The sequence below is a fragment of the Trachemys scripta genome, chromosome 3 (assembly GCF_013100865.1).
Source record: "Trachemys scripta elegans isolate TJP31775 chromosome 3, CAS_Tse_1.0, whole genome shotgun sequence".
Lineage (NCBI taxonomy): Eukaryota > Metazoa > Chordata > Testudines > Emydidae > Trachemys > Trachemys scripta.
In genome coordinates, this window is record NC_048300.1 from 30,467,809 (window position 1) to 30,539,897 (window position 72,089).

Sequence of the window (72,089 nt, forward strand, 5' to 3'; positions counted from 1 at the left end):
GAAAACTATCTTTGAGCTACAGCTAAAAATACTTGGTTGACCTTCCAGTATGAGATTGCCTCCCCTTATTACTAACAATGGCCTTACACACAAACTCATTCAAACACAGATCAAAACAATGTAGCCCCTGACAGTTGAAACAGTGCTGAAATATGTGCCAGCAAAATTGAAACATATACCCCCACTCCCCATCACCACCACAAAGATGCAGTCAGATTCAGCTTGGACTACAGCTGGGCTAATTCAAAAATGTTCAGGTTTGATTTCAAGTTCAAAGTAAGATCCAAGTGTTTTAAAAAGATTTCAGAACCCTCCAATCTTCTGCTAGGAAAAAAAAAAACCATTTCAGATAGGATAACACTTTTAATACAGTAGCATGATTTGACTCAAGCTCAAAGTCTGCATTTACTTCCTTCTAAAACAAAATTGCCTAGCTGGTTCAGAAAAAATAAAAAGTTACTGAAAAGATGTATTTTAAGGAGCACACAATTTATTTCCTGTTGTGCTATACACTGTATGCCATGCTCAAACATTTCCTGAAGTGAAAACCAAGGCTACTTAGGAAGTTCTCTTGTAAATCATCTGAACTTAAATAAAGTTTGTGTCCATCTTGGGGTGAAAACCAATCTGAGATCCTAGCGCAATAAAAAGGCCATAAATATGAAATATCATATGGTGTTAAATATGAAAATGAAAAAAAATGAGTTATACATGTTCTCAGAGTTGGTGTCACTATTGAAGTCTATTATTTATTAGCTCATTATATGCATGCTTTGGTTTCAAACAATAAGTCTAATTTCATATTCAGCCTTATGAGGACATCCAGAAAATGTAGCACATTTTCTGTTCTCAGAGCAGCCTCTCAGGAACCCTTAATGGCAATGTCTGTGTAGTCTCTGGCACAGATTGCATCTGAGAAACTTTAATGACACAGAATCACTGTTTTGCTTGCTGGTGGTGTTGCTGTAAATGAGAAAAACAAATTTAATAGGATTAAATCACATAAATTAGGTCCAAAAGTTTGGGGGCTATTTGCTCCAAACTCTATTTTCTGACAAAATAATGTTGCAAAATGTCCTAGTTACAATAACTTGCAGTCCAGAGTTCCCACAAAATAATAATTGAAGTCTGCAGTATAGGTTTTGACTGTGGATCATAGTCCTACAAAATATTTCTGCTTTCTCAATGGAGATTTTTTGAGACAGAGAATTCTCATTGCTCTAAGTGAGAGCAGCTGAGTGCTAAACATTTTAGGTGCCTCAATGAGAGTTGTGGGTACTAAGATCCTTTGAAAAATCTGGCCCTTTAGATACTTTACCTAAGGAAAAAGTCACTCGTTATGTAAGTGAATAATAGTACTCTTTCCCCTTCATTCGTAGAATCATAAAAAATTAGAGATGGAAAAGATAGTTTGGAATTAGAGATGGGTCTGAACCAGACTTCAACTCTACCTTTCCCAGGTGTTAGTTTTTTCATGGATGGAGTCAAATTCCATTTGCTGGATGTAAACCAGCACCCTGCAAAAATTAGGTCCTTGTTTAGATGCCAAACAGGAAAGCCTTTGTGTTTTGACCTGGATTTGGATGAGACCCAAAATGATGGCAATCTCCAGAGACCATGATTTGGGAACAAATTCTCCTGAGAAAAGCTTCTGGGAGATCTTAGCACGCTAGACTGAGTTTCTCCTCAAAGCTAAACCCAAACCTAAACCTAATTCACATTCAGATCTAAACAGCACTGTCCTAGCACATCTGTAATTGCAATGCATTGTGCAGGACTTTTCAACTAATTTATCCAGTATCATTTTAAGTGACTAATGAAGGGTTTCCACCACTTCTCCTAGAAGACTATTCCAAGGTTGAAGGGCTTGCCTTCAGTGGGAAATGACATTGTGTTCACCCACACATTAAACCCAACAGACTTCCTCTACAGCATGCTCACATTGATAGAATACATCTAAACTACATATGTTAATCTCCCATCATATATATACCATCATTCTTGCTAATTTTCCAGTGAGACACACTACATACTTTGTTTCCCTCTATGTAGTTTACAGCATTCAAATACATCTAGATAGCTGTATCCCTTCCAACCATCATTTATTCTTCTTTGAATTCTCTTCAATTGTTAATACTGAGGTGCCAAAACTATCCATAGGAGTGCTACCACATCTGGAATGCTATGTCTCCCCGATATAAGGTTCATGGCCCGGATATCACAACATCTTTTTGAGCTCCTCCTGCTGAAATGACATCTGGAGGCCATAGATTAAGGTTTAAGATTGCTCTAAATTAGAGCAAAGACCATAGGCACACAAAGGTGTATTAAAGCCACCTCTGTCCTCCATTGGTCATGCACCAACGGCGGGTAGGCCAAAGGAATGATTACACTTTTCCCCACTTGTATTTAGCATGCCCTTTATTGACAGTAGATGAGGAATCAAAGTCCCTTGTCAATAGGGCTCACCTTCTCCCATTCATTGATTTTTGAACCACTACTACAAATGACTGCTACAACATTAACATCTATCAGAACAGATGTCAGCTGCTCTTCTTCATGTTCCAGGACTTTCACAGTCAATCCCCAGACTGTTCACCTTTCATTCATTCACTATTGAGATGTCAACTCCCACTTCTATTTAGCCCATTATGCCAGCTTCCATTGCCCACATGTTAAATTTTCAAACAAGCATCTTTGTACTGTCTCCAGGATGCCCCTCTTTCTTGAGAGGAGCTCCCCATAAACATTAGCAAAGCTACCTTATTATCCATCTTCCAATCCCTTCTTAAAACCCTCCTTGGCTGTGATGATTATACAAAACGTAACTGTTAGGCCACTGAAGTGCTGAGACCCTCAGTAATAAAAATCATATTAATGGAATTGTTATTTTATTGAATACATATATATGATTATGTATTTATATATTATATAGGAAATAAAGTCCTATTAATTGGGGTTTAGAGAGCGTGGCCCCTTTAAATCTTTGTCCTGAGGTTGGAAGTGCTGTTTATGCCAGGAAGGGAAGTGCTGTTAGGGGGGAGGGGAGTTGAGAGAGAGTGAGAGGGAGGGTGTGTGTCTGGAGCTCCAGACAGAAGGGCTGCAGCAAGCAGACTCTCACATAGTGAAGCAGCTGAGAACCTGCCCAAAGCCTGGGTGGGACAGTGGTTTGGGGGGAGGGATAGCTCAATGATTTGAGCATTGGCCTGCTAAACCCAGGGTTTTGAGTTCAATCCTTGAGTGGGCCATTTAGAGATTTGGGGATTTAGCTGTGGATTGGTCCTGCTTTGAACAGGGGGTTGGACTAGATGACCTCCTGAGGTCCCTTCCAACCCTGATATTCTATGACAGAACATGCCATCGGCGACATCCCAGGACAGGAGCCAGGAGGAGCACTGTGCCAGGGAGGAATCGCCGGGGAAAGACAAACCAAAGCTGGGCCCAATATCACTGCTGCCCAAAGCTGCATGGGGCTGTGAGTACTGGGCCTTGTGACTTTGCATTAGAAATAAGGAGGGAGGCTGTTAACTACTTAAATGGGGAGGTGGTTGGTCTGGGTGGCTTTGCAGAGAGGCAGAAGAAGATGCCGGAGGGGTTTGTTGGGGAAAGTTTACTGGTGCCAAAGATGACCAGGAGCACCCACGATTCACCACTTTGCCCAGGACTCCTGAAGTCTGTGTGCAGACACATTGCTTGGTGTCTGCCCTTTCAGACTGTGTTACCATTGGGCCTGTGGGGCCTTGTGTTGAATGCAACCCTGTTGTACCATGCTCCCTATCTTTTTCCCTGTTGTCTTTCTCCTTTCATCCCTCTGTACATAAATATTTCCCTTTCCTATATTCATTGTACAATTCCAGTGTGTCTGTTCACTCAGGCGGTGGCGGCTTTGGAAAGAACTTTCCCTAGGGTGGAAATGACTTTCCCTGCTGTGTCCTGCTCACACCTTTTCTTGGCCAGAGCTGCCTGCATTTTGGCCATGAGGATGCTAAAGTTACACTTGATGGACTGTACAGGGAATTGCAGTGCACACACTTATATCACATACCCTATAGCAAAGAGACTCCTGATAATTTTCTTCTCAACCAAAAAAAGAAAATGGAATGGGAATTACTAGAAGACCTATGCTGAAGGGCATGAATCACTGTAACCAAGACTGTGCTGGTGGTGGGGTTCCTGGGAGAAATGGAACCAAATGAAATTGAGGAGAGCCTAGATGCAGTGGGAATACTGGAGAGAGTGAAGGGCCACACCCATATTTACAGCCGCGAAATGGCACAGTGGCACTATGTACTCACTCCAAGGAAGCAGATCTTGATATGGTGCTCAAAGATGTGCAAGTGGGAGGTTTCCCCTGGACAATTCTGGGGCCAGAGTAGTCCTCTACTAGTGTGCCTCTGTTACTTGAGGTGGCTTCATTTATGCAGAAATTGCAAGTTCTGAGGGTGGATGGGAAGTGGACATGAGAGGGAATAATTTTGGCATTAGGAAGGGCTCCGCCACCTGCAGCACCCAGCTTGGTGGGCCAAAGAGCTGGGGAATGCCCTCAAAGATGCATTGAAGCCAGTGTATGAAAGTGCACCATACAAGCAGTTACGTTCTCTCTGGGGGTGTCACCCGTAACCTCAGGGGAGGATGATTATGAGATTTGGAGGGATTTCACTGTGCGCTTTGTCCAAGAGTGGGAATGCTCTGATGCTGAGTATCAGAAATATGTGCTCCAGAGTCTGAGAGGACCTGCCGTGTGAATTGTCTGATCCCTGAAAGAATACCCACCCAGCTGCAATGGTGGAAGATTATTTAGACACTCTCAAGAGTGTCTACAGCACTATTGATAGCGCTGAAGATCTGTATTATTGTTTCCACCATATCTATCAGGAGCCCCATGAACTGTGGTCAGATTTCATCAGGAGACTAGAGAATTTACTGCAGCAGATAGTGAGGAAGGAAGAAAGGAAGGAAGAAATCTCCACCAAGCACATTGATTCTGCTAGGCTGCATCAAATTCTCCAAGGCACCCAACAAGATGGGTTGATGATGTGGCAACTGCAGCTGAAGGAGCGGGCCCAAACCCCACTCCCATTCCATGATCTCACTTAAGAAATACATGAAGAGGAGGAGCAATTGTTACAGTGACGCTGCTGAAGAAGGCCAGGAGTTACACCAGCACAGTGTTCAGAGAGAGGGAAGAGGCCCCATCGGTGGCAGTGGTGCTGAGAGATTTGACCCAAGAAATGGCCATGATGAAGGCTCAGGAACATACAGTGCCATCCACAAGAGGGAAGAGTAGTAGAATAGCTTGTGAGAAGGTTTCTGTTACAACTGTGGGAGAGATGGGCACTATTGCCTTTGATTGCCAAAACAAGACAGACCATGCAAAGGTATCTCAGAGATTGCAGCAAGCCATTAGGGAGTTTCAGGGAACAAACTAAGACCCTGAAACTTCAAGGCTCCCAGCAAAAACCACAGACGGAGATTACCCAGATGGGCTTGTAGGACCCCAGGCTGTAGTATCTGTTCGTATAAGACAATTGCATGCGGCGTTCCTGGAAGTGGGTCACAGGTCACCATACTTTATGAATCTTACTACTGAGAACACCTGCAGCATTTACCCTTGCATCCCCTGTCTGGTCTGACAATCTGGGGAATTGGTTGTGACTCCTGCCCTTATCAGGGATATAATCTGTTGAAGTTCCAGTTTCCAAAGGACATTACAGGGGTAACTCAGGACACAGAAACATTGGCGCTGGTATGCCCAGATCCAGGAGGGAAGAGAACAGCGAACCGCGGCCACTGGGAGCTGCGGAGGGCCATGCCTGTGGACGGTCAATGTCAGCAAAATGTCTTGCGGCCCGCAGTCAGATTACCCTGATGCGCCACATACGGCCCACAGGTTGCCCACCACTGGTCTAGATAATACTTAGTCCTTCTATGAGTGCCTCTCAAGGTCCCTTCCAGTCCTATGAAATACCCCTGAGCACACACTTACATTCTTGTATATATAGGTATAAGCTTCAAAACAGGTGGGGGAAATGTCTGTCACTCAAGCAGAATGGCCTCTTCTCAGAAATCAAAGCCCTTTACAGTCAATCCCCAGTGGCCACCTTCAGCAATCCCTACTCATGATAGAAATTTATACTACTATATCTGTTTTAGGGTTTCTGCACTGCCCATTTCTGCAGTAGGTAAGATAAAGAGATCCAAATGTTCTAGGAGTTCTAGGAGGCACAATGGTTGAGGAGCGCACAATGCAGCTTGGAGGAGGGGAGTACAGAGGCAACTTTAAGCCACCTGAGCGCTCCTCCACTCTTAAGCTGGATGTGCATCAGATCAGTCCTCCAATCTAATTTAGAGCAACCTGGGTATTGCAGCCTATTCATCACTGCAGTGAATCCCCCTCTTTATCACAGCTACCCCAACCCAAGCATAGTATGAACCCACCCATTCCCACATCTGGTTGTGGTGAATCTGGGCCACCTTATTGTTGCCTTGCTCCAGGCATAGCTTTCTCTTGTAGAAAAAATACTTACTTGGAAGAAAAAGCTAAAAATTTAGGGGTCAATGACTACTGTCTCCCTAAGAATGTATAACATGATAAAACATTTGGTTCCCATTGTCAGGGGGGAAAAAAAGAAAAAAGAATGCCAGATGTTATTTTCCAAAATATAAGCAACTGTAGATTTTCCAGACTGTCACCAGAGGATTTTTTAAACAGCTGCTATATTCATCACAAATGTTGGCCTATCCTGTCATTACCACTGGAGATGACAATTACGAGCTAACTAAATGAGGATGCATCCAGCTCCTTTTCCGATGCATAATTTAAAACATTAGAATTATTATCATTATCCAATTTTTAAACAAGAAGGCTTGCTCAAGCTGACTGTTTTTGGTCAATAAGTTAGCTTGAGGTTTATCTTCATCACCCCAGCCTTCATAAAATAGATACAGAATGTTCTGCCTGCCAATTCATATCATTATACTATGGCATGGGACAGTGATTTTGTGAGCAGATGTTTCTGCTTTCAAAATTATGAGTAGAAATCTACCCTCTGCTTACCAGCAGAGCCCCTCTGGAGATGGAAGAAATGGAAGAAATATGATTCAGTTAGGATATATTCCCCTTAACTTCAAAGTTTGGCATGCTTACTCAAATTTTTGATTTTCAAAGTATTTTAAACCAGATGGAGGGAAAAACCAGAATACTCATGTTTGGCATTCTGAAACCATCAGCCTGGGGTAGAAACAGATTTTAAATTATTTAATCTTCCATTTCCAAAGAGCTGACATCCTGACAATTAAAAATCAAGTTAACCATAAGAAAAGTGATTCCCCCCCCCCCAATTTGAAACTTCACCCTTAGTTTTGTCGTGATCGTTCATCTCTTGCAAAACTAAAACCCTTGAAGAACAGACCACAAAGGGTAAGTAGACGTTTAGGCCTCAAATCCTGAAAACACTTGTAAATCTTTAAAGTTATGTAAGTGTACATTTACATGTGCATAAAACATTCACAGGCTCAGGGCCACAGTCCATGACCATGAGCCAGGTTTATTCCTGTACTGGGACAAGGGCCAGTGTAGGGGAAAATGGGAAGTGATTTATACCACCTCTGGCTTCTGGGCCAGATCATGACAAATTTAAGGGCTCCCTAACTTGTGCCCCATTCTGCAATGGCCATTATAGATCACAGCTGTGGTGCAGAATCAGTGAGTATGCAGGTCACCCAACATTTCCTCCCGTCTCTACGTCTCCCCAGGCCACAATACTCCTTTCATCCCTGTCCGGCCTCCAAGTGCCCTCTCCATGGCAGCCTCCATGTCTGAATTCCCTACGTATCAAGCATCAGCTAGATGTTTTTGTTTGCATGCCTGTATGTAAGGGTTTCCTTTTATGCCAGGTTTTCATTTTTTGCAGGAAATTGTCCACCATGGCACATGACGAGCAGTTATTCACATTTGCTGTTTTTAATATTTTAGTCACTATGACATTTTATCTGCAAGGTCTGCAGGGCCTACTCACAGAGCTGCAGGAAGCATGATATTGAATTACTTCCATAAAGCAAGTTCCTCAATATATTGACAGTTATCTTAAATATTGGTCACAAAGAATTGATTGATTCATGGATTGGTTTGTCTGTATTGTAAAGTTAAAAAGAAAATAATCAGTTAATGCAAAATAAGTGTTATAGCTCATTTTTTTCCCACACAATAACTGAGGGAGTGTGAGTCTAACTACCCCTGTTGTACTTAGGCCTTTCTAGAATTCCTCTAGACACCTTAAGAGATTCCCCACTGGCACATTATTCACCAATAAGAAACTAGGAAGTACACAGACACCATCACATAGAAAAACCAATCAGGGGTGCTTGTTTTTACAGTTTCTCTTATTTGTATAGGAAACTAGCTGACCAAGCTAACAGAGCCAAATTCTCATTTTCCTGTGCAAAGCACAAGTGAAAAGGTTTTGTGTAGGGGAACTACATGAGGACTGAGGGATTTGAATTCTTCCCCTACAATCTGGAAGCAACTCTGACTATTACTGCGGCCATTGACCTGGGGATTTTTACCAGTGGGTTTATTTAGTTTATATACTCACTGGCAACTCTCTGCTTCCAAACCCAAGTTTGGAGATCCACAATACAGTGACGGTTTACGGCTCCCAGAAGACAAAAAGTCCTCCTGTGTCACCTCTACATCTTTGCCCCCTTGTAAGTGTTCTGCTATTTGGGAGCCTAACATGCCTATCCAATCTAGTAGGATTTGCCCCCCTGCCATAGGGAAGCTGCAATGGAAATTTGAATGCCACTCACCAAGTATGACAAGACTTAGTTTAATGAAGCTGGTTTTTAACATTCAGATATTTTCTGCACTCTGTGGGGATGAATCTATTCAGTTTTGGAGCTTAGGTAAACCTTAGTTTGGAGAAGCTTCAAATATCTGAAAAATTTCTGTCTTCCAGCCCAAGCTTGCAATCTCAAAAGCATGAGCTTTCTTGAGAGATCGGCAGCAACTGTACTGGTGAAATTAAGAACCTATCCAAATATACAGGGAATTCATCAGGATTGTTGTTGGGTGGGGTTTTTCTGTGCTTCTATTAATTCTAACCAGCTCACAGAACTCTGCTTTGTAGAGTAGACTGCCTTTGGGCCTGAATTTGCAGCCTTTGCTCACATATTAGTTACAAGTGCTCACAGAATCAGGGCCTTAGCTGCTTTAGTTGGAGAGGTGAACACAGTGCTAGTCTACACCCCACTAAAGCCATGTCTACACTAGCGAGCTTAGTGGCACTGCTGTACCTGATGCAGCTGCACTGCTCTAAGATTGCTTATATAGCTGCTTTATGCTGATGGGAGAGAGCTCTCCACAAGAAGCGGTAGCTTCTCCTGCTGACATAGCACTGTGCACATTATCACTTATGCTGGTGAAATTTATGTCACTCAGGGTTTTGTCCCCCCGTGCCCCAAGCAACGTAAGTTTTGCTGACATGAGTGGTAGTATAAGATATGGCCTTACTCCCACACAAGACAGTGGTGTCTGACAGGGTGTAACTCAGCATGGAACTGAAAAAGTTTGCAAAAAATTAAGTCTAGATTTTATTTTGTGTTGTACCGTTGTCCATTGTGGAGTCTAGCACCTGTACCGGCACTCCTCATTAAATGAAGCAGCTCTGCTGAAGTGAATGGAATTACTTACACAAATGAGGCTTGCTCATATCATTGTAAGTTGAAAAACTGGACTCTTAGTTTCCAAATAAGTATGCATCAACAATGATTTACTCCATACAGTTGACTTATTTCAGGTTGCATTACTGACCAAAAAACCTTTCAATCAATCAATAAGCATCATAGCAAGGGCAAACCCGGTGTGCATCACGGTAACTTCAATGTTAGCAAAGTCATTCTAATACCTCTCAAATTCCGTTTTGACATTTAAGAAGATACATTAATGTGAATCAATGTGTTCATGAAGCACATTCCAGTGGAAATCAGTTTTCTAGCTAGAATTTTTCAAAACAAATTAGGGCCTGCAGGGATTCCAACCTCTCCCCTCCTCCCTGTCCCCCCCGCCGGGTCCGCTTCTGTAAAGTTCTACTTTTAATTCAGTACTTTGTTCAACTAGTTTGAGGTTCTTACAACTTTTGCAGAAAAAAGTGAATTTTAATTATACACAATAGATTATTTTTCTTAGAAACAGAGATTAGAAATTATTCTTATAATAAAAATAGCATTCAGACATTTGAAAAGCTCTGCAGAGAGTAGCTACAGCATACATTAAACTTTCACAACTGCAAACAATTTAGATCACTTTAAGAAAGATTTTTTTTATTTTATAGTTACCCTCAAAAACAATTGATGATGTCTGTAAAAACTTGCCCATAATGGAAATTAGTAGTGGTTCCTGGAATGCTTTGATCTTACAATACACACTACTGGACTGTGATATCTGAGCTCAGATTATATTAAATTGCTAGTATATTTCCAGATGGCCTCTGAAGGCATTTGCTTGAATGTTCCTTCTCAGAGTCAAGTATCCTTCCTAACAGGAAACTACGTTCGGCTTTCTTTCTTAAATTGAAAAGGGAAAACATCTTTTCCTGTGACTTTATTATACTTCTACACATAACACATGTGGGATGGAATGCATGTGCTGTAGTTTGATGAAAACATTAATACTTTTCTAATTCATGTTTTGGTGACAAAAGATAGGGCCTGATTATGACCTGCTGCATGTGTCCACACAAGGAATAAAAAGGTGAAAGGACTCCTCCTATTCCCCTGTGAAGCCAGCATGAGGGTAGCCTCCACTGGGCTGCTACTTCCCCTCCTACATAGATGGAGTATTGCAACAAATATTTTCCCAATAGGAGACATAATAATTTGATTATAGGATCTTGGAGAACTCTACTTTCAGGAAGTGCTTGGTGAGACAGAACAATATATGTGGAGGGAGCAATGATAAAGCCTGAATGTTGCTCAGTCTTGGCTATCTGTTTATGGTCAGACACAGAGGAAAGGCAGGGACAGTGAGGGCTTGTCTTCACTACTCACCTGGATCGGCGGGTAGAAATGGCTCTCTCGGGGATCGAATTATCGCGTCTCATCGGGACGCGATAATCGATCCCCGAATCGACGTGCGTACTCCACCAACCCAGGTAGGAGTAAGCGCCGTCGACGGGGGAACCACGGCGGTCGATTTGCCACCGTCCTCACTGCGGGGTAAGTCGGATCGGATACGTCGAATTCAGCTACGCTATTCACGTAGCTAAATTTGCGTATCTTAAATCGATCCTCCCCCCCCGAGTGTAGACCTAGCCTGAGTGAGCCAAGCCTTCACTGCCCCTTCCCTCCCAATGTGCCAGCCAGTGCAGCAGGAAGTACAGTGTGCTAGGCACAAGGTTAGCAAAGATTACTGCCCTCTGGAGCAGGCAAGGGCATACCCAGGCACCAGACTTCCAAGCTCTGATCTGGTCCATATCTATGCACTGTCCCTTTCTCAGGCCATGTGGCATAGCAACAATCTATCCCTGCATTGACAGAATCAATTATCTTGTTTTTTCTTCCTTCCATAGGAGAAAATGCCACAAAGAGTATCCAGCATTCTGCTACTGTTAAACCAAATCCTGAGAGGAGCTGACTGGAATTCCCATTGCAGTGAGATGCTCAGCACTCCTTAGGATGTGGCACAAAGGCAGCTTAGAGTTAGACCAAGGGGAGTTCTAGAAATAGCAGCAGGGTAGCTAAAGGCTGAAGAAATGGCTACTACCTAGTCCTACAGTATCCCTTTCTACTACCACAGGTACTACAGGCCTGGTCCTGCCCTGAGTGCAGATAGTATAAGGTAAAAGATGATGAACAGGGCAGGGAGACTTTGGGAACCTGATCTTGCACTAGGTACCCTAGCAGCAGGAATAAGATCAAATATGGGAACAAGTAGCTAAGAACATCATTACAGGAGGATGATCACACATAAGGATATCACTCCTCAGTCAGCCACTCCTTTCCTGCTGAGGTGATGAAGTTCTGCACTATACCAAATAGGAGGCTGTCCCTGTAAGGCACAATTCCAACCAAAAAATATCATTAGCGGCCTCACTTTCAGAACCGTCTCAAAAGATTCATCATTACACATTGAAAATCACAGCTTTCTTATGTAAATTCTCCTTTTTTTAAAACAAAGGATATTATTTCCTCCTTTTTGTTTTGGGACAAACAATGGTGAAGAGCTATGATTCTGATTCAACTTCAGTTGAAGCTTCCAAACTTGAGTGCCTAATCTTAGATGGCTGAATCAATCTATCTGCCCATACCAAAAAAAAAAGAAAGAAAGACAGACTGCAGTGAGTAAACTATGCCTCACCGAATTTAAATCAGCTACAGAAAAGGACAAATCTGACAGCAGTTGTCTGGTCCTCTCAAAGGAATTTGAAAGTAGGAAGGAATGACTGAGGGGGGAAGTAATGAGGGCATGAAACAAACTTAGAAAATAAGATCCCTCCAAAGTACAAACAATCCAGTCTTGTCTCTAGTCACTGGAATTGTGCTAGCATTAATACCCTTCTGCTAAGGTTTGAGACCTATGCAATCCTCTACTGTTTGTAGAGCCTGTCCCATATGGTGGAATGAAACATTCAGCTGAAAGCTTGTTGCTCTCATTGTAAACAAAGCATCAGAAGAGGTCAAAGGAAATCTCAATGGGAAGCAAATGTTCTGATGATGAGACATTTCCCACATGATTATATTTTGCAGCCAGTGACATTGAGAATGGAGGTAACTCTCAAACAAGTCAAAGCAGGAAGAATTCAATTTGCTACTAACAAATGAATTTGTTCTGAGAAGTAAGCTTAACTACATCAAACGGCACATTAGGAAAGCAGTCCTCATCTGCCATGATTTAGAAAGATGGGAGATTGAAGTGTCCTGTTGTGTTTTGAAAGCAATGTAGCGGAATTTCCTTGCTTTGCATGAAAGCAACCAACTCAACCAGGTTCCAGGTTACTTATTTATATATACACACACACCTATAGGGTATAATTCATAATGCCTATATACACTGGGTCCTTGGCTGTTATAGTTTGAAGCCCTACGCCAATGGAGCAAAAACAGCTTATAGCAGCTGAAAATAGGGTCCAAAAATTTGTGCCAAATTTCCAGTCAGGCTTTGACTTTGCATCCATTTGTATGTGCATGCAATCATATAGCTACATTTGTGTGCCCACATTTGCAAGTATTAATGCTTGTCTGTACACACACAAGTACTAGAATACTTTAAGGGTATATGCAAGTCACAGGGACATGAGTACAATCATGGAGGTTGAGGACTGATCATTCGCCCCTTCATATTCATCCAAAATCCTTACAATCTTTCAGTTTGTCCTGCCTTACCCTTTCAAAGTGTGCTCAATAAAAAAACTACCATTAATCATTTCAATCAAGCTACCTGAGGTTTAAATTTAACTGATGCACCCAGCACTCACTCTAGGCCAGATTTCTGGCATTCTTACCAATACCTAGTGTGCAAGTTATCCCATTTAAATCAGTGAGGCTACTTGCAGAGTGAGGGCATCAGAATTCAGGATGCATATGCTGTTTCAAGTGAGTGCAAGCAATCTCTATGGACTATTTAATTGAATGTCCCACTCACTTTTTTGGTATACGATAGGTCAAAGGTAGCGGTGCTATCCATGCAACAAAAAAAGCAAGAAAAAGAAAAATATTGAATAAGACAAAAAAGCGATTACTTGTGTATTCTTGCAGAGGAGCAGAGAAGATCAAAACTGCAGGGAGCATGTAAACAGCAGAAATGGTGGCAACAACTTTTTCCAAGTCATTCATAGTGCTCACAAAAGGCAAAAATGTGGGTCCTTCCATATGTACACCTCTACCCCCATATAACGTGACCCAATATAACATGAATTTGGATATAACGCGGTAAAGCAGTGCTCCGGGGGGGCAGGGCTGCGCACTCCGGTGGATCAAAGCAAGTTCAATATAATGCAGTTTCACCTATAACGCGGTAAGATTTTTTGGCTCCCGAGGACAGCGTTATATCGAGGTAGAGGTGTAGGTCTATATTAAATAGTAATCACCTGGGTGTTGAGATGTGCTAAGTCATCTACTTGGGCTCCACAACATTACTTTCTCTCCTATTTGTGGTAATTTCTTGACTATTGATTCTAGCTTTAAAAAGCTTTTACATATCTTGATCCCGTATGCACCTACTGCCAGACCTTGGCCAAAACTTTTAAAGGTTTAAAATCAGTTTGGGGTGCCCAAACTGAGATGCCTCAAAGGGGCTGGATTTTTTTAGAAAAAAAAAAGAGCTGAGAGCCTTCATTTTGAAAGTCAAGTTCTTATAAGTTATGAAACTAGGCACCCAAAAATTGAGGCACCCTGAATCACTCAAAAGTGATTGGTATCTTGGCTGTAGTGCATACTATTGTGATTAGTTCCACTGAGTTCACATTTGCAAGACTGGGCCATTCATATACTAAGCACACTGGCTACAACCTCTTCTGGTAGCATATGTTTTTTTCTTATTGAGCTACAAGTTGTTTGAGTTGTCCTCCTCAAATCTCATTTCCAACCCAAATAGCATGATTTTGGTAAAGTTAATATGAGTATGTAATACCCAACAGCAGCTTTTAAACTCAATATCCTGATAAACTGCAAGCACAGCTGTGCTGTCAGATTGGAGGGATGTTTTCCACAGTCTTCACTGAAATGTCTGCTGGTTTCTCTTTTCCAGCATATTGCTGAGAAGTTTTGACTTCAGCTGAAGAGACATAAAAATTAATATTCATTAGTAACCTTTTTGATTGATTAGTCCTTGCATATGTTGATCTACCCATCACTTCACATCTGCTATATACAGATATTCTCATTTTGATTAGCTAGATATTAATGAACCCAAAATTGACATGTGACTTCATATATCCACTTGATAATCACACATATTGAAAATAATGACAAAACAGCATAACAGGTAAATTATTGGGCTTCAATTTAAGGTTCCTAGAATTCATGAGATGAGGCCTGCTTAATTTTCATTAAACAGTTTTGAAAGAAGAAACTATTGATATGAAACATAATTGAAAACCAAGAGAAGGGGAAATTAAATGAATGGAAAGAAGCACAAATGAAAGTCAATTAAATCTATGGCAGTCTGAAAGAAAGAAATTCCAGCGTTAATGTTGAAAGACCATAGCCTATTACAAAGAACATGGCGGTGACAAATCTTTGCTTTTCGACAAGGCCATGTAACAGTTATTGGGGTTTTTTGTGCTAGTAATTAAATACAATACACTTCGAGCAATATTTATATTGATATCTGACAATAATTGTTTTAATAAGTGAGAAATTAAATTAGGAAAACCAGAGTCACGGGGATCATACACTTCCTCAATTACTACTTTTAATGACAAATATCAGTAATCCTTGAGATGAAATATGAGGCATGGAAAATAGTGGCTCTAGTTTTCTGGGAAACTTACATCCATTGCTTTCTTCAAGTTAAATCCTGCACACCTAGACATGTTGGGTAGGGAGAATGGAGGAAGCCTGATATAGTGCACAAAATGTTTGCAGGCAGCTATGCCTCTGCCACATTGGCACATGCATCATGTTAATGTAACAATTTTGTTAGGGGTTTCTTTTGGGTGGGGCAGAAAGGGGATTGTTTAGAGAGACGAAGAAGGGGACAGGGAACGGTACAATGGGGGTGTTATCAGAAAGAAAGAGGAGGAAGAGAGAAAAAGAACATGGAAGATAGGTGGAGTTGGAACAAACAGCAAATCAACAAAGGGAAGAGCATATCCAGGGAAAAAAACTATAGAAAGCAGTCAAGTATGGATGATTTCACCAGCAACTGAAAGTCTCTGCTGCAGCTACTCGTTTATGGTCTTACTAGTTTGGGTTTCCAGCTGACACTTCCCAGGCATTTCTTCCCACTCCAAGATCACATGGTTGCATGACACCTGATGTTTCCAGAGTGGGTGGGTAGGCAGAGGCCTCCCTGCACAGGTCTGGGTTTATTACAGATTTTATATACATGAGTGATGTGTTATAAATGGCTATAACACATCAGTGGAAAGAGTCAGATTGTTTTAAGCAGCCTATTGATTTGTTGGTTCTATCCCTAACAACTGATTAACCATCTATTCATCATGAACCCTTTATCAACTATTTAGAAACAATAGAATGTGTGACCAAATAAATACTTTGCACATGTATAGCTACAGATTGGCTGTCTGGGGCCAAGCCTCCTCCTTTCCTTGTATAGTTATGATTCTTCCTGGTCTCCATACCAGCCATAAGAGCCAGCCCTGTGGGGAGAGAACGCCATAGTGCGTTGTTATGTTGTCGTTCTGCAGGTGTATTTGGCCTGATTTTCAGTGGTTATGAGAATCCACTGTTTCAGTTTTGATGGTGTTTAAAAAAAACAAAACACACACCACAAACAAACCGCACACACCTATCAATTGAAGAAAATGCAGTGAATAAGATGTAAATAAAAACCTCTGCCTGCTTCTCACATCAGCAAGGTAAAACACACTTTTTTTTTTTTAATACCTATGATGAAAGCCTATGAAATCACTTTATTTGTATATAGGCACATTTGGCTGATTTTTCATATTGACTTGGACTGTGAACTATATAGCAAATTTTAGTCTCTCTTGGAACATTTGTTATATGACTACATGTATATTAGGTAAGGATGGCCTTTGTCGTTATTACTCTGTTTATCTGGTATTATTTACTGTCTTCTATATTGCTCTACAATGGCTTTCATATTTGTTCACTTAATATGTTCATTTCTGGTTTTCCAAATTTAGTCATGGCTAGCTGTAAGTTTCTGTACCTGATTATTTCCTCTAGTGCAACTTTTTAATAGAAATATATGTGGATATCATTGAAAAAAGTGTTTTCTAAATTTGTATACATTCAAATATATCCAGAGTAACTTGCTAGAAGGAAACAGAGCAATTCAATAAAAGTCTTTTGATTAACACTACAACAATTGCTAATTTAGCAAAAACAGTCAGAAATGTAATACATTTGTGCTCATAGGTCCCTCCTACAGAACATTTAATTAGAGTTGCATTTGTAGATTGCACCCATAAGTGCTAGTTTTACAGGCATAACAGCATATTTTGAGATTAGATATTTGAAACCATATATGGATTTCCACTGACCCCAACTCATCACCTCCTCCACTTCCATAGAGACAACATTTTGCCTTTTATCCTTTCACATGCAATCCTTAAAAAACATTGCATTATACCACCATACCATGGTGTGCAACAGAACCCGACCTGCTTCTTCCACCTATTTTAATCCATACTGATTGGAACACCCTAGGTCAATGGGCCTACAAGTGGAGGATACAAAGATCTAGTAGAATGGGCTCATAGAAAGCAGAAGACAAATGTGCTGCCTCAATAGGCACCATTTCCTCCTTCTCTATTCCTCATAAATCCACTCTAGAAATATTCCATTATAGGGCTGAAGGAATGTATGGACACTGCTTCATTTCCCACCAAACCTATGGGACTTTTCTGATAAACCAAATCTAACTCTAAGCCTTAACTTGCCTGAGTTCTCTCACTGCAGGATGGAACACTGCCTGGGTGGAGCAATTGTATTGACAAAGACAGATATAATATGTAGACATCTTAGACTAAGCTTTTCAGTGCTGGGCCATATCTTCTCCAGTGTTTGGAAAACTCCTAGAATTTAGTAGGTGCCAACCTAAATCCAAAAATTCTTGTTCTTTGGAAAGAGTTCCCCATGCCTTAGAATAATATAGGGTTAGAAGATTTGCAACCCCCCCCCCAAAAAAAAAAATCCTTTTATTATTTCAGTTCATATATAGGAAAGTGTATGGGTTTATATATACATACAGATTTTTCAGCCTTGACACATTTACTTGGATTATGAGATACTAATCAAAGTCTTTAAATATAGGCATGTGCTGTTGATAATTCAGCCATGGATAAGGTGTTTATATTCTAATTGTTTTGTTAGATCTGATAGATATTTTTCTCTAGTATTTCAGGCTAATTATTGCAGTAGTTTCTTAGGTCCAGCCCTGCATACCCTGCACATCCAAAATTCCACTAAAATTAGGGTGACCAGATGTTCCGATTTTATAGGGACAGTCCCGATATTTGGGACATTGTTTTATATAGGCGCCTATTACCCCCCACCCTGTGTCCCGATTTTTCACACTTGTTGTCTGGTCACCCTAACTAAAATCAACTACAAAACCAGTACAACCAACCATGCTAAATTTATGAATCAGAACACAGAAAAGTAAATTCAGGACCAGATCATGTATTCTTGGTGCACCCAGAAGTCCACTGAAGTCAATAAAACTACTCACATGGATAAGAAAAAAAAACTTGGCCCTTGATTTCTAGGAAGCAAGGAACAAAGCATTACAGAATACTTTTCTATCATTCATAATTTAATTTAAAACATAACTAGCTAGTGTAGCATTTAGGAGCACAATTTATGCCCTTGAGTATACAAAATGGAGCTGTGGGCCAGATCCTCCACAGATGTAAATTGTTTGCTTCACAATAATTTATTTTCACTTCTGTTTGACGCCAATGGAGCTAGGCCAATTTACACCAGCTCAGGAATCTGACTACTCGATGTTTGAATAGATGATTACATGCCCAAGGCTGCCCATTAATTTTTGTTCTTATTTAGGCCTGCTGAAGAACCATCTTTTCAGTTGTTCAGGGGGAAATCCCATACTCTACATCAAGTCCAAGCAGATAGGCTTGGTAGACTGGTTCTGATTCAGTGGGGAGATCAGAATCTTGCCCCATGCCTTGCAGCACCAGTGCCCCTACTTCTCAGGGCTAACACAATCTCAGGACTGAAGTTATATCCACAGTACTCTGCATACCGCTCCATGAATGCAATGGCTGCTAATTATCATAGCTGTGGATTCACCAGCCCTTCCCACCCACACCTTGCCTTCTCTGCTGTCCCATTCCTCTTCTTGCGTGAGGACTGGACAGTGACAACTCATGAAGCTCTTGTTCCTGATGGACAAGTGGCTCCCAAACTTTCTGTAGTTCTGAAGTCCCCTTTGTACAACACAACTGCATCAGTTTCATAAGAGATGAGACCTGCCACCCCTGTGGAAGGCGGGACAAGGCAAATCCACCCAATTTGTTCCCATGGACAAGTTCAGCTGTATGCCCAGTTGTACATTTAATTCATGCACATATATCTGGATTGTATCTTTTAGATCACAGCTAGATTGCACACCTTATTTTATTGCACTGCTTAGGTGAGTAAGTTCTAGGAAGTGCTTTTTGGCACTATAATAGTCCTTAAAAACTTTTTTGTAAAGCCATTACATTCTTTTATTAGGATACTTTAACAGATTTCAGCAGACTTTTCTTTAGTGAGATTTTTGGGTGAACAGTCATTTCCCAGATTTAATATAAGTTCTACATTTGTAGTATATTAACTAAGTTGAATTGCTACTGGGAAATTAAACATTGCAGAAAATGCATTGCAGAGTGAAACAGCAGTAAAAAGAAGCTATTCTGTTGAGACAATTCATTTTATTTCATAGTCAGAAACATATTAAAGTATGTAGAGCATATATAAGTAAAATGTTTAGATTTCATCTAGGATGGCTTCAATTTGAGATAAAAGATCCCTATTTCTGAGCTCTCTTCTCAGAACAGAAAATACATATCAGTGTAAAAGAAACAAACTTTTTCCTAGAACAATCTGAAAGGCACCTATATCTTGTTCCTCTGAGCTACCACAGTCATCAAGATGTGTTTCTAGAAGGCTCTCTGCTGAAATCTAGGACCAGATACTCAGCTAGTGTAAATAGGTGAAGTCAGGTAGTTACACTTATACTAATTAAGGATCTGACCCATAGTTTTCTAAGAATGACCTCATATCCACAGTGCCATTACAGGCTAAATAACTTAAACATGGTGTTCATTTACTATTCCATTCATTTGCCAGATATCCTATCATTAGGAGCAACGGACCTGTCACCTTCAGTGGCAAGATGCATGGAGGAGGAAGACACTCTTGGTCATTGATCTCAGAACTTCTTCCACAAGAGATTAGTGTGACTGTAAAACTTACCAGCTATGAAATGAAATGCAAGATCCAACTTTCTTCTATAGTTTTCCAATAATATACATCATTTAAAAATACATGCTACTAGTCTGGGCAAAGGAGAGACCTAAATCAAAGTTGAAATTTGTATTACTGTAAGATGCTCATATATCAGAGTGGGTGGCTACCTAACATAAGGCATTTCACATTAGTGTCTGCTCTTGTGCCTATTGAAGTCTGTGGGAATTTTGATGCCAATTTCAATAGGAGAAGAATTAGGCACATTCATGTAACAAGGAGAAACTCTGGGGAGGTAATGTACCAATTCACAAATTACCATCTGTGGGTAGGTGCAGTTCCCACTCTGCTCTAAACAGAGAGTCCATTCCCCCAGTCTTAAGATGGGCTTTATATGTAACTCAAATACAATTAAAGTGTAAACCTCAGCCTATGCTTGGATGTTTGTATGATTTCTCTTCAAAGATTCCACCTCTGATACAACCAGGGTGGAGTTATTGAGCCATACCTGCCAAAATAAGTCAAAAGGAATCTCAGTTTCCTGCAGAGTTCCAGACCCTGCTGACTAGGGTTGCCAGGTGTCTGGTTTTCAACCTGAAAAGGGACCATAGCAGCTTTGGTCAGCACTGTTGACTGGGCCATTAAAAGTCTGGTCAGCAGCACAGCAGGGCTAAGGCAGGCTCCCTGCCTGCCCTGACTCTGTGTGGTTCCCGGAAGCTGCTGGCATGTCCCCCTAGGCACAGGGGCAGCCAGGGGGGCTCTGTGCACTGTCCTGTCCTGAACTGTGTGGCTGATATCTGCAGGTGAGGGCAGCATGCAGAGCTTCCCTGGCCACCCCTGCGCCTAGGGGCCAGAGGACATGTCATTGTTTCCAGGAGCCTCATGTGAAGCATCCTGAAGCCCCTTCCCTGAACCCCCTTGGCCCCATCCCAAAGCCCCCTCCCATCCCAAACCCTCAGCCCCAGCCACCACCACAGGCCACAGCCACAGCTAGAGTTCTCACCCCCTGCCTCACCCCAGTAAAAATGAGCAAGTGAACGAGGGTGGGGCAAGGGTATTTGTTTTCTGCAATCAAAAAGTGGGCAACCCTACTGACCAGGCAAACCAAAACAGGCGTTGTCACTTTGTTACACCAAGCTTATAACAAGGAGTATTTATCACTATTTTCCAAAACAGCTTTTCATACTTTAACTTAGAACTACTAAATGGGCTTCTTTGTACTTCAATAACAGATTTATATTTGTCTATATAAATTTAAATGCACAATTTATAGCAATTAGTTCCAACACCACTGGGCCAAAAGAAATCTGATGAGGTTCAACGAGGACAAGTGCAGGACTCTGCACTTAGGAAGGAAGAATCCCATGCACCGCTACAGGCTGGCTAAGCAGAAGTTCTGCAGAAAAGGACAGGGGGATTACAGTGGACAAGAAGCTGGATATGAGTCAGCAGTGTGTCCTTGTTGCCAAGAAGGCCAACAGCATATTGAGCTGTATTAGTTGGAGCATTGCCAGCAGATCAAGGGGAATGATTATTACCCTCTATTTGGCATTGGTGAGGCCACACCTGGAGTACTGTGTCCAGTTTTGGTCCCCCCACTACAGAAGGGATGTGGACAAATTGGAGAGAGTCCAGCGGAGGGCAACAAAAATGATTAGGGGGCTAGGACACATGATTTATGAGGAGAGGCTGAGGGAACTGGGCTTGTTTAGTCTGCAGAAGAGAAGAGTGAGGGGGGATTTGATAGCAGCCTTCAACTACCTGAAGGGGTGTTCCAAAGAGGATGGAGCTAGGCTGCTCTCAGTGGTGGTAGATGACGGAACAAGAAGCAATGGTCTCAAGTTGCAATGTGGGAGGTCTAGGTTGTATATTAGGAAACACTATTTCACTAGGAGGGTGGTGAAGTACTGGAATGGGTTACTTAGAGACGTGGTGGAATCTCGATCCTTATTGGTTTTTAAGGTCTGGCTTGACAAAGCCCTGGCTGGAATGATTTAGTTGGTGTTGGTCCTGCTTTGAGCAGGGGATTCGACTAGATGACCTCCTGAGGTCTCTTCCAACCCTAATATTTTATGATAATAGTCACATATAGATTCTACTCCTAAATTCACTCTTCTTGCAATAGCATTTGGTAGCTATCTCATCTTGTCTTCTGTCAGTCAGGGCATGTCTATACTTACAGCTAAATCTGCACTGTTGTGATCAATGCAGCGGTGTCGATTTCGTGGGTCTGGTAAAGACCTGCTAAGTCGATGGGAGCGTGCTCTCCGGTTGACTTCTGCACATCCCTGTTGCCGCTGAAGGGGGGATGGGCAGGGGGCTCCGTGTGCTGTCCCTGCCTGCAGGCACTGCCCCCGCAACTCCCATTGGCTGCAGTTCCCAATAAATGCCATATTTGACTTCTACGTACATGATTGGTAAGGGACCTACTAACTAAAGTTGGAGAGACCTATTATATTAACAACTATCAAATTAAAAGCGGGGCCTCTGAGTTCAGTTTTATTGTATGGAGATTTTCTATATCAGACAGTTGCAAAGCTGAAAGAAAAAACTAACTAGAAATCCTAATTAGACATGGGTGTCCAACGTATCTTACAGTAGAACCTCAGAGTTACGAATACTTCGGGAATGGAGGTTGTTTGTAACTCTGAAATATTTGTAACTCTGAACAACATGTTCTTTCAAAAATTTACAGCTGAAAATTGACTTTATATAGCTTTGAAACTTTACTATGCAGAAGAAAATGCTGCTTTCCCTTTATTTTTTTAGTTTATGTTTAACACAGTACTGCATTTGCTTTTTTTCCAATCTCTGCTGCTGCCTGATTGCGTACTTCTGGTTCCAAATCAGGTGTGTGGTTGACTGGTCAATTTGTATCTCTGGTGTTCATAACTCTGAGGTTCTACTGTAATTCAGAAGATTAATTAAATATAAGCTACTAGAAGTCTAGTCATAATATTAGCTTAAATGGCTCTTTTATGAACTCTGATTTATTAGAGCTAAGAGACTCAGATGTTTTTTCAGAGTTAAGATAGAGTGACTAATTACTAACTGAAAATGCACTTTAGCGCTCTCACAGTCTGGATTTTATGTCTCTTGGGTCTAGTGAAAATCTGCAGATGTGTGATAGGTTATCAGATGCCATGGTGCAGCTCCAGTGAAGAGCCCAGCATAATTAGAAATCATGTTGACTTGAAATAAGACACTGAAATACAGTCATCCTTTGATTTATGAACACTTTCAAAAGTCACTCTCCAGTCAAGTTGCTGATGTCAGTTACTGTGACACCTCAGCTTCAGGGTTAAGGTGAAACAATGGTCCGCACAAGAGTTGATTTTAGCAAAACTTTTGATACAGTCTCCCACAGTATTCTTGCCAGCAAGTTAAAGAAGTATGGGCTAGATGAATGGACTATAAGGTGGATAGAAAGCTGGCTAGATTGTCAGGCTAAATGAGTAGTGATCAATGGCTCCATGTCTAGTTGGCAACTGGTATCAAGCGGAGTGCCCCAACGGTTGGGCCTGGGGCCGGTTTTGTTCAATATCTTCATTAATGATCTGGAGGATGGCGTGGACTGCACTCTCAGCAAGTTTGCAGATGACACTAAACTGGGAGGAGTGATAGATATGCTGGAGGGTAGGGATAGGATACAGAGGGACCTAGACAAATTAGAGGATTGGGCCAAAAGAAACCAGATGAGGTTCAACAAAGACAAGTGCAGAGTCCTGCACTTAGGACGGAAGAATCCCATGCACTGCTACAGACTAGGGACAGAGTGGCTAGGCAGCAGTTCTGCAGAAAAGGACCTAGGGGTTACAGTGGGTGAGAAGCTGGATATGAGTCAACACTGTGCCCTTGTTGCCAAGAAGGCTAACAGCAGATCGAGGGACGTGATCATTCCCCCTCTATTCGGCATTGGTGAGGCCTCATCTGGAGTACTGTGCCCAGTTTTGGGCCACCCACTACAAGAAGGATGTGGAAAAATTGGAAGAGGTTTTTAAGGCCCGGCATGATTTAGTTGGTGTTGGCCCTACTTTGAACAGGGGATTGGACTAGATGACCTCCTGAGGTCTCTTCCAACCCTAATATTCTATTATAATAGTCACATATAGATTCTACTCCTAAATTCAGAGATTTCTCTTCTTGCACTAGCATTTGGAAGCTATGGACTGTTCTCATCTTGTCTTCAGTCACAGGGCATGTCTATACTTACCACTAAATCTGCACTGCTGCGATCAATGCCGCAGTGTCAATTTAGCGGGTCTGGTGAAGACCTGCTAAGTCGATGGGAAAGTGCTCTCCGGTTGACTTCTGTACTCCAGCTCCCCAAGAAGCGTAAGGTAAATCAATAGGGTTGCTAATGGTCTAATCACACAAACCCAAACACCCTTACCCTGCCCCCTGCCCCACCCCTCTCAGGCCCCACCCTGCTCACTCCATCCCCCATCCCTCAATCTCCCCCACCCTCACTCACTTTCACTCGGCTGGGGCTGAGGGGTTTGGAGTGTGGGAGGGGATTTGGGCTCCGGGGAGGGGACTCCTGAGGTCTCTTCCAACCCTAATATTCTATGATATGCCATATACAACTTCCATGTTTTGTACAATACATGTACTGCTCAGGATACTGTGGAAATTATGCTGTGAGCATTTCTTGGGAAATATATGGCATGCACTAGTGGAAGTTATCTAAGGCTTTGTATGATGGAGCTTGATTTTAATGTTGTTGGACTAGCTTTTTTCAGTCATTACTAAAAGTGTGTTGCATGTGTTATAGAGTTTATTGTACCTTCCAGATTTGCCTGTGTTGGTACTTTATACCCCGTACTCACTTTGCAGTCTCTGTTCTGAGCTCTGATTATAGCTAAATAGATGTGCACTCCTTTGGGAGATTCTTCATATCACTGTCCCTACGAAATAGAGGGAGTGGTAATCTAGTCTAAAGAGTTCAAGGGAAGTCAAAGATAGATAAAGCTGAGAAGATATCTATTTTTGTGATGCTGAAAGCCACTATATTAAACTAATTGACTCCCTCTCTTTGCTTTCCAAGTGGTTTTGTACTTTGATTCTCTGATCTGGATCCTTGTAATATCACAAGCACTGCAATCTCATCACTGAAGGATTTAGGGAAATCAGACTGATTATGAAGGAGAAACAGTATGGTAATCTGGAATGACGGGAACATACATATAGGAAATGTGTGAGGTTTTTAATGGAGCTTTTAATAGGAAAATTTAAATCCATAAATTATTCTGTGTGTAATGGTGTCTCTTGAGTTGCACTTACAGAAGATGATATTGGGTGTGGAGTAACTCATAGAATATCAGGGTTGGAATGGACCTCAGGAGGTCATCTAGCCCAACCCCCTGCTTAAAGCAGGACCGATCCCCAGCTAAATCATCCCAGCCAAGGGTTTTTCAAGCCTGACCTTAAAAACCTCTAAGGAAGGAGATTCCACCACCTCCCTAGGTAACCCATTCCAGTGTTTCACCACCATCCTAGTTTTTCTTAATATCCAACCTAAACCACCCCCACTGCAACTTGAGACCATTACTCCTTGTTCTGTCATCTGCTACCACTGAGAACAGTCTAGAGCCATCCTCTTTGGAACCTCCTTTTAGGTAGATGAAAGCATCTATCAAATTCCCCCTCATTCTTCTCTTCTGCAGACTAAACAATCTCAGTTCCCTCAGCATCTCCTCACAAGTCATGTGCTCCAGCCCCTAATCATTTTTGTTAATCTCTGCTGGACTCTCTCCTATTTGTCCATATCCCTTCTGCAGTGGGGGGGACTAAAATTAAACACAATACTCCAGGTGTGGTCTCACTAGTGCGGAATAGAGGGGAATAATCACTTCCCTTGATCTGCTGGCAATGCTCCTACTAATCAGGGCCGGCTCCAGGCACCAGCCCACCAAGCTTGTGCTTGGGGCGGCACCTGGAGGGGGGCGGCACGGCGCTCCGGCCCCTGGGGAGAGCGGGGCCACGGCCGGGCTTGCCGCCCTCCCCCTGGTGCTCTGGCTGCCCTCCCCCCCGGCCACCGGGGGAGAGAGCGGAGCTCCCGATGGGGCTCACTGCCCTCCTCCCAGGGCTCCGGCCCCCCTCCCCCTGGCCCCCAGGGGGAGAGCGGAGCCCCCGCCGGGGCTCACCACCCTCCCCCCCCCCCCCCCCCCCGGGGTGGCAAAAAAGCCAGAGCCGGCCCTGCTACTAATACAGCCTAATATGCTGTTGGCCTTCTTGGCAACAAGGGCACACTGCTGACTCATATTCAGCTTCTCATCCACTGTAATCCCCAGGTCCTTTTCTGCAGAACTGCTGCTTAGCCAGTCTGCCCCCAGCCTGTAGCTGTGCATGGGATTCTTCCTCCCTAAGTGCAGGACTCTTCACTTGTCCTTGGTGTACCTCAGATTTCTTTTGGCCAATCCTCCAATTTGTCAAGGTCACTCTGGACTCTATCCCTACCCTCCACAGTATATATATACACACATACTTAAAAAATTTAAAGTGTTTTTATGATTTTTTTTTAAAGTTTGTAATCTCTTACCTATGATAAGGATACTTAGAGCTAGTATGGACAGGGAAAGTTAAAAAAAAATCAATACTCTAAATCCCACATTGGTTTATGCATGAAAACTCCAGAATGTGAGAATCATAGATTCCTAATGACTAGACATAACATGAATTCCACAGTGCATGCAACAAATTCTATAATGGGAATATGTATGTGATCCAAATTCTATGGCTGCTGATGCACATCAGTTCAGAACATGCATCCAACAACTCAAACAAATCTGCTGACGCTGAAGGACTATTCTGGTTCTAGGTTTTCAATCCACTTCCTTTTCCTGAGTCAAACCATTAACAGCAAATTCTGCTCTATATGACAAATGTAACTGCACTCTGTAAACTGACCATCTAGCCCTTAAAATCACCCTGAGTAAAAGGCAACTGTAGCTCTGAGAGTTTCAGTGCTCTACCTCATTCCTGCTATGATGCCCAGGGAGCAATAATCAGCTACTGATCCTCTAGACCAGAAGAAGACAACATCCCCCTAAACCGGGATTACAATTTTGAGGGATGGATGTAAGCCTCCATCCATTCCTCACCCTTGCCAACCACTCCCCAGTCATCTGGGTGGGAGGTGAACATAAATGTGTCTCCTGTTAGTATTTGCATAGTGTGACAATGATACAAGTCCAAAATATAACATAAGCTAGTATAACTAGTCTACCTGTACCAGTGCAAATACTTTACTACTCACATATCTTAAAAGCATGTACACCAGTGTTGATTTTATTCAAAATCTGCACTTTTGCCCTCATATTAACATGTGCTTGTGGAGAAATCAAATTTGTTTTTACAATTTACTTTCATCCCAGTGAATTAACATGACTTCTGTAGGTTTAAAAAGCTTCATGGTAAAGTTAATTTGTAAATATTAATTTCAAAATACCACTCCTTGTAACAGGTAAGATAACATACCTACCATAAGGTATATTCAAATCTTCAAAGCGATGTACAAATATTTGCCAGTACCTCACAATGACCTTATAAGGTAGGTGAAAGTACTATTTCTATTTTAGAGGATGGAGAAATAAATATTAAGTGATTGTACCACAAAGATCACACAGCAAATTACTGGCAGAGGCTGAAGCCAACAGCTCCTAAGTAGAGCTGCGTGAATAACTGATTTTTTTGGTTCATTGGAAGATCCAACAACAACAAAAATCTATTTAGGTTGAACAGAAATTGAATGTTTTGGTAAATCCAAACAGAAAAAAATCATTTCAGGGGAAAAAGAAGGCAGTTTGTTTGACCTGAAACAAAATATTTATAAAGTTTTCTTTAAATCAAAGCAAAGAAAACGAAGGGCTAGATTCACAAAGGAGGAGGAGCAGGAGGAAGTGGTGGTTTTGTGCCCAATAGTCCAAGGATTTGATTAGGGCACTCACCTGGGATGTAGGAGACATGTTGAAATCCCCACTCTGTAGCTTTAAAACACCCTCGTACTCAGTTTTGGGAATGGCACTTAAATCCCCTTATGACGCTAGCCCCAAAAATCTAAACCTTTTATTCCGATAAGGTCAAAATTGATTTCCAAATTCTTTTTTGTTTTGATTGAAACAGTTTGTCAAAGTCAACATGAATTTTCAAAACGCTTTGGTTGACTTGAATGTTCATTTTTCCAGAGGGGATAAAAAGGCTTGGCCAACAAATTTCGCCAAGTTCTCCTCGTGATTTCTAATCTTAGTCTCAATCAGTCCATTAAAACATGCTGCTTCGATTTAAATTCTCTTACACTAATCACTCATACATATGTACATGCAGATGATTTGAACATACAGATTTTTCATTTGGGAAAAAAAATCAAGGAATCGTGCTACTGTTCTGATCAATCAAGGTCCAGTTTTAATATCAATATGTCTTATTGCATTAGAATATCTGACAAAAGGCACACACAAACATGCTGGGACGTCCTGCCTTCTGTAACACTTGTAAAAAATTTAAAAGACCCTCCTTGTAGTAGCAAATAATCAGTTTATTGTTTTTCATGTCAGTGATCTAGGGCTGATCTTGCACAACTAAAGTAAATGGGTTTTTTTCCTGTGGACTTCAGTGGGAGCAGGACCATAAATAGTAAATAAATAAGCATGCATCAGAATAGAACTCTTTATGAAATCCACCATTAGGAAGCCTCTTGTGTTAGCACTTTGAGACAACAAATTATTAAAACCATCATCTGGGAACATTGCTTTTTTGAATATCCTAAAGAAAGACAACTTCCCAAAGAGCAGACTACATACCTACAGATGATTCAGAATCCTTACATATATAAATATTAAGGACTCTGATTATGTATGTATCTTTAAAAAGATGGCCAGTGTGTTTTAATATCAATAGAACATACTTCAACTTAAAAAGCTATCTCCAAAAGACTTGCATAACATTTAACAAGAGCTCTTGACAAGTAAGTGAAGAGACAAGATCTAAAAGAGTTAAAGTACAAAAATCCCTTTCTGATTTTTTATTACAAATGCTAAAGTGGAGGAGTGCAAAACCATTCTTCATATTGATAAACGATTGTTATAAAATGCCTTTTAAGAAAAGCCTGCTTAATTTTCTACATGTAGAAATGATACTGGAATTGCAGGATATGAATCAATAGTTAGTGCCTGCAATGGATGCAGTGTGTGGTAGTGGGAGTTCAAAAACCAGCAGCTGCACAGAGAAAAAAAAACAAAAAACATACACCAGGATGGGAGCAATGCCAATACAAACCATTAGGTTACAGTCCTTCAGCAGTAAAAAGGTAAGAGAAAGGTAGCATTTTAAGTAATGTTTTTTATGGATTTATTTTCTATGTAGCAGTAAGGAATCATTGCATTTAATCTTAATCTTCTTTTAGCTTAAAGTGCTTACGTCTCTTACAGAAGAGAATTCTGTCTGCATAGTATGAGAAGAGGGGAATGAGTGACAAGAAAAGGTACAAAAAGATCTAAGCTACAACTCCATTTTTCAGGAAAGAGCTCAGACAGATATCAATGTCCATTTTCTGGCAGCTGTCCCTTACAAGACTAACTACTGTACTTTTTGCAATTGAATACAATTTGGAGAAGGCACGTAACAGCATTTACTTACATACTGCAATACATTGGGGAAAAAAACCCACAAAATTGTTGATACTCCAACTGAGAATAAAAGGTGAATGAGGGTGATGTTCTCTGTCACATGCCTTCTTTCAGAACTGTGGGAGTCGGAGTTCTAAACAAGAGAAAGAGATATGCCTGTAACAGCCTAATTACAGCAGACAGAGGAACAGATCCTCAGACAGTGTAAATTACCATGGAGCCATTTACAACAGATTCAAAGAACAAAAGACAGGGACGTTAAAATATACTGAAGCACATCCAGCACATGGTCTAGTTTATATTCTGCTGGTGTAGACCCTAGCAGAGGTCCTGGTACTGTAAAGTCAACATGGCACAAAGTGACCATAACCTCTCTTCCCAGGGGCCAGAGATAAACCAAAATTGGTCTGGTGTGGCCAGCAATGTTGTGCCCAGGGCAAATGAAGGGAAATGTGGTTCAGTATATTGCCCTGTGCTGCCTCAACCAGCATGAGAAGACCATGAGACTGTACATTACTCCAGTAAAGTTGACAAATGCATCTTTTCTGTCCCTTAAAAAAAAAAAACAAGTCAGATCCACAATTCAATATAGTTGTAACCTCTCCCCCAGTAACATTTCATATCTCATGGGATTTTCTTTCAATCAAGGTAACAATATACTTATCAACTGCATGTCTGGCAAATATATTGCTGTTACCACCAGCGAACATGCCAATATAAAAAAGGTCTGACTACATAGTTCTGATGCAGGCCAGCAGTAGGACAATATATTTTTAAGAGCAAAATATGATATTATAATATCATTAATATAAATATCATTATACGTGCTGAACAAATAGTTCAATAGACTGCACAGTTTGTTGATTTCAAATGAAACAGTCCCTTAAAAAAGGGACTGCTTTTGTCTACATATTATATGCTCTAAAGAAAATAAAACAGACTAGAAGGAAGATAAAGCATAGACATAAGAGTGAAAGGGGCTTTCCTCTTCCTTCTTTAAGGACTTGATCCAAAGCACAGTGAAGTCAATAGGAGAGTTACCAGTTTCAACGGGGTTTGCAGCATGCTTGTACATAGCTGGGAATTTGTTTTCTGTGGAAATTGTTAGCACTTGCTGTTGTGTGTTTCTGGAAGCTTACTTGGAAAATTAAATCCTAATATAAACATTGATTACTTTTTCAAAATATTAACTGTTTGTTTTGATAATACAAGGGTATAATGTATTTTGGTTATCCTAGGTGAGTTTAACACACAAAATAATATTTTCAAATATATTGAACTAAACACAGAGTGAGATTCTGTGCTGTACCACAGAGCTCACATTGTAGGGGGGCTCTGTACATTGGCCAAACCGGATAGTCTACGCAAAAGAATAAATGGACACAAATCAGACATCAAGGATTGTAACATTCAAAAACCAGTAGGAGAGTACCTCAATCTCCCTGGACACTCAGACTTAAAAATCACCATTCAACAAAAAAAAAAAATTCAAAGAAAGACTTCAACAAGAAACTGCAGAACTGGAATTAATTTGCAAACTTGATACCATCAAATTAGGCCTGACTAGAGACTGGGAGTGGCTGGGTCACTACAAAAAGTAATTTTCCCTTTGTTGATACTCACCTTCTTGTCAGCTGCTGGGAATGGGCCACATGCACCCTAATTGAATTGGCCTTATTAGCACTGACCTTCCCCCCCCCAGCACCACACACATTTGGTAAGGCAACTCCCATCTTTTCGTGTGATGTATATTTATACCTGCTTACTGTATTTTCCATTCTGTGCATCTGATGAAATGGGTTATATCCCATGAAAGCTTATGCCCACATAAATTTGTTAGCCTAAGGTGCCACAAGGACTCCTCAGTTTTTATCCTAGAGGAGGTGGCCTATGATGACTTTAAGTCACCTTAGCACCCTTCCTGTCCTGGAGGATTTCGGGGGCTAAAGAGGCCCCGCTGGCATAACAGATAACCCTGGGGCTTGTATAAGTTACATCAGACTCTTAGGCTATTGTATAAGCAACAGCACTACTTGGAATCTTCACAGTGTCTTGCGATTACTGTTCCCAACAAACCCTCTTCTGCCCCCTAGCCCAGCCCCTGGCACCTGTTTCTATACCAGGTTTTGTGAAGTGGTCCTTGGATAGGGTGACCATACATGCTGTTTGACCAGGACAGTCCATTTAAGCACTGTCCCGATTTTTTGGCAAAAATTGGCATTTGTCCCATTTGTTCTTGCCAACATGATCAGTTGGCAAAAGCAAACAGGACAAATGCCCACTTTTGTCAAAAAAGTGGGGTGCAGAGGAACATGTAGTGGGGAAGAGGGGGGTGAGTGGCGATGCCAGCCCCATGCTAGGGTGAGGCCAGACCCAGCCTTGGACAGGGGGCAGGCAGGGCTTGGGCAAGCAGCGATACCAGCCCCAGCCATGCAGGGCAGGGCTCAGGCCAGCCCAGCGTGTGTATGGGGGGGAGGGGAGGCAGGCTGAGGCTAGCCACCATGCGGTGTCCCATTTTCCCTTCTATCCACTGTCTTCTGCAATGCCTGTGCTCAGGGAATTCTCCCCAGGCCAGAATAGAGACTTTTAGAACTCCCTTTTGCTGTGCCTGTTCTTTTATTGGGTGTACAGGGGCCAGAAAGAGAGAGGATCACACCCTTATCTTCCTCCACCCCTTCTCCAATTACTGAGCACCTATATTCAGTGGCAGCCCTAGACTAGCTGCCAGCAACTGGCACCCTAGGCGAGCCATGCAATCGGTGCTCCCCACCCCCAAACCCCAAAGGCAGATCTAGGCTGAGGTTTTTGGTAAACTGGGAAACATTTTGCCTCTTTTTTCCTTTTAATATTTAAGTGGGGTTTTTTTAAACATAGGCTTAATTATTTGGTTTGTCCGTCTGTCTGTCCAACCAATGTTTCTGAGATCGGGTAAACTAGAGACACAAAATTTTCAGAATAGATTTGTACATGACAGCTAAATGATATTTCAGTCCAAATTCAAATAAAAATGCATTAAAAATGTTAATTACAATTTTTATTATTACAAATCCAAAATCATCCATTATGCTATCTGGCTTTAACTGCCATTACCACCACATCCAGTAAAGAAATAAGAAAACTCTTCAATGAACTTTAACCTGTATTTACAAAACACTCTGAATAAAAAACCTGTGCTCTTAAAACATGATTTTTCTTGCTTTAAGTTTTGAAAATTCAGCCACTAGTTTTTAGATCCAGTTTTCCAGCTATTTCATGTTCTATTGACATGTTGGACTTGCCACAGACTCTTGCACCATTGTTGAATGCAGATATGTTTTTATCAATTTTAATTTTGAGAAGCTACATTCCCCACTAGCTACGGAAACTGGCAAAGTTAAAAGAATGTGTGGAGCTAAAAGTGTTTGGAAAACTATCTGAGTTTATTTTCACAAATAAACTTCAGTACTTGTTCAGGAGTGGAATGTTTCTTAAGTCATCTTGAAAAAGCCTGAAGCTCACTACCACAAATCTGTAGCATCAATGTCTTTTGAATTTTCATGAGTCAATACCAACTCCAGTTTTATACAAAATTACCTTACCTGTTTTGCTGTTTTCTTTTGCAAGCTGTGGATATCATATAGAAAGCCAAATACTGACTCTAGCTGCTGCATCTGTTGAAATCTTTCATCAATCGAGTGAATAGCAGTATCAAGGACTGCGATGTAGAAATTCACTTTGAACCTTTGTTTTGGGTTCTGAATGGGTGTGTCTCATCCTTAAGAAAACTGCTGTTGCTTTTGCCAAATGCGAACTGGCTCTGGTTCAAATTCTGTCAGAAAGTCTATTTCTCCAGCAAACTCAAGAGAATCTACCAGTGTTCTTTCGAACCCTTCATCACTTCTGAATTCTCCAGAATATTTTAGTTTGCTGCAGTTTTTGAAAAGCAGAATGTATGTTCAAGTTCTTTTCCTGAAGCTGCTTACTAGTGAGATTAATCTTGAAAAGGACATTATACCACACAATAAATCAAGTCACAAATTTGAACTTGGAAAGGCCATTTGCAAGACTTCTGCATCTGAATGTGCCATATTGCCAGACGATCCAGTAAAGGTAGTATCATCAGAAATTTCAATTAGGGCATCATAAATGTTTCCAAGTTCATAGCGAATAGGCTTCAAAGCATCAATGCGACTCTTCCATCTTGTCTGACTTTGTGGTTTCACAGTTAGAGAATTCGCATGGCAAGTCAGAATCTCCCAATGGTGTATTGAGCCTGAGAAAAAACAAACAGGTTGCACCCGGTCAAAGAAACTGCTTGCCTCTAAACAGCATCTAGCAGCATCATTGACAACCAAATTCAGAGAATGTGCACTGCAAGGAATAAAAAGGCCCTAGGATTGACTTCCATCATTCTCCTTTGCACACCATTGTCTTTATCCTTCATATTACTCCCATTATCATCGCCTTGGCCTCGTAAGTTTTTCAACAGATAATGGCATTGTTTCAAGCTCTTGTAGAATAGTTTCAGTCATAAATGTTCCAGTCATCTCCTTCAGTGGTACAAAACTCAAAAAATGTTCCTTTATGAGCATTTCAACATTTTCATCTGCAGACTTTTCCATATCCACAAAATGAATGATCATTGTCATTTGTTCAACATGACTCACATCTGGTGTACAGTCCGGTATTATTGAAAAGTATTTTGCAGAATGGGCAGCTTCTACAATTTTCTTTTTAATGGCATTTGCTAGGATTTGAATCAGTTCATTCTGCATATTTTTTCCTAAATAATGAACCTGTGTTTCATGATCATTTAATTTACATAGATGCTCCTTCATGACTGGATCAAACAAATTTTTAAAAGTTTCCACTACCTGGAGTGTATAATTTCATTTCTACTACAGCTGCGGAATGCTAATTTTTGCCCACCGAGAACTCTCAATAAAGCAATCAGATGCTCTAATAGTTGTTGCCAATATTCTTTTTTCCTTGATCACACAAATTTTCTTCGATGTTTTTTCCTTTTTTCAATCAGAATTCAAATTCTTTCCAAGTTTGAACACATTCCAAATGTTCTGTACTTCTTTCATATGAAGGGAGAATTGAAGATATGTTTTTCGAGTCCTTCAAACCATTTTCAGTAAGTGACGTACCAATTGCTTAATTTCTAAACAACTTGCAGCAAAAGCAAAACAGAGTCCTTCGACACTGAATATTGTAACCAGTTTTGATGAATTTCTTCCCCATTAATGAGTTTCCTTTTGTAATGCTGAGCAGAGAATTTTCTTTTATTTCCATCCTTAGGGAAGGGAAATTCATGAACTTGTTCAGGTCCATGTTCCACGAGAATTTGCCGCACACTGTCATCACATCTGGGTCATGAAGCTGGGTCCCCATACTGTAACTTGTTTGTAACTTCCTCATCCTTTCTTCCTTCTACTTCATTTATTTCAATTTCTGCATGTCCCTCTGAAGGTGAATACATTTTCTCTACTTCCATTTCAGTCTGATGCTGTGAGCTGCCTTCATCTAGAAGTAAGTTTTCATCATCTTGAGTTTCCAAACTGCTTTTTGTGGATGTGAGCTATCCTCATCTTGAAGTAATATACCTTCATCTTGATGTTCCAAACTGCTTCCATGCAGATGTGAGCTAACCTCCTCTCCAAGTAAAATTCCTTCATCTGGATTCTGTGAACTGTTTCCATCTTTCTTTGGATTAAAGATGATATTTCAGGAAGGATCCCTGCTGTTTTGCTTGGTCCTTTTTCTTCTCAGCCTTTTGTTTATGATACTCAGCTCCTGAGGGTTTTCTTTTTCCTCTTTCTGCCATGGGGCATTTGAATATTGTTATGTACTAACTGTGCTCCCAACTGCAAGCATTATAGCATTGAGGGCTGACACCACATGGTTGGCGATTTAAACCACATTGTAGCCATCCCAACATGTCTTTTCACTGCTTAAAGGTTCAATTATTAGTAGCATACAGTCACTTACTTATTAAAACGGTTAGTTACAGCGTTTACATGGAAACAAAATGACCTTTTTCGACGTTATAACCCGACACCAGTTGTTTGGAAAGTAATCCCCTTCCTCACGGTTACCCGCTTGGAGTGTGACATCATCACTTTCATAGTCTATTAAGTGTTAACACTGTTACTTTTCTTTTATGGACCTTATTACATGTGAACCAGTTATAACAAAGAAAAGTTCATAATTATACAGCCTGATAATAACGTTAAGGTTTAATAACGCTTAAAGATACTCACATTTTGGATGTATAATGCTAAAAGACATTATTCTTTAGTCTTTGGCACCAAGAAACACAATTTTCCACAGTATTGGCTTGATTCTTAACCATCTACCTGTGATGTATGTTAAAATGACCGTTTAACATGTATCAACTCGCCATATCTCCGCTCTACGTGAATTTTCGGCTATGCCACCTTGATGTATATTTGAGTTAGGTGACATTAGCATTGCAGCTCTTGCAGCTGGCAGATGTGTTTCATTGTGGCTGAGTTATTGCTTATCAAATTTGCAGAGTGGGTCATCTTGACCCTAAGTTAAAAACTGAAAAAAAAAGTTGCTAAAATATTATTTATTTTTGCAGTAGATAAAAGATTTGACATATTAATAAATTCTCAGAAATGTAGAGAAATTATAATTCATATTCCCTCTGTATGCACATGGAAATTGAAATAATTACATTTTTCTCATCTTTTTCCTTTTTTTTTTAATTTGATTTTTTCCCCTCGAATTTGGTACCACATTTAATTTGGAACCCTAGGCAACCACCTAGTTTGCCTATATGGACGGGCCGCCCCTGCCTAGAATCCCCACTGGTTTTGTTGGGAGTTGCAGGTTCTCTGCATTTGTTGGTGCTTGTCTGATGCTATGTGTTTAAATGAGTGTGTACTGCATTAGGTCAGTCACATTGGTTCCTGAAATCAAGGTACTATGGTGAACCTGACACAGCATGGTCTCTTCCATAGCAAAAAAGGCTGATGGAATATTTAACAAACATGGTTATAAACAAACATTTGCTCTGCAATCAAACCACTGTACATACAGTACTTCTGACAATAAGGAGCATCCATAGACAATCCCATACTCCTAACAGCAGTAACAATGCTGTGATAGCAAGCAGTATTCAGCATACCTTCCCCAACCCATTCCCACTATACATATACAAAACACCCTTCCTATCTCCATTATTGCCAACCATAAAAGTTAAAAAAAAAAATCATGCTTTTTGAAGTTATAGTGTGTGTGTTTGGTCTGTCCTATATTTTAACCTCCCTCCCTCCAGACAGACAGAGAAAGAATTGTTGCCAATGCTTCCAAATTTCTCAAGGCAATTTTGACCCTGCAGCAGGAGCTCTCACCCCCATATCTGCCAGTCCCCCAGCCCAGCAATTAATTCTGTCCCCCATCCACTACATAAATTGTGCCTGCACGTCAGTTCTACCCCTAACCCATCCATCCTCCCCTCCACCTCTGCTCCTCAAGGGCTCTTTACCTCCCTCTTCCAGGCCTTGTAGGGGAAAGGCTGCAGCAGAGTCCCCCTCTTCTCCTTCCAGACTGGAGAGGGCAGTAGAGTTGACAATCTTTAATTAAAGATTAATTTTTAATTCCTGGAGGGTTGGCATGTGACAAAACCTCCAGGAATATGTCCAACCTAAACTGGTTATGCAAGGGAGCATTACTAGGGGTTCATCACCCCCTTCTGCCCTATCCCAGGCCTGGTGTTGCAGGGAAGGAGAGAAGCCATCCCTGTGCTCACGAGAGTGAGTAGAGCTACTGAGGTCTTTCCGCTCCACACTCCTTCCTCCATAGGACTGGAACTAGGGGTGCTGCTGCACCTCCTGCTTGAAGTGGTTTCCATTATATACAGGGTTTACACTTTGGTTCAATGGCTCTCAGCACCCTCATTATACAAATAGTTCCAGCACTGTTTTCCTCCATCCTTGAGGGGCTTGGGCAGACTGTTCTGCCTGCTTCCTGCAGCAGCTCTGACTGGCTGCTCTTTGCAACAGGTGGGGCAGCCAGTCAGAGGGGGTTTCCCCCCAGCCTAAGCTGAAATTTGCAGTGGGGCTGGAGTTTCTCACTTCATCATGAGATTGGTTCCAGGCCCAGACAAACTCATATGGACTCCTGAACAAACAACAGAGTTGGCAACACTGCATCTCACCCATCTTCTGGAAACCCTCTAGGGAGGGTTGGTCATGGGTTCACCAGTTCACCCACCCTAGGCCCCCAAAGCTTCTGGTCCTATGCTGCTTACTGAGTTCTTTCAATATCAGTTTCTATTTCATTCATTTTATTACAAGTCTGAAAAAAAACAAAAAAACACAGCTTAGTTATTGTGAAGCATATTAAACTAAACTAAGAACAATATACCATCAAATCAATATAAAATAAACAAATATACACATAAAATAAACAAACAGTCTCAATATTGCATTAGAGTTAAATCATTAAAATTAGTACCAAAGATAATCCTCAAATTCTAAAAGTGAGTCTAAAGGTTGTTGTCTACTTGGTTATAAAGCCCAGCTACAGAATTTTACTCAAATGAATCACATCTATGCTCTGAATCTGATGACGTAGTTTAACACTAAAATCAAATTATAATCTAATGTCTGAACCACAACCTCAGTCACTCAATGCTTCCTCTGTAGATTTCAATTTTTATGCGGTGGCTAACCCTTTCTTCCAAACCCCCATACCCAAAAGCAATACAACAGAACATTCTAAACTAGCAGAAGTATAAAAGCTTATGCTTACCAGAAATTACAGATGAGAATCTCAAGTCCCTCAAGACTTTAAGACCTAGTACCAACTTTATAAGTCTGTTAAACCTGCAGAACTTTTCTTTCTTGAACTTTCCATGTGTGGGCTTTATGGGTGCTCATATAATGCATGCACACAGCCACACCATCACACCTTAAAATAAATATAAAAAGGGCAAGGACATCTCCCAGATAATAATAAAAAAAAAAAAAAAAGACAAAAACCTAGGCTAGAGGTCAGACAGCTTAGGTTGTGAGATCTACATCTTGACAGAGGAAAGTTGCTTTAAAGCTCAGATAAAACATATCTGAAATCTAGAGTTCATTTATGGTTCCTGAGAACGACCAGATTCCAGTCTCCAAAGTTCAAATTGAATAACTGTCAACCAGAGTGCCTTAGCTGACCATGTGTGTCAAAGTGGTGCAAAGGAATCTCAGGCCCCAAACACAGATTTTTATCTTTAGAGCATTCTATTTCTTTATATCCAGAAGCAAATAGGAAGAATGACATGGAGAGGACACAGCTAGGTTACATTACTGGTTGAGCACAAACAGTGATCATAATGTTCCTTAGCAGAGTGTGACTGAACAGTATTATTGCTCCAGAGGATTCTGAAACCCTACAGAAACCTTAGTGTCTGCAGGTATGGACATTAGTAACAAAATAAAACAGAGTCTCCTATGGCACCTTTAAGACTAACAGATGTATTGGAGCATAAGCTTTCGTCAGTGAATGCCCACTTCGTCGGATGCATGTAATGGAAATTTCCAGGGGCAGGTATAAATATGCTGGCAAGAATCAGTCTTGAGATAACGAGGTTAGTTCAATCAGGGAGGGTGAGGTCCTCTGCTAGCCATTGAAGTGTGAACACCAAGGGAGGAGAAACCGCTTCTGTAGTTGGCTAGCCATTCACAGTCTTTGTTTAATCCTGATCTGATGGTGTCAAATTTGCAAATGAACTGAAGCTCAGCAGTTTCTCTTTGGAGTCTGGTCCTGAAGTTTTTTTGCTTTAAGATGGCTACCTTTACATCTGCTATTGTGTGGCCAGGGAGGTTGAAGTGTTCTCCTACAGGTTTTTGTATATTGCTGTTCCTGATATCTGACTTGTGTCCATTTATCCTCTTGCGTAGTGACTTCCCAGTTTGGCCAATGTACATAGCAGAGGGGCATTGCTGGCACATGATGGCATATATAACATTGGTGGACGTGCAGGTGAATGAACCGGTGATGTTGTAGCTGATCTGGTTAGGTCCTGTGATGGTGTTGGTGTAGATATGTGGTCAGAGTTGGCATCGAGGTTTGTTGCATGGATTGGTTCCTGAGTTAGCGTTGTTATGGTGTGGTATGTGGTTGCTGGTGAGAATATGCTTAAGGTTGGCAGGTTGTCTGTGGGCCAGGACTGGCCTGCCTCCCAAGGTCTGTGAAAACGAGGGATCATTGTCCAGGATGGGTTGTAGGTCACTGATGATGCGTTGGAGAGGTTTAAGCTGAGGACTGTAGGTGATGGCCAGTGGAATTCTGTTGGTTTCTTTCTTGGGCTTGTCTTGTAGCAGGAGGCTTCTGGATATACGTCTGGCTCTGTTTATTTGTTTCCTTATTTCCTTGTGTGGGTATCGTAGTTTTGAGAATGCTTGGTGAAGATCTTGTAGGTGTTGGTCTCTGTCTGAGAGGTTGGAGCAGATGTGGTTGATCTGTATTGACAGCTTGTCTTTACGACCGTGCTTCATTGGCTTCATGTAGCGCATCTGGTGAAGACATGCTATGTTGACAAGAGAGCGCTCTGTCAATGTGGTTACTCCACCTCACCTAGAGGTGGAAGCTATGTTTGTGATAGCATCTCCCACCGACATAGCACGGTCTAGACAGCACTTTAAGTCAATGTAACTTATGTCACTCAGAGGGGTGACTTTTCACATTCCTAAGTGATGTAAGTTACATTGACTTAAGTGGTAGCATAGACAAGCCCTTAGACAAAAATTCCCATTCACTTTAACATACTTCCTGACTAATTATTTAAGGATCAGGTATTTAATCCCATCCCTGGATTCAAAGACACTTTTTTAAAGAATAGGATTGGAACTTCACCACAGGATAATATTAATACTTCACATTTGAAGGTACTTTTCATCAGGCATTTTACAAATTTTTAACCAGCTTCACCATAGCCGTCCAAGTATCAAGCAGAGAAGAAGCTGGGAAATTAGGAAGAAAGCACTTATTAAATGCATTCATTTTATATTATAATTTGGGTTTCTATGGCTGGTTGAATGTAAACACCTACAGGGTGTTTAGGATCATATCTTGCCATATTATTGGAAAGAAAATTTCCCCTACTTTTCCAATAAAGTCTGATTTGGCCTCCAGAAGTCCTCAATATCATAAAATACTGATATGTCTATACTTTAAAGGACAAGAAGAAAAGTTTTATTATGCATGGATGCATCCTTGGTCTCTCATTTCAGAAAGAAAATAATCAAACACCACAAAGCAATTAAAAAAAATCTCCCTCCCCCCTAGTCCTAGTTATCCCATATAGACAAATTTGTTTCAAGGAATAACATGTGATGTAATTCAAGACCATTTTGTGCATCTACAGCAAATTAGATCCCAGAAGGTATATGCCTTGAACGTTTAACTGCCTGAGATTTCAGGTAATACACACATAAATGCACAATTCATTTGTTAGGTTTTCCAGAAATCCCAATCACATCTACAGTCTTCTAGCCAAGCTGAAATCCTCTTGCCTCTGCCCACCCACCCAGGAAAACAAAACAAACAATGCATCTTGCAGTAAAGCTCATTTGTGCAGGGGACAGAGCTTTCTCACAGACCAGTTCATGACAGTGGAATAAACTCCCACAGGAACATCAAAACCTCACAACCTTCCAGTTCATGTGCCAGGCACCTTTTTTTGACCTGCCTTCTCTGATATAAGATACAAAGCTATGTGCATTGTGACAAAGTTCCTCCTCTATCTTGGTGGGTCCTGCGCTTATTGGTGGATTTTCTTGCCGCAAAGATTCACCATGTGGGTTGGGGAACAGCCCAGAGACCTTCCCCTCTGGAAGAACCCAGAGTCCAGGTCAATTGGGAGGTTTGGGGGGAACCTGGGCCCACCCTCTACTCCGAGTTCCAGCCCAGGGCCCTGTGGACTGCAGCTGTCTATAATGCCTCCTGTAACAGCTGCATGACAGCTACAACTCCTTGGGCTACTTCCCCATGGCCTCCTCCAAACACCTTCTTTATTCTCACCACAGGACCTTCCTCCTGGTGTCTGATAACGCTTGTTCTCCTCAGTCCTCCAGCAGCACACCCTCTCACTCTCAGCTCCTTGCACCTCTTGCTCCCAGCTCCTCACACTCGCACCACAAACTGAAGTGAGCTCCTTTTTAAAACCCAGGTGTCCTAATTAGCCTGCCTGCCTTAACTGGTTCTAGCAGGTTCCTGATTACTCTAGTGCAGCCCCTGCTCTGGTCACTCAGGGAACAGAAAACTACTCATCCAGTGACCAGTATATTTGCCCTCTACCTGACTCTTGTACCCCACTGGTCTGGGTCTGTCACAGCATACATCAATCACACTGCACCCACAACTCTGCATATACAGAGAGGAGGAAAGAGAACAAAATGCACACATGTCACAGCATCTACTCACCACAAGCAGTGTCTCCTGTTAGTTATCCTGGGGATTAGCTCTGCTGGCTTTCACTCTCCTTCTGGTGTTGCCTTCTAATGTCTTCTCCTGCTCTGCTGCCTCACTCGCTCCCCAGTCTGCAGCTTCCTATCTGTGGTTTGGTGCTCCGGCCAGGTCAATGAACTCCTCCCCTTCCAGGGAATTAACAGTCTTTCCCAACCTGCTGTCTAGCAGGCACTTCCAACACCCTTCACCATGACCTAGTGGCTGGTAGTGGAACCCAGGCCCACTCTCCATGCTAGATTCCAGCTCAGGGACCCTATAAGAAGCAGCCATTGTCCCTGTACAGTCCTACCACTTGCTGCTATTTGCTTGGGCTTCTTCCTACATCAGTGGTGCCCACCCTCTCTGGATTTACCAGCCTCTAACTCACTCTACTCAGGGTATGACTGCAGCCTATTTACCTGCAGCCTTTCTCTGCAGCCAGCTACCTGGCTTTATACAGGACCCACCTGTTCCTGCATAGGTGAACCTGTTCTTCTAATTAGGGCTTTCCTCTCAGCCTTGAATCTGCTAGGTTAATTGGCTTATTTGGCCTCCATTAACCCCTTCCACTCCTGTGTGCGGTGGACACCCCAACATAACATGACTGATGTTAGTCATGTTGCTTAATGCATTACTAGAAGGTACTCAGAGCTTATGGTGATGAGGGCAGTATGAGAACCTATACAGACTGGAATAGCAGTGCCTTAAAGGTCAGATGACTCAGGAGCTGTTGAATCAGGAAGAGAAATGGAAAATTCCAGAGAAAAATCCTCTGCTGGCAATGCCCTGTCTTAAGTTTCCTACATAAAAGTTACATCTTTGTACCTTGAGCTTCCCAGCCGACCTGCACAGTTGGGTTACAACACACATAGATACTATACTCAGTTTCTTAGGTACCTAATGACAAAACCATGAAGGACTTTATTCAGCAAAAGTAACACTTTGAATTGAAAGCCAGCGCAATCTCTGAAGCACAGACATAATATATGAGTGAACTGCAGGAAAATGTATGCTGGGGAGTCAAAAAAACCACAGACATCCTGGTCCAAAGCTACATCAAACCCAAACAAGGTGAAACAGTCCCCTGAGCGTCAGAGGCTCTTACAATAAAAATGAATAGCAAATCCAGCCACAAGCCTCTGAATCTCATCTGTGAAGAATGCAGAAAACTCCTAGAAATGATTATTTGGATGAGCTAGTAACAAGGTGAACTAATTTAACTGGCTGCTTCCTTGTCATGTACAACTCATTAGCTTCTAAAATTGTGTTTATCTATTCCTATTGAACATACTTTTATTTAGACAATATCTTAAATGTTACTTTCAGGAACATAGGGAAAACCTTGGTTAAGTACATTTATTTTTCTACAATGATTGTATTTTTCCAAATTTTCTCTGGAGTGAAAATCCTCCTTTCAAGTGGTTCCACTAAAGGGTTAAGCAGAACAAAAGCAAATTAATAAATGAAGTGAAAATATGCTCCTCAGCATGGTGGGTAAATGATCAACAGTAGCTGACTAAATGTAAATTGCATTCAATGAACCTGCATAGGAGTTGGGAAGGAAAATATTTTTTTCAATATTTTACTCCTTATTTGTCTTCATTCCAATTCATTTTTGGTTGATTAAAAAAAATTGAACTGGCAGCATTTATTATTTCCAAGATCTTATTTAAATTGCTTTGTTTACTCTTATTTTTAAACCCAGCTCTAAAGGGACATATACAGAGAGAGAAAAACCCTCATTATGTGATTCTGAAATCCCCAATATGATTTTACAGTTTCTAGATTCATATTACTTGACTGAAATGAGTCCATTGTTAACAGCTGACTGGTTTTTAAAGCAGTGGATAATCGGTTGGGTAAATTACCATTTATTGTCTTTAGGACTTATGTATTCTGGGACCAAAAGCCCACCAGTGACTGGCTTCCTGCTTAACGGCTTTAACAATGAGGCTCTCTCTGGCATTGTATGGGGCAGAGCTATGGACCTTGAAGAAAGCAAATGAATATTGACTTGCCGTGATGGAGATGACATGTCTCAGGAGAATCCCTGGTGTTAGCAGAAGACAGAAGCTGAGAAGAGATGACACCAGAAGCATGCTGTGAATAAAAAGAAGCTGCAAGCTGTCATGAGAGAATAGAAATTGTTTCTAAGTGGGAGGTGCATTTATAGCACATCTGACACCAAAGAAACAAAGGAATTAGCTCCCTGTAAACTCTCTCTGACTAGGCGCTGTAACAAATGCCTGCCTATATCTTGACTTTAGGAAAGCTTTTGATACGGTCTCCCACAGTATTCTTGCCAGCAAGTTAAAGTATGGGCTGGATGAATGGACTATAAAGTGGATAAAAAGCTGGCTAGATTGTTGGGCTCAACAAGTAGTGATCAATGGCTCAATGTCTATTTGGCAGCTGATATCAAGCGGAGTGACTCAGCGATCGCTCCTGGGGCCAGTTTTGTTCAACATCTTTATTAATGATCTGGATGAACTGCACCCTCAGTAAGTTCGCAGATGACACTAAGCTCGGAGGGAGAGGTAGATATGCTGGAGGGTAGGGATAGGGTCCAGAGTGACCTAGACAAATTGGAGGATTGGGCCAAAAGAAATCTGATGAGGTTCAACATGGACAAGTGCAGAGTCCTGCACTTAAGAAAGAATTCCATGCACCGCTACAGGCTGGGGACCGACTGGCTAAGCAGCAGTTCTGCAGAAAAGGACCTGGGGATTACAGAGGATGAGAAGCTGGATATGATTCAGTGGTGTACCCTTGTTGCCAAGAAGGCCAGCAGCATATTGGGCTGTATTAGTAGGAGCATTGTCAGCAGATCGAGGGAATTGATTATTTCTATTATACTCTATTTGGCACTGATGAGGCCACACCTGGAGTATTGCATCCAGTTTTGGTCCCCTCACTACAGAAAGGATGTGGACAAATTGGAGAGAGGCCAGGGGAGGGCAACAGAAATGATTATGGGGCTGGGGCACATGATTTATGAGGAGAGGCTGAGGGAATTGGGATTATTTAATCTGCAGAAGAGAAGAGTGAGGGGGGATTTGAGAACAGCTTTCAATTATCTGAAAGGGGATGGAGCTAGGCTGTTCTCAGAGGTGGCAGATGACAGAACAAGAAGCAAGGATCTCAAGGTTGCTGTGGGGGAGGTCTAGGTTGGATATTAGGAAAAACTGTTTCACTAGGAGGGTGGTGAAGCACTGGAATGGGTTACTTAGGGATGTGGTGGAATCTCAATCCTTAGAGGTTTTTAAGGCCTGGCTTGACAAACCCCTGGCTGGGATGATTTAGTTGGGGTTGGTCCTGCTTTGAGCAGGGGATTGGACTAGATGACCTCCTGAGGTCTCTTCAAACCCTAATCTTCTATGATTCTATGATATTATAAAATTACCCACTTTTCTGAGATGTTCCTTGTCAAGGACCTTATAGGCAGCAACATAAGACCAATGAGGTATGATTCTATGTGGTATGTGAAATTGACTTCAGCGTTGCATATGAGAGATCAGTGTTTCATGAGGATTTTTTAATGTTTATTTGTATCATGCAGACATCATTGTTTTGATGGGTGAACTTCAAAGAATTCTGTGGAGCATCCGCAAGTTTAGAAGCTCAGACTGTCAACTATGCAGATCTCTTGGATCTAAGACCTTGAGCTGAGAATCTTAAAATCTCATAACATTTCCTGATTCTAGTTGGGCTGGAACTACCATGAAATACCATAGCCTCTCCTCGAGGTATTTCAGTATCTCTGCTTCTTTCCTGATTGGCAGAAGCTGATATCCATACATAATAAAACTCAACTGTTTTAAACTTCCAAACAAATAAAACAATTGGTTTACATTTGAATTATGTCAGCGTGTTCACAAACCTGGTGATGTTGAAGAGAAAGCAGGATAAGTTGGGGGGGGGAGAAGCCTCTTTTATGATACACCCATTTGCTAGCTATTTTCCCTCTCCTGCCCCACCCATGCACAAGTTACACTCATTTTGCACACCTACTTGTAACAGGTTGCAGACTCACCACCGCAGTGCCTTCTTCTGGTTGTTCCAGGAATTAGCTCTGTCTTAGCCGTGGAGTGCCCTCTGTAGGTGGTGTCCCGCCTGTTGGCTGCTCTGCTGTGCTGTCTGGGACCTGCATTGCTCCGTGGCTTGCAGCATCCTCTTCTGGACACAGCCCTCTGGCTATGCCCCACACGGTTCTCTCCCCTTCCAGGGGTATTCACAGTCCTCAGTCTACACCTGCCCTCTTGGCCAACTGCAGCCCCAAAATCTCGCCCCTTGCCTCAGGGCAAGCTACATGCTCCTCCATGGCTAGGTACAGTGTAAGGGGAACCCAGGCCCGTCCACTACTCTGGGTCCTGACCCAGTGACCCTCTGGCAGCAGCCATATCCTGCCCTCCTTCTCTCCCCTCTACTGTCATGCTTCCTGGGCCACTTCCCCTTTGGCCCTTGAACCTTCCCAGCCCTTTCTTTCAGAGGCCTCAGCCTGGCAGGTATCAGGCTGGAGCTTTCCCTCCGCTCCCCTAAGCCTACTCAGTGCTGCACTATCTAAGGTGCTATCCCTGGGAGCCAGTCCTCCTCCCTTGCTGGTCAGGGAGAGACTCCTATCTCTTCTGCTTTGCTGCCTTTATATAGGGCCCAGCCTGGCCCCGATTAGCTGCCTTTCTGCCCTTCTCTGATTGGCTGGGTTCTGCACAGCCACTCCAAGGACTGCTATTAACCCTTTCTCTGCCAAAGTGGGACAACTGCCCCACTACACTACTGAATTCAAAACTATTGCTAGATATACTACTTTGCCAATGAAATCCATCAGGCATCATTATCAGTACACTGGTGTAAATCTGGAGTAACAACAATTTACTCCAGATTTAGACTGGTGTAACAGATCAGAATCTAGCCTTCTTACACCTTCCTTTATGACCAATTTAGACTACATGTAGTCAACACCATTTTACATTACTGCTGAATTTGGCCCTGAGACTTCCATATAAAAATGATAACCACTTACTCCATGCTGCTTTAGGGACCACGGTCTGAATGCACAGAAGGAGTTAGGTGCCTAGAAAAGTCACTGTGTTCACAAAACCTAAGTTAGGTGCCTAAACTCCCATACCATGAATGTGGAGACACAGATAACTTAGACTGCGACTCACAAAAGCCGCCACACTAAGCAAGGAGCCTTCATGGCTAGCCAATGGGAGATGCCAATGAGAGAGGTGTGTACTAAGACTTGTCCGTGTCTCAAAAAAAAAAAAAAAAAAAAAAGATCTTTCAATGGCGAAAAAAGTTTCCATGATCACCCTTGAGATCCCTTCTGCAATCTCAGTATTCAGACTCACTCATTAATCATTAATCCCATCGACATGGAAGGTGTACTCTACACAAACTGTGGAAAAACACAAACATTTAAATATCTGGCAGCAGTTAAAGCAGGCCATACTTTTTATATCAGAAACCAATATGCATGAGGTCCAACCCATATTGCTAATTAAATAGGTGCTTGCATAAAAGACAGGCAACTTTACAAGAGCAGACCTTTTTTTTTTTTAAGCTTTATTATGTCAAGAGCAATTACGTGCTTCTGAGGCCTGAGCCACAATTTAGAGGAGGAGATGCTGAAAGGACAGAGAGGAATGAGAGATGCAAGGAAAATGGTTCAGACCTCTCTCTCTTTCATCCAATTGTGTTTGACAGAGCGTGAGACCAGAAATACCTTCTATTTATATCTTTTTTGTTCTTATACAGGTTGCCATCATTAAAAAGTGAGTTCCAATGGTATTAAACCTTGGATAAAGCTCAGATGTAAATAGTTCATAGTGTAAATTTATATGTCATTGTCAAATCTGGCACTATATATAAATCATCCACCAGTGTCACAGAAGAAGCAGAACTGCCATCTTTTTCAAAATCATGTTAAAAGATTTTCTGCATGTTCCCCACAAGACTGGGTGAGGAATGTGTAACTGCTACAAGGCCCGCTGCTACAATTTTTTTTTTTTTTTTTTTTTAAACCGAGAGCACTTCACAGGCAGAGCACCACCCTCATGTTAAATTTTTGACTTTATTTCATTCTGATCTTTTTAATTGTATCAAGCAGGACCATTGGCTGTTATCCCAAGCTACAAGCAATGAGAACAATACTCTGGCTCAGGGCATGATTTCTTTCAGGTTTAGTTTCCATTGTGAGCAGCATTTAGGCTGGCACTTCACAACTCCATTGTGTTATAATGAACATATGATCACAGAAAATGCACTTGCCTCTTTTAACAAAAGAGGGGAGAGAAAATAATTGGCACATCTCAGCACTCTTCTGGATTCTGTTGTTGCGAAAAACAAGCAGACAAAAAAAAAAAAAGAGAGAGAGAGAGAGCACAGATACGTTTTACTCTGAGCCTGCCAAAGCTCAAATACAACACTTAATATGTAACATAGATTTGAAATGAGGGTCACCAAAAATGATTCATTTAGGAAATGTAAAATGCTGTGGGATTAATTCCTTTAGTGTAAAAGACCTATAACCTCTGTTTCATGATACTTTATTTCTGATGTAAATAATCTTCAACAATAAAAGTGTGGAGATGCCAAATTTGTGTGAATGTGCTTGACTTTGGCATTGAAGTGAGTGATTTCCCTTGAACAGGGCCTGCTCTAGGTTTTTTGCCGCCCCAAGCAAAAAAAATTTTGGCTGCCCCCCGTCCCAGCCCTGGGCTCCTTGCCAGACCCCCTGCTGCCCCAGCCCTGGGCTCTTCCCCCCCACCCACACCCTCTCTGCACCCTCCTTCCACCGCAGCCCTGGGTCACTGGTAACTCGCTCCCACGGCAGGTCATTCAGCAGGAATTTTCGATGTGCACAGAACATAGACAGGATTGGTTCCCATATGGTTACAGAACTGCAGTAAAGTGGAACAATTTTCAGCTTGTGTGATTGGAGGATATCTGGATGCATATTATAAGACTGTCCTACATAAATGAAGAAAAGTTGAGGTGCCTTTATTATTCTTTTGTTCCACTCTTTCTTTCTATGGGGAATTTGCCAATGCAATATCACTGTCTTCCTTTTAAACAAACAAACAAACAAACAAACAAACAAACAAACAAACAAACAAAAAAGGCAATGGCTGTTGAAAATAGCAATTCCAGTCCTAATAACCACTGGGAAGCATTTCTTGCTCAATTTTATCCTACTTTTTCTACAGCAAGTTACAGTGGATCACTATATTTGATTTGGGAGAAATTAGGTAACAGCTGCCCAAACTGAGCTTGAGCACTCCTGAATTTTGAGGTGTTCAAATCTGGAAGGCAGGTGCTGGAGGGTGGGGGGAGAGGGCTGTGGCTCTGCGGGGGAGCACGGCAGCATATGTGCAGCAGTGTGTCTGGCGCTGCGTGGAGCCAGACATGCTGGTCTGAGTGGCACGGTAAGGGGGCAGGAGGGTTGGATGGGGTGGAGGTGTGGGGGGGGCAATCAGGGGCAGGGAGAAGGGGGGGTTAGATGGGTCAGGAGTTGAGGGGGGCAGTCAGGGGACAGGCAGCAGTTGGATAGGCATGGGAGTCCCGGGAGTTTGTCAGGGGATAGGTAGGGGGTGGGAGTCCTGGGGGGAAGTTGGGGCGGGGTCTCAGGAAAGGGGAAGTTGGGTACAAGGACCAGTGGGGCTTAGATAGGGGGTGGGATCCTGGGGGGCAGTTAGGGGCAGGAGTCCCAGGAGGGGGTGATCAGGGGACAGGGAGCAGGGGGGTTGGATGGGTTGGGGTTTCTGTGGGGGCAGTCGGAGGGAGTAGATGGGAGCAGGGTGGGGCTACCCTCCCTCCCCGTGGAGTGTCCTATTTTTTGAATGTTAAAATATGGTATCCCTCCACTCACAGTGCAGCTCTCCATTCACTGCAGCATGAGGTCTCAGCTACCTCACTCCCTCCCCCTCTTTCCTGTTGGTAGTGGCCAAGGGAATGCTGGGAGATGTAGTTCTTTCCCTGCTCCAGGGCTGGCTCTATAGGCAGGGAGCTAACCAAGGAACTACAGCTCCCAGGGCCCCCTGTTGGTTCTCAGCTCTCATGCTGGATCCCTGCCGCCCCTGCAAATGGGCTGCCCCAAGCACGTGCTTGCTTTGCTGGTGCCTAGAGCCGCCCCTGCCCTTGAAATGAACTATGAAATTGTGGAATGGCTTGGGTGGGTCTGTTGAGAAATGGAGTCCTGTGTTTAAACATAGGATATTGTAAATACTGCATTAAAAGTGCCTTACTAGTGATATAAAAGTAATTCAGAATATTATAATCCAATTCCTGAAATAAAAGCAGAGCAAGCTAAACAGTGTGGCATAAAAGTCATCTGGGCTGAGCAACCAAAGAGTAGAAGATTTTCTTGACGACAAGCTCAAAGAAAATCATGTTAAAAGATTTTCTGCATGTTCCCCACAAGACTGGTTGAGGAATGTGTAACTACTACAAGGCCCGCTGCTACAATTTTTTTTTTTTTAAACAGAGAGCACTCCACAGGCAGAACACCACCCTTTTCTTGGGTTAGAAGTGAATATACATCTGCTTTCACATTACATATATGGCATTTGAACCTTTCACACTGCTGATCATTTATGAACTTGATTGTATTTCTCTTGTATGGTAGCTTTAAGAATTTTGGTTGCTTTACTAAGCAATGTGAAAGGATGCAGAATCTGGAGAACAAGTTTATTAACACCATCTCTCTTAAGGAGAATTATGAATCAGCAGACTGGTATAATACTCACAATTTGGTATACCTGTGAATTTGCTACTTTGTACAATTTCTACAACAATGATCCCATTATCAATGATAAAACCACACGAATGTGGTTACCAGGTTGACAAAATATTTGTATGGTCAGGATGTGATAGTATATGCATCCCACATGCTATCTGTGGCATGGTCTGCATTAAATCCAGAGCTACAAAATGCAGTTTGTTTTTAACTGTCGCCACCAGCAGCTAAAACAGATTTTTGTTTATAGCCTAGTGAGATATAATTTGTTATGTGAATGTTTGTTTATGCTCCCCCTTTCAATTCTTGTTTTGTTAAATTGGAGAGATGTGGCATTGTGCAAATTGCAAAATAAGTTTGTGTTGACATGCTAATTTATTAGCACAGAATTATCAAAAACAATCAGAATACCTCTGCTGTGCACAAGGAAGTTTGCTACCATAATCATCTTCTCGAATAGAGAATAGGGGTAACATTTTTGTCATTTGCACTGTTCTGGCTAATAAAGTTGCATCTTTGCTTGAGAGTTGAAATAATTTGGATAGTCACCATGATATATTAAGCCACCTGTCCCCAGTAGCTACAGTTTCCAGTTCACACACTTTCACCCCAATGCAGCTTTATAGGAAACTATATACTCAATCAACCGAAAAACATGGCTGAAATCAATTAATCTCCTAAAGAACTCTATGATACACTTCAGTGAATTTCCAGATTCCATCTACATATATATATATATATTATTCAGATTCAGGATTTGAGGGAAAAGAAGCTATCAAAAACAATTGTTGTGCTAGATACAATGATATTTTATTGATATATGTATTGTTTGCTGGAGATCTTAAAAGATTTTCCTTTTGTGAAACAAAGTATATTTACTAACAATGGTATATATACTAACAAAGTATATGTACCAACAATTGTTTTTACTAGCTTCTTTTTCCCCAAATCCTGAATCTGATATATTATTCAGATTCAGGATTTGGGGAAAAAGAAGCTAGCAAAAACAATTGTTGTGCTAGAATACAATGATATTTCATTTATAAGTATCTTGTTTGCTGGAGATCTTAAAAGATTTTCCTTTTCTGAAACTAACTCATGCCCTTAACTTGTCATTCTCATAGACAATTTCTGATATTCAAGCAGGAGTGTAACGGAGGATGTAAACACTATACTACAGTTTGGTGAATAATTAATTCATAGTGAATGAATATTAAATGGATTTAACCTTTTTTCTTGTTTGCAAATTCTGTGTCAAAAATTTATGATTTTCTAGAATAGATTTGTTACTCAAAAGTATTCACCAAGTTTTTGTGATTAATTCTTGACTTGTTCATGAGAAGTTTCTTGCAATATCCAATATTTGGTTTGTTTTTATAGTACTCCATGCTCTGTTCCTTGACTGAACAAGTGTAACCCTTAGAATCACGCTTCTGGTGACAATACGCTCACTTACAAATGGAGCTGGTTGAAGTTAGAAATTTTGAAGAAAGAAGAGAAAAAAAGAGGTTTTAAACGTTCCCCCTTCCCCTCCCAACCAGCTCTATGTAAAAATATAAAATGTAGTTTCTGTGAACATACTGTAATAGTCAATTCAAATTCACTATTTCTGTGAACATTCCTGCTATTAAATTCACTCAATGGTATGTTCCTTGAAAGCAAACGCAAAGGGGGCATGAATATAGAAAAAGCTAGTTCATTTTTTATTCAGGTGAACATTCACCAAAAATGTTTGGATGCTGTTCACTCAGCTCTAGAAAATATATGCTCTTCCTTTTTGGAAGTAAGCTCAACTTCTGGCAGCTCTGAATGATGACTTAGAAGAGGAATTCCAAATGAGAAACTCTGATGTTTACAGTTGCCTTGCAGGCCATTGCTTTAGTAAAGCTTTTGAGCTCCAACTAGTACTTGAGCTCTCAGTGCTCAGGTCTTGAATAAACAGATCTTGAGAACCACAAACTATAGCTGAAATAAGATCTAGTTGCAGAAGTGTCTCATGCCCCCATTCTCCTCTATGGGCCGGGCTCCCTGGCTGGATTACATTTCCCATGTTGCACCACAGTTTCGCACCTGGTGATGCACAATCGTGCATCACAGGAATCCCATGACCACAGTGCATTGTCAAAGATATAGACAGGCTGGGGAGCCCAGCTCATGAAGGAGAATGGGGCATGAGTCATCCAAACTACAGCTCCTATGAGGCATCATGGTAGCTCAATGGGACACAGACTAATGTCAAACTGATTTGAAGCCAAGTAATTTGCTGTTTCTGAATTGAAATTTTTCTGAACTTTCTGTTCCTAATTTAGGACAAAAAAAATTAGAAAGAATGGAATTTCCCATGGGATGGAAATTCTAACTTTTGACCAGCATTATTAATAAGCCACAGATATGTTATTCTCCACCCCATCCACAAATACACAGATACTACGTCTACATTTGGTGCCAGGGGTGTGATCCCCAGCTTGTGTAGACATACTAGCATGACCTCTCATCGAGCTAGCACTCTAAAAATAGTAGTTTAGCTCTGGTAGCAGAGGAAGCAGCAAGCAGTGGCATAGGCTAACTGCCCCAAGAAGTTACCCACAGGGTCCAGATGGGTTTGAGTGGCTAGCCTGTGTTGCCATTTACCACTGCCCATGCTACTGCAGGTATACTGACACCTAGACACCCATCAGATTTTACACCCACATATTTTTAGCAGATTAGCTCACTGAGGGCTAGCATGATTATGTCTACATGACCTGGGGATGACACTCCTAACTCAACATAGACGTACCCAGGTAGAGAGAGCGAGAAAGAGAGACTGAACTGAGGACAGCCAACATATTTTAAAATGGTCTCTGAGAAACAAACTAGAGACCCATCAGATTTTACACCCACTCCCACTCTTAGGCCACTTCCGCTCTCATATACACCAGTGCAAATCCATAGGAAATCCATTACTTTATTAAGGTTTATTGGATTGACGCTGGTATATTTAAGAGGAGAATTTAGCTCTATGATTTTCTTGTAGTTATTTTCCTCTTTTACATGTATTTTACATTATTGTAACACACGTTAGAAAGGGTTGTGGTTTGGTGTTGAGCATAGGACTGCGAATTAAGACTGCTGAATTTTATTTCTGGTTTAAATTGTTATGTGGCCTTGGGCAAATTTCCATCTTTCAGTGTCTGATTCAAAATTTGTTTAAAAAGTGTATCTACTGTATCTTCCATAAGTACTGTGAGCAGAGTGCTGAAATGTAGAGGACTATGGAGACCCTTGATCAAGACGCATTATATACATTCTAGGATTAAATGTTTAATGATTTAATGATTAAATGTTTGCCCTAATTTACATATCATAAAACCCTATCATTTGGTTTGCATTAGTTGTGAGTCAGATCAGAATTATATCCAGAATATTTTTCTTTTTTAGGATATATGATAAATATGTCTGTGTGTATAAAACAAAGAATTTAAAATCTGTCTGAAAAAGAATGTGTTCAGAAACAGTCTTGGGCAGCGTTTAATAGTAATATAATGAAGCCCATTAAGGGAAAGCATAAAGATACTGGTAGAGCTCCACTACTCCAAGTGTCTCTCTGAAGTCACTACCCTAAGTGACTCCCATTCCCATTACAGTCAATTAACAAGTCCCTCTGAATTATATTTACCTTATTACAGCATTCTTGACTCCCAAGAACAGTCTTATAGAGAAGAACCAACAAACCCCAACAATACCCATCAGCTCCATTGAGATGCTGCTATGGAATCTTAGATAGCTTCGATCCATTATTCAATGGCCCTGACAGAATAGTCTCCAAGTACTACAAACATTTCAGGATAATTTGCAGTAAGTCCTCTCAAACGTCCAAGGTATGCAACTTGAGAAACCAGATGCAGGTTCAAACATTTAAATCCCATCCCTAGTGCATATGCACTACACACTTAAATGTGTTAGCTGTCACTATAAATTAGGACACACAATGACCTTCCTCCTATACTTAATTATGCCTCAAGCAGGAATATGCTTCCTGAGATAAATTAATAATTAAAGTCTTCATAAATATGTCTGGCTCAGGTGATAATGAAATGAATACTGACAGGTAGCAGTGATTAAAATGTATTTTTAGATACTATTTATTTTAGTTAAACAGCATTGTTGACAGAACAAGCTGTTTTCTACTCATTACATCCCTAGGACAAAAGCAGTTAGGATTTTTCAAAAGCACACCATTGACCTAACTTTTCTCCCACTGAAATCAGTTGTAAAATGCCGGCTTACTTCCATTGCAGCAGAGTTACGTCTGATTACAGACATCCTCAATGGGATATTCAAAAGCACTCGGCATTGGCCTGTCACCTCCAAACCATTCAGTTCCCAATTTTTTCCCACTTTGGAACAAACCAATCCCTTTCACCACTGTTAGGGCAGTAGAATTATAACTTCCTTGTCTTTGAACGAGAGCTCAGGCTATTACCTGTATCCACTGCCTCTTCTCCTAAAGTCAGAAATGTGTTTTCTTGTCTCCCAGGACACTCAAGAGTCTACAAAACTAAATACCCCTGCTAACTAAAACAAAGTTTATTTGTCATGGGGTCTAAATTAAAGAGAAAACTTAAAACAAAATGACTTAAGCAGAATATAAATTAGCTTAACAATTATTGTAAAGAACATAGCTAGCTAGGCGGCAAAAAATGTTACACAGTTACAAAGAACATTAGACAAGCTAGCTGGGCTCTTTACCATTTAGAAAGGTCTATCTCTCAAACCAGCTACCCAGCCTGACTCTCTTTTAATGTCCTAAGAAATTATGCCTCTCAAGTACCAGGAAATCTGTGTATATATATATATCCAACAGATATATTCACAACAGTCAATATCCTCATTGATTGCCTCCCTCCAGTCCTGAATGCATATCTGAAGTGGTCACCTTTTAAAAGCTTTACAATTACATTTTTAACTCATAACATTACCTCTGCCTTCCCTTGTTATTCTTTATGCTAATGTTCCCCAAAGTTTTGAAAGCTGAGACCCATTTCAGAAATATGAAATCAACCAAATGTAGTTAAAGGCCTATATATTTTAATTTATATATTTTATGTGCCCCAGCAAGTCCTTCACACCACTTCCATTTGGGTAAATGCTAGTATAGATCCTCAAAACAATATTTCCTCTCCTTTCCTATATAATTTGATGAAAAATGCAATAGTTAACAGTGTTGACAGCTAAAGTATCGTTATTGGCATCTAAGGTCTCAGCACTAGCACCTGAATTAGCACCCACTGAAATGAATGATGCAGTTAATATCTCAAAACAATTGTCCCAGGCTGTCTGCAAACTCAGACAGACATCTCTGCATGAGATATTACACGTGTTTCACATTTGAAGGTTTTCTTTCTAATAGTTAGAGACTCACTTTAAAAAAATACAAATGAAGCTGAGACTCTGGAGAACAAATTAGAATTCTGTCCAGCTCCATAAAACTAGTCCTTCTGAAAGGTATGAGAATGTATTTGCCAAATAGTCTGGATGAACAATTTTAAGGCTACGGATTTTTATATTTTAAATATTCCAGTTCAAGAAGTTACTGACCATATGATGCTGAATTCATAACAAAAATTATGAAGTATTCTGTTAAATCTGCTGCTTAGCTGATTTTATACAGAGGTACTTAATTCACAATTACACAGAGACTCCAAAGTGTATTCACATTAGAGCACCGATATGCAGTAATTACTAAATTTTGTATGAGTGGTCTTTTAACCTTTGTGACAGATTTATGTTACCAATCTGCCTGGGGCATCAGATGATCAGGCTGAGGCCGTAGGATCTTTAGGGGAGGAGATGGAGGAGCACACCAAGTGCCTAAGTTTTAAAGCTTTATTAATAAAATAATAAAATAACAGCAGAGAGTGCTGGGAGTTCCCCATGGCACTCAGAGGAAGGAAGAAAGCATTAGTGCCCCAAGCCCTAACACACTTTCATACTCACACCTGCACTACCTGAGGCTCACCAATCCTGGGTGTAACATAAGAAGAAGAGGGGGAAGGGTGGATGGGAGTTCTTGTCCTGTGCACAGGTCGTCCATGGTCCGCTGTTGATCTCCAATTTGCTTTGGCTCTCAGGAGAGTTTTTAAGTCTTGGGTTCTTTTGGGGGCATCTCATTCAGGGACTTCTGTAACTGGTGCTCTTTGTACCAGTCCAAACCGGCCTTCTGTGGCTTTCTCAGCTTTCCCAAAACACACCAGCTTCAGGGACGTGAAAACAGTTGTTTTCCCCCATGCTGGCCTTCATTGTCTCACTCGTTTTTGCAATCTCTAGAGTCCTGCTGAATTTAGTTCTCCTTTTCTCATGGCTGGCTGGGGTTCGGCAAGATAGAATCGCAGCTGCACACTGCTTGTCGAGCACCGTGACCTTGGACTGGGGCCAGCGTCTTCTCTTTGGACTGGGCTAGCTGAAGTGTCGAGTTAACCTGTTCTCTGCTCTCTTCCTCCCCTTTGGCCTCTCGCAACCTGCAAAGGAATATTCCACTCCACACTCATACCTTTAACCCTTTAACCCTTCCCAAAATGCCTTGTGATACTTGCAACAGCATTAGCAACATACAATGCTGACCTGCCTCCCCAGGGGACCCTCTGAGGGAGGGAGCCATTGGGGTGTGACACCTTCCAATACCTCAAAATGTAAATCCTTCCTATGAGTCTGACTTTGGCCACAAACTCTAATTATCTGCAGTCAGCTGAAGTAAATAGCCAGCAATGTAAATAAATGGCCATTTCCAAAAGCAGGACTTGGTAAACTTTAATTCAAATGAAATATATCTGCTAAAATCTAATTAACCCTGATTAATTAAACAATCTTTAAAAAATCAAGTTCAGTACCCAGTAAACATAACGAATGGTCTATGAGGTTATGAGAATTGTCAATTTGAATATTAGTGAGAAATGTGAGCAAAATGTGAGCATATTCTTACTGTTTGTATATTACATAGGTTAGTATATTCATATAAATAATTTCTCACTGGGGAAATTCACACACTAACCATTTCTACTAAGGTAAACTGTAGGCTCACTCCTGCAAACCCTTCTACATGTAGGTAACGTTTTACTCTTATAGCCCCGAGTGAGTTCAGCAGGACTATTCACATGAGTAAGGCTAAGATTTTGTTACAGTTATTTTTAGTAAAAGTCAGGGACAGGTCACAGGCAATAAACAAAAATTCATGGAAGCCCGTGACCAGTCCCTGACTTTTACTAAAAATAACCATGATAAAATGGGGAGGGAGGAAGATCCAGCACCCACCACTTCTTGGGCTCTGGGGTCCCCCTTCAGTGCCCATGATGGCTCACAGCTGTGGGGGCCCCCCCACTGGTGACAGCTCCAGGCAACCGCCCCAGGGCTGAAGTGGAAAATGTCACGGAACTCTCTGGATGTCATGGATGCTATGAGTTCCATGAACTCTGTGACAAAATCTTAGCCTTACACGTGAGTAATAGACTAGTCATGTCTGTCACAGTTTGCAGGACAAGGCACCATCCACATGCAGACAGAGTGATTTAAAAACATGCATGTACTAAGTGACATATTATATGTTTTGCCTAGAATATATGCACACAGAAGATCTGAAAAAGAATTCTGTGTGAGCTTGAAAGTTTGTCTCTCTCACCAACAGAAGCTGGTCCTAGAAAAAGATATTACCTCACTCGCCACCTTGTCTCTGTAATATCATGGGACAAACGTGGCTACACCAATATTGCCTAGAACAGGAACTTTGGTTTGCACAAAGGACTTGAATGAATGCATCAAAGTAGCTGACAAGCTTTTAAGCTGTTGTATACATCGAGGACTTAAGTTTCCCCAAACCACCCTATCATCCTGGTTGTGTTTGGTGAAAAAGTGCCATGCACATATTTAAATCCAAAATGCTGGATACAAATTGCCTCAGTTTTTATTTCTGAGAGTTTGTTTCCATAAAAGACATAATGGAAAGTAATTTTGAACAGCAGTACTGGCATTACCTCTAAAAGGCTTGGAATAAATATCTAATCACATGCATTAAAAATGACAAATTCATAGAGGCTGAGAGGCCATGTGCATGAGGGAAATTTTCTTAGCTCTGATTAATAGCTGAATTGCTTTGAACCATCTACCAGAGTTTCAAACTCTGATAAAAAGACCAAAGTTATGTTAATAAGGTTTAGATAGCAAATTAGCTGACTTTTGCTGTTTAGGCCCATGATCAAAAATTAGTTGAAAACAACACTGCCATGCAGCTGAACCACAAGTGAATTTCAGACATATCCAAGTGAGGAATCAGTGGTGCAGCTTAAACTATAGCGCAATACTGAGAAATGTGGGGGTTGAGGGCCATTTGGATAAGGACCTCTTTGAAGAGATAGAGCATGCCGAGTGAAAAGATAGCTTACCCTCCTTGATATGGGTAGAACTGAGTGAGTTCTGTGATGGTCATGAACTATAAGGTTACATGAACTATTTAGTGTACAAGTGCTTGGCAGAATTAAAGCCACAAACTGGTATGATAACAGGCAGTACATGCCTGGAACACATGGTGTGAGCACTGAGGAACCAGGTACTACAGTTGGTCAGAAAATGTGTGTTAAAATGAAATTTTGAAGAAAAATGGAAGAAAAAAAATTAGAGTGCCGAGACAATGCCCGCCTCCAAATGTGAAGTGTTAAAAGCATTGGGTTTCCAACCCTCCCAATTGGTTCTCCTCTGGTAGCTAGATTTTAACATCTTGTGTTGGACACTAAGAGCTGCAGTGTGTATTTCAGTTTTATGGGTGCAGTGAAGGGAATAAATATGTTGAAAGTAAGTGTGCTAGAGAAAGTGTCAGTATGTTGATGTGCCTGAGTGTCCTGATACTTGCAGGCTAATGCTTGCCATCTAGAATTGTGTTGCCTCAGTTTATGATTTTCTTGCATTTTAGTGCATGTGTTGTTGTGAGGAAATATAGTTAACCACCCTTAACTTTAAGTTTAAAAAGGATTTAATGTGGGAATATTATATATATGTACACACACACTGAACTTTAGAGAAACAGAAAAGACTGTGAGATGAAGACTGAAGGCAGATCTTCCAGACCATTTGTTTCCCTTTATCCTTTCCAGAGTGTCAGGAAAGAGGAGAACCTCCAGTGATTTTAATTAAACTTTTTCCTGAGACCATGGTAATCTTCGATTTTTAAAGTGAGCCTGCTCACCTGTAAGGTTGTTTCCAAGCACTCACAGCTCTTTACTTTTACAATCATTATTGAGACTATTAACCTTGGGATTGTAGAACCAAGCAGATATTCTGCTATTTACACAATTACCACAGCTTCCCTTCCTCCCTCAAAAATCAGAGTTATGATAAAAACAGAAACAATATACTGTTGCCTGCCTTGAGATAGCATTAGCATAGAGTTTATTTTTGTTAAGGTTCTAGAGGAGCTTAGCAGTTAGGCTCCATTATCAAAATGATTAGAGCAGTGAATCACTATAATGACCTATGTGTATATAAATCATAGTGGTTTGCTAATACAAATTTATAGCCATCTTTGCAATATAAACCCAACACCATCTATCTCATATGCCTGTTATACCCTCAGTGGACAACATTATGAAGGTGGCATGTCTTTATGTTAAATTAAAACTTTATCGCATTGTGGATGGGATTGTCAAATCCCCCTAAAAGATTTGAACTTCCATTTCCTACTAGAAATTAATGGAAATTGCATGTTCAAATACTCTTCTAACTTTGAAAATCACATATTGAATATTTAGTAGCACTTTCCTATTTAACTGGTATAGGATCGTAACTCATGGATTCCCATTCCACCGGCAAAAGGGGCCATCATTCATACTAGTAATGTGTCTTTCAGGAATGTTGGCCCACTGTTGGAGGCCAACATTTACCCAGTTAGCACAGAGTGGTCTCTGAAATATACGACATTTATGTCTTATTCTAAATTTAGAGGAGTACTATAGTGTCTTCAATCCCACTGTGTGGTAACTGTTGCTAAGCATTGACTTAGGGCCAGTCTACACTTCAGCACTACACCAGCACAGCTGCATCGCCACTGTAGTGGATCTGGTGAAGACATGCTATACCGACAGGAGAGCACTCTCCCATCAGCATAATTACTCCATCTTGGTGAGAGGTGTAACCTATGTTCGCGGGACAGCGTCTCTGATGACATGGCGCTAGCTATATTTATATATTGTTGTTCAAACATTAGCCTAGGCCATGAACTGAGCAACATGATGCAGGTAAATTTTGAGCGAACTAGAAATATATATTTATTTTTTAATCTCTTTCACTATCAATAGCTACATAATTCTCTGGAAAAAACTAACAAGTTTTATTCTACAAGTAGAAAAAATATTTTAACATGGGAAAAAAATTGTTATTCACTCAGAGTTTTAAAATCTAAAATTTTAAACAACATCTAAAAAGATATTAATAATATTCTTGCTTTTTTCATTAGGAATATAAAATATTAAATGTTTTTGGAGTATTAAAATCTGGTTTTATTGTAAATATAAAGATGTTGTTACCTTTATTAACAACACAATGTAGTTACAGTACAAGAGACATCTGGGTCTTTCTGTAAGAGAGTGATGTTACATTTTAACATTCAGATTTTGTATTTTTCTAGTTTTACTTTTTCCCCATTCACAGATTGATGTCTTCCCTCTTCCTACCATGATTACTGGATCTGGGGGGGCAACAGTTGCAGTATAGCAAGGACCTGATTCAGCAAGGTGTTTAAGCACATGCCTGTGACACCCACTGAAAGCCTGTGACTCCCATGAAGTCAATAGGAACACCCATATGCTTAAAATTAGGGACACGCCCAGGTACCCTTCTGAACTGGAGCTTGAGTAAGCCAAGTAGGGACTGATTCACTTAATCACATGCTTAAGTAAGTCCATCTGTATTCAGAAAACCACTTAAGCCCACACCTAACTTTAAGTCCCATAGAAGTTAATGGGATGTAAGTACATGCTTACGTTCTTTGCTGAATTGGGACCTAAGCCTTGCTCCTACTCCTATTACTGCCCTCAAATGAAGACCATACTCCCCCCAGCATATGGCCTAGTTGAGGGGGCTTAATGCAATCTGATCTGGAATGCTTCTTCCTACCCCTAGCTCAGATGTCAGAATAGCCAAATACTTCAGCAAATGAGACTCACCATTCTGTGTTATCCTTCATTTCCTTCTTATTGATGCTCTGGGTTATCCCCATGCTGGAGAGAGAGGGAGAGAGCGAGAGAGAGGATAGAAGAAGATCCAATACAATTCTGCCTCAAAGGAGAGGGAAAAGAGCTATTACTAGCAATGGTAGGGGGCCTGGTGGCGAGAGAAGAATGAACTGCAGAGCCAGGAAGATGATCTGAGAAGATTTCAGAGTGGTAGCCGTGTTAGTCTGCATCAGCAAAAACAACAAGGAGTCCTTGTGGAACCTTAGAGACTAACAAATGTATTTGAGCTCTCTACATTTCTACTGACCAGCTTCCCCTTTCTTGCTTATGTCATACTTTCTGCCCATCTTTTCTCTTTTGCTCTCTTTTTCATCCACTGCACCCCATATTCTTCACAGTGATATTATTATGATATGATTATGGCATAATTCTGATATATTTTATGCAAGATAAGTCATGTGAGATATCATTGGAAAGATTATGATTTACTGATTTACTGAATATGATTATCCTATTTGTATGCATGTATCATTTTTGTATCTGAAGTTAGGAATATTGGCTATCACAAATGTGTTTACACCTGGGAAACACCCACTAGGCAAAAGACTTCCAGTCAAGATGGCTGGCTGGGAAGGGCCCATTCAGGTTGAGGCATTAGGAGAAAACAGTAAGTCTTAGAAGGAGCTTATCTCTCACTGGGGCGTCTTCCTGGGGATGCTACAAATGGCCTCTGAGCAATGACTGCTGTGGCACTACAGGGACTTGTAACCAGGTCACCTGGTACTGGACTCCATCTTGGAATACCAGTGTTTTACCACCGACTGGCGTGGGAACCAAGCTTTGAGACAAAGGGGTCCTGCCATATGCAAAGGCTAGTTAAGGCAGGGGAGTGACATCATCATGGTTCTTCACTGACTCCCCACCCAAAGGGACACCTGGAAAGACCTGAGGAACAAGGACTGAACTGGGGGGAAATATTGGACCCAGGCTAAAGGGATTTTTAGCCTGTGAAAGGAACACCTGGGGTTTTTAAGCTGTAAGCAAGTGCAGCTGGCCCCTTAAGAATCTTTGCAGCCTGCTTGAATCATCATTTAGGGTGAGAATTTGCTACTCATATCCAATCTCTTTAGTATATTAAGCTTAGTTTGCATGTTTTGTTTGTTTGCTAGGTGATCTGCTTTGATCTGTTTGCTCTCCCTTATAATCACTTAAAATCTATCTTTTGAAGTTAATAAACTTATTTTTGCTTTGTCTAAAACCAGTGTGTAGGAGTCATAACTTGGGGCAGAAAGCTGTTGCCTATCCTTCTTCACATTGAGGGAGGGGGCGAATTTCATGAGCTTATGCTGGGCAGATCTCTGTGCAGCGCAAAATGGTATAATTTTTGGTTTACACCCCAGAGGGAGGTGTGTACTTGAGTAGCTGGGCAGTTCCATAGCTGTAGTCTCCCATGCAAAACTGATCACAACATCTGTATGTTCTGCAACTGGTGTGTCCCTACCTGTATGTGTGCTGGAGCCTGGGAGAGGGCTTGGAAGTACAGTTTAAAGGAATCGCAGGCTGGTGAGTCAGAAGGGCTCAGTGGTACCCCAGTTCCAGGTGGGAACCAATCATAGCCATGTTTTTGGACAAGTACAAGAGTATGACAATGGAAATGTTTTACAAATGGATAATATATAAGGGACACACAGTAGTTTATTAATCTTTAACTCAGCAAGATACACAGAGCATTTATTTTTAAAATGTAAAATACATGTGTTGACCTATATAAAGTGCTGCCTGAGGATTTTTCACTTTTTAGGGGGGAGGAATTCTTATCACAAATGGCAATTCATAATGTACTTATTAACATTTCAGTTCTCAATTTCCAGTTTTAATTGTGCAGTGCCCTACTGATAGGTTAACCCTGGACTTATTGCAATGTGCAAATTCGCTTCCTATAAATGTAACACAGATTGAAAAATGATTGCAGAAAAGAAGTGAACTGTGATGTCCATTAATTAGATAATTACTGCTGCATATTTTTTTCTCATAAAACTCTCAAATGGGAATAACATATTTGCAGGAGTCAGGAACCTCTTGTGCCACTGAGACTTCTGCTTTATTCTTCCACATTTAGTGGCTAATTACATTTTTAATCACTAAAATTATCATTGCAAAAATAAAAATATATATTACCAGAAGTAGCATTGATGTTATAGAGAGTGGATTCTTTATTCTCAGTACTACACACACTGGAATCTTACTTAATAAAGTGCAGATTTTGCTTGGCCTTTTTATGGGGTGATGAGATTGGTGAGGGGGGAAAAGGCGTATAATGTTCCGTCTCCCAAAACGCTACCTTTGTGCAGCCCACATATGAGCCAAGCAAAATTACAGCCTCCTTCCTTAGGAGAAGTAGAGGAGCTGCTCCCTCCTTTAGGGGCTGCACCCTCCTTCAGGAGCACACTGCCCTGCCCCGCAAAATGGATGAGGAGGCACGGGGATGGGAGGACGTGGCTTTGCCTGGTTTCCCTGTGCACCTGTCCATAGAACTGGCCGCTGAATCAATAGTCATACCCACAAAGGAGTGTGTTGGCAGACATGCAGTCTGTATGCATTCCATCTCCAAATTATACTCATTGACTTGTAAATTAAATAAACTTGCTCTGAGAGTCATTGAGACACGTTTACGAAGCTATGTCTATATTTGCAGCAGCGCAGCTGTACGGACACAGCTGTGCTGCTGCAGCGCGTGTGGTGAAGACACTGTATGCTGAAGGGAGAGAGCTCTCCTGTCAGCATAAAAAAACCACCTCTGAGAGCAGCATAAGCTATGTCAGTGGGAGACACTCTCCCACCAACATAGTGCTGTGCACACGAACACTTAGGTCGGTGTAAATTGTGTCACTCAGTGGGGTTGAATATTCTTACCTCTGAGCAACATAAGTTATACTGACATAAGTGGTAGTGTAGACATAGCCATAGGAACCCAAGGATGCCACTTTAACAGTTGCTCTTCAAGTTGGGATGAAGCATAAAATTAAGGTTCAGCTCAGTTGTCCATGTGTGTGTGAGATGAGGCATTCATGGGCCGGAAAAGTCAGTTATCAGGACAATACCCAAACTAACAGGAGTGTGGGCTACCAAGTTGGCCCAAAATACCAGGAAATGACACTATGTGTAAGAGGCTCATTGGTGCCAGCTGGCAAAGAGTTCACTACTCTGTCAGCAATTCCTAGCAGGCCTGACAAATTCATTCCACGTCTTTCATAGTATTTGTCATAAAGAATATCGTGAAAGGTAGCTGCTAAAAGCTTATTTCATATAATCTTTATAATCATTGTGAGATGTATGTTCAGATGATATTTGAAGAGTTATGTTTATATATATTGAAAATATATTCTGAGAGTCTGCATTAAGTTCTGAGTCACCAGCAGACAGATTTTCTCTCTGATGAGAAGTATTTGTCATCTAGCTAATTGACATACAATTTAAGCATTGTATTGTTTCACAATGGGCATCCCATCACGAGTTTGAATTGAATGCTAATAGAGAACACAGGCCATGTGAAGTCAACACGAAAAACAAGCAACAGGGAAGAAGAGTCTTCTCTGTGGTGCACATCAAAGGGGCGCATGTCAAAGATTTACTGGACTATAACTGTGGGACAAGAATGACATTTTGTTACCAGCAAGGAATGCCTTGAAGGGCATGGGGTGTCCATGAACACTTGGATACTTGTTTTGATTGAAAACCAGCAGCTCTGTCAAAAAGACTGAATCCTTGGGAGAAAATCTACTTTACTAAACAGGAAATGTAACTATTCATAAGTGTAGACCTATGATTGTTTTATGTTTTGTTTTATACATGTAACCAATTCTGTTTCTACTTATTATCCTTCTTCACTCTCCTCTTAAAATTTAACCTTTGATAATAAACTTAAGATTGTGTTACTGTAAATGTATTTCAGTATTATGATGTTATAAAGGACCTGATCCTGATTTGTACCACTTGATCTGTGTGTACAGTGTTCCTTAAGGGACAGCTTACTTGGTAATTTGTTTGACTATTCAGTGACAGGGGTTGGGTACTAAGGGGGGAGGCTTTCAGAGGTGCTTGGTCGCTGGAGTATTCCTATTATTACCTGGAAGGCAAACGCAGGGATGGCAGAGCACTGAGGAGATTGTTTGGGTAACTGAGAGACTGGTAATGGCTGGGTGCTGACACCCAGTTGAGCATAAGCAAATCTTCTTGCTGGTGGAAGGAGGGTAACATGGTGACTCACAATCCTGGGCATCTTGAGAAAGTGTCACACACCCAAGCTGACAGTGTGTGGTGATGCAGCCATAGGTCTCCCAGGGTGTTCCCTGACCACATTAGACAAGTAGAGTAGAGGGGCCTTCTGGGCACAATTAATTTTCAGCTCTTTTCCCACCTTTGGTCGAGCCCTGGAGTACACTCAGCATAGATACTTTTATCTACCCTGCTCTAAGCCATTTACCCTAGTTTTGACAGTAGCAGACTGCCAGGTCTTCACCCTAACCAAAGAAATAAACCCATCAAATAGGAGGAAACCAAGGCTGAAGTTTTGTGGGTGGAGGACTCAAAGGTCATTTGGATCTTCACTGAGTGATGTATCTCTGCACAGGGGGTGGGATTTCATACTGTACTCTTGGGCAGTTAACCAATCAGCGAGTTATCTTAAGTGCCTATACACAAATGCAAGAAGCCTGGGAAACAAGCAGGGAGAACCGGAAGTCCTGGCACAGTCAAGGAATTATGATGTCACTGGAATAACAGAGGGACTTGGTGGGATAACTCACATGATCGGAGTACTGTCATGGATGGATATAAACTGTTCAGGAAGGACAGGCAGGGCATAAAAGGTGGGGGAGTTGCATTGTACGTAAGAGAGTGGTATGACAGCTCAGAGCTCCAGTATGAAACTGCAGAAAAACCTGAGAGCCTCTGGATTAAGTTTAGAAGTGTGGGCAACAAGGGTGATGTCATGGTGGGAGCCTGCAATAGACCACCAGACCAGGGGGATGAGGTAGACGAGGCTTTCTTCCGGCAACTAACAGAAGTTACTAGATCACAGGCCCTGGTTCTCATGGGAAACTTCAATCACCCTGATATCTGCTGAGAGAGCAATACAGTGGTGCACAGACAATCCAGGAAGTTTTTGGAAAGTGTAGGGGACAATTTCCTGGTGCAAGTGCTGGAGGAACCAACTAGGGGCACAGCTCTTCTAGACCAGCTGCTCACAAACTGGGAAGAATTAGTAAGGGAAGCAAAAGTGGATGGGAACCTGGGAGGCAGTGACCATGAGATAGTCGAGTTCATGATCCTGACACAAGGAAGAAAGGAGAGCAGCAGAATACGGATCCTGGACTTCAGAAAAGCAGACTTTGACTCCCTCAGGGAACTGATGGGCAGGATCCCCTGGGAGAATAACATGAGGGGGAAAGAAGTCCAGGAGAGCTGGCTGTATTTTAAAGAATCCTTATTGAGGTTGCAGGAACAAACCATCCCAATGTGTAGAAAGAATAGTAAATATGGCAGGCGACCATCTTGGCTTAACAGTGAAATGACTTGCTGATCTTAAACACAAAAAAGAAGCTTACAAGTAGTGGAAGATTGGACAAATGGCCAGGGAGGAATATAAAAATAAAAATATTGCTCAGGCATGCAAGAGTGAAATCAGGAAGGCCAAATCACACTTGGAGTTGCAGCTAGCAAGAGATGTTAAGAGTAACAAGAAGGGTTTCTTCAAGTATGTTAGTAATAAGAAGAAAGTCAAGGAAAGTGTGGGCCCCTTACTGAATGAGGGAGGCAACCTAGTGACAGAGGATGTGGAAAAAGCCAATGTACTCAATGCTTTTTTTGCCTCTGTCTTCACGAACAAGGTCAGCTCCCAGACTACTGCACTGGGCAGCACAGCGTGGGGAGAAGGTGACCAACCGTCTGTGGAGAAAGAAGTGGTTCAGGACTATTTTGTAAAGCTGGACGAGCACAGGTCCATGGGGATGGATGCACTGCATTCGAAGGTGCTAACGGAGTTGGCAGATGTGATTGCAGAGCCATTGGCCATTATCTTTGAAAACTCCTGGTGATTGGGGGAGGTCCTGGATGACTGGAAAAAGGCTAATGTAGTGCCCATCTTTAGAAAAGAGAACAAAGAGGATCTGGGGAACTACAGGCCAGTCAGTCTCACCTCAGTCCCTGGAAAGATCATAGAGCAGGTCCTCAAGGAATCAATTCTGAAGCACTTAGAGGAGAGGAACAGTCTGCATGGATTCACCAAAGGCAAATCATGCCTGACTAACCTAATTGCTTTCTATGACGAGATAACTGGCTCTGTGGATGAGGGGAAAGCAGTGGACGTATTATTCCTTGACTTTAGCAAAGCTTTGATATGGTCTCCCACAGTATTCTTGCCAGCAAGTTAAAGAAGTATGGGCTGGATGAATGGACTATAAGGTGGATAGAAAGCTGGCTAGATTGTCGGGCTCAACGGGTAGTGATCAATGGCTCCATGTCTAGTTGGCAGCCAGTATCAAGTGGAGTGCCCTAAGGGTCGGTCCTGGGGCCGGATTTGTTCAATATCTTCATTAATGATCTGGAGGACAGCGTGGACTGCACCCTCAGCAAGTTTGCAGAGGACACTAAACTGGGAGGAGAGGTAGATATGCTGGAGGGTAGGGATAGTTTACAGAAGGACCTAGACAAATTAGAGGATTGGGCCAAAAGAAATCTGATGAGTTTCAACAGGGACAAGTGCAGAGCCCTGCACTTAGGACGGAAGAATCCCATGCACTGCTACAAACTAGGGACTGAACGGCTAGGCAGCAGTTCTGCAGAAAAGGACCTAGGGGTTACAGTGGACGAGAAGCTGGATATGAGTCAACAGTGTGTCCTTGTTGCCATGAAGTCTAACGGCATTTTGGGCTGTATAAGTAGGGGCATTGCCAGCAGATTGAGGGGCGTGAGTATTCCCCTTTTCAACATTGTTGAGGCCTCATCTGGAGTATTGCATCCAGTTTTGGGCCCCACACTATAAGAAGGATGTGGAAAAATTGGAAAGAGTCCAGTGGAGGGCAACAAAAATGATTATGGGGTTGGAGCAAATGACTTATGAAGAGAGGCTGAGGGAACTGGGATTGTTTAGTCTGCAGAAGAGAAGAATCGGGGGGATGTGATAGCTGCTTTCAACTTCCTGAAAGGGGGTTCCAAAGAGGATAGATCTAGACTGTTCTCAGTGGTAGCAGATGACATAGCAAGGAGTAATTGTCTCAAGTTGCAGTGGGGGAGGTCTAGGTTGGATATTAGGAAAAACTTTTTCACTAGGAGGGTGGTGAAGCACTGGAATGGGTTACCTAGGGAGGTGGTGGAATCTCCTTCCTTAGAGGTTTTTAAGGTCAGGCTTGACAAAGCCCTGCCTGGGATGATTTAGTTGAGGATTGGTCCTGCTTTGAGCAGGCGGTTGGACTAGATGACCTCCTGAGGTCCCTTCCAACCCTGATATTCTATGATTCCATGAAACAATACCTTTTGAGATTCCCCCATCGCTATTTATGAAATATACCATCCTTTTAGAATAGTATTCCTACCTACCTAATGATTGTACCAGGACTGATCACAACTACCTTATCCATTGTAGTGAACATTGAAATCGTCCCTTTGAAATCCTCCCTGTGTGGCCTGAAGTTTATGAGAGAAGGGAGGTAACTGCGTGAGCTCTCTTCTGGCCTCTGCTGGAGAGCAAGGGGAGTTTATTGAGTGAGCAANGAGATAACTGGCTCTGTGGATGAGGGGAAAGCAGTGGACGTATTATTCCTTGACTTTAGCAAAGCTTTGATATGGTCTCCCACAGTATTCTTGCCAGCAAGTTAAAGAAGTATGGGCTGGATGAATGGACTATAAGGTGGATAGAAAGCTGGCTAGATTGTCGGGCTCAACGGGTAGTGATCAATGGCTCCATGTCTAGTTGGCAGCCAGTATCAAGTGGAGTGCCCTAAGGGTCGGTCCTGGGGCCGGATTTGTTCAATATCTTCATTAATGATCTGGAGGACAGCGTGGACTGCACCCTCAGCAAGTTTGCAGAGGACACTAAACTGGGAGGAGAGGTAGATATGCTGGAGGGTAGGGATAGTTTACAGAAGGACCTAGACAAATTAGAGGATTGGGCCAAAAGAAATCTGATGAGTTTCAACAGGGACAAGTGCAGAGCCCTGCACTTAGGACGGAAGAATCCCATGCACTGCTACAAACTAGGGACTGAACGGCTAGGCAGCAGTTCTGCAGAAAAGGACCTAGGGGTTACAGTGGACGAGAAGCTGGATATGAGTCAACAGTGTGTCCTTGTTGCCATGAAGTCTAACGGCATTTTGGGCTGTATAAGTAGGGGCATTGCCAGCAGATTGAGGGGCGTGAGTATTCCCCTTTTCAACATTGTTGAGGCCTCATCTGGAGTATTGCATCCAGTTTTGGGCCCCACACTATAAGAAGGATGTGGAAAAATTGGAAAGAGTCCAGTGGAGGGCAACAAAAATGATTATGGGGTTGGAGCAAATGACTTATGAAGAGAGGCTGAGGGAACTGGGATTGTTTAGTCTGCAGAAGAGAAGAATCGGGGGGATGTGATAGCTGCTTTCAACTTCCTGAAAGGGGGTTCCAAAGAGGATAGATCTAGACTGTTCTCAGTGGTAGCAGATGACATAGCAAGGAGTAATTGTCTCAAGTTGCAGTGGGGGAGGTCTAGGTTGGATATTAGGAAAAACTTTTTCACTAGGAGGGTGGTGAAGCACTGGAATGGGTTACCTAGGGAGGTGGTGGAATCTCCTTCCTTAGAGGTTTTTAAGGTCAGGCTTGACAAAGCCCTGCCTGGGATGATTTAGTTGAGGATTGGTCCTGCTTTGAGCAGGCGGTTGGACTACATGACCTCCTGAGGTCCCTTCCAACCCTGATATTCTATGATTCCATGAAACAATACCTTTTGAGATTCCCCCATCGCTATTTATGAAATATACCATCCTTTTAGAATAGTATTCCTACCTACCTAATGATTGTACCAGGACTGATCACAACTACCTTATCCATTGTAGTGAACATTGAAATCGTCCCTTTGAAATCCTCCCTGTGTGGCCTGAAGTTTATGAGAGAAGGGAGGTAACTGCGTGAGCTCTCTTCTGGCCTCTGCTGGAGAGCAAGGGGAGTTTATTGAGTGAGCAATACCTCCTTTGCAAATTAATTGTGAATACCTGGAAGACACTGGGTATAAATTGGTTATGTTTTGTAGTTGGTGACAATATTTCAGATACCACTCTGTTGGGAACCACCTTAGCAAGGCCTGGACAATGACTGGGCTTGGGGTCACCCTGACGTGAGTGATGTTTGCAAAGATTGGGTATGAGACCCCTGGCCAGAACTAAAGAAGAAGACTGTTATGTTTGTGACTTGCTGCTGAAAGGACTTCTCTGGCTGGTGGGGACTCTAGGTAGACTTCCTTATACCACTAATCCCTTTTTTTAAAAAGCTGAACTGAGAGTAATAACTGCATCCTGTAACCGGGGCAGAGCAGCAGGTCGGTCCCCAGCTGAGAAATAAAGTCTATGGCCAGAGTGGAGCTGCAATTCCAGGCCACCAGCAACAGCACATAGGTCAGAGCTACCCATCACAGCCACAGATGGAGAAAGGTGGCAGTTTGGGCTACTAACAATGCTGAGTGGGGACAAGTGTTACTTAGGGCCGAGTATATGGAAAACAGTAGATCTGAGGGATTATGTGCCCCAGTGTCCATCCCACCTAGATACTCTGGTGAGGCCTACCTGACCCAACATCTCAGCTGGAATGTCACTATAGCTGCTCATGTAGTTGAGCCCAGCACTGTTTAGGCAATCTGGACCCAGATTCTCCTTGGACTTCCTGACCGACCAACCAACCAACTGAATGGGAAGGTGACAATACTGCATCAGCCACTCA